Here is a 58,680-nt window from a genome sequence, read left to right on the forward strand (position 1 = left end):
GGGCTCCCCTCAGACCGCCCGAGCTCCCCTCGGGGCTCCCCTCAGACCGCCCGAGCTCCCCTCGGGGCTCCCCTCGGGGCTCCCCTCGGGGCTCCCCTCAGACCGCCCGAGCTCCCCTCGGGGCTCCCCTCGGGGCTCCGCTCTGGGCTCCCCTCGGGGCTCCCCTCAGACCGCCCGAGCTCCCCTCGGGGCTCCCCTCGGGGCTCCCCTCGGGGCTCCGCTCGGGGCTCCCCTCAGACCGCCCGAGCTCCCCTCGGGGCTCCCCTCGGGGCTCCCCTCGGGGCTCCCCTCAGACCGCCCGAGCTCCCCTCGGGGCTCCGCTCGGGGCTCCCCTCGGGGCTCCCCTCAGACCGCCCGAGCTCCCCTCGGGGCTCCGCTCGGGGCTCCGCTCGGAGCTCCCCTCAGACCGCCCGAGCTCCCCTCGGGGCTCCCCTCGGGGCTCCCCTCGGGGCTCCCCTCAGACCGCCCGAGCTCCCCTCGGGGCTCCCCTCAGACCGCCCGAGCTCCCCTCGGGGCTCCCCTCGGGGCTCCCCTCGGGGCTCCCCTCAGACCGCCCGAGCTCCCCTCGGGGCTCCCCTCGGGGCTCCGCTCGGGGCTCCCCTCGGGGCTCCCCTCAGACCGCCCGAGCTCCCCTCGGGGCTCCCCTCGGGGCTCCCCTCGGGGCTCCGCTCGGGGCTCCCCTCAGACCGCCCGAGCTCCCCTCGGGGCTCCCCTCAGACCGCCCGAGCTCCCCTCGGGGCTCCGCTCGGGGCTCCGCTCGGAGCTCCCCTCAGACCGCCCGAGCTCCCCTCGGGGCTCCCCTCGGGGCTCCCCTCGGGGCTCCGCTCGGGGCTCCCCTCAGACCGCCCGAGCTCCCCTCGGGGCTCCGCTCGGGGCTCCCCTCGGGGCTCCCCTCAGACCGCCCGAGCTCCCCTCGGGGCTCCCCTCCCGCCGCTGCCGCGCGCGCCGCCGCCCCAGGGGCTCTGGGGGCGGGGCGAGGGAGGGGGCCTGCCGCGCGCCGCTCGTCACGTGACACGCCCTTCTCGCGCTCCTCCGCGCCCGCGGGCCCCGCCCCTGCCGCGCCCCGGGCGCTGATTGGCTGCGGCCTGACAATGCGCGAGGCAGCGCCCCCCGCCCCGCCCCCCCCGCCGGCTTCACCCCGGCCGCCACGCGCCGCCGGCCGCGAGCTGCCCGCGCGGCGCCGGCGCGGCCGTTACGGGAGCGCGGCGGGCGCCGAGGGAACCCATGGCCGCGTCGCTGGGGCCGCTGGTGGGAGCCATCGATCAGGGCACCAGCTCCACCCGCTTCCTGGTGAGCACAGCGCGGCCGTCGGGGCGGCACCGGGGCCGGCGGCGCCCCCGCGGCCTGAGGGGAGCCGCGGCTCCCGCGCGCCTTCACTGCCCTCCATCCCCGTGCCGTGCCCTTGGGGAAGGGCGGGGGAACGGGCCGGGCCGCAGCCGCCTGTCTCCCGGAGCAGCGGCGCCGCTCGGCCCGCGGTGCCGGCTGCCGCTGTCCCTCGGGGGCGTTCCGCGGGGAGCGCTGCCGGGGCGGGCGTCCCTCCCCGCTGCTCCGGGGGCCGCGGGGTCCCGCCGCTCCCAGCTCGCTGCGTTCGCACTCTGTCAGGCTTTGGATCCGTGCGGTGTCTCGCCCGAGCGGAACGGAATGGACGAGCTCCTCGGGGACCGGGGAAATGGATCCGTGCGAGTTCGGTGGCTGTGATTAGCTGGTGTTGGAACGGTGCGGTGACTCCGCTGTGTTCCCCGCTAAAACCTGCCCGGGGCCTGCTGGAGTGACTGCTGCAGTTCCTGCCCTAATGTCAGTGCATCTTGTGCACTGTAGGTATTCAGGTGGCTGAACCTGCACACCTTGTTTGCTTAAACACTAGAGGAAGATAAGTTTAAGGATAGGAGAATTAGTATATTAGTCATATATTTGACACTTTAGTTGAAGGATCTATTGAAGTTGAAGGATTATTTCTCTATTATGCAATAGGCTGTAACTAATGTTATGTATGAAACTTACTATAGATACTTCTGGCCTGCAAATATACTGTGCCCTAGCCAGTTAAGTCATGGTAGTTTGACTTCATTAAGGCCCTATGACAACTTCCTCCATGGAAGTGGAATAGAGATATTTACAAGATATAAAACATGTCAAATGTGCAAAGTATGAATTGGGAAGATGAATGTTTTGGTTTGCCCTTGCTTTTTTTTTTTTTTTTTTTTTTAACGTTTTTCCCATGTGAAATGTTCTTTCATGAAGCAGGAGACTAGAATATCTTCTTGACCTATGTTACCATTATTACTCAATATCACGACCTTCATGCGATTGTCAAATGAGAAAACACAGTTCTGGGGGTGGAGAGAAACTCCAAACTGACAAATGACACCAGTGGGCTGTCTTGGATGCCAGTCAGGAGTCCTTTTTGGGAACGAACTTGAGGAAGGTCCCTGTAATGCATTAAGATAAATTCTATCTGCTTTTATGTATATGCCAGGTAAACTTTTTTCTTATCCTAAAAGGATAACACTAGTAGAAGTGAAACTTAAGCTCCTTTTACAAGTGCTTTTGCAAGTTCCTCTTAGGAGGAATTTCTTACACTACACACATTCATCAATGGCTTTTATGCAGTTGGGGAGATCTTGCCTGCCTACAAGAGGATTCAGATGCTTCCTAATTTTTTCAAGAAGTATATAGTGTCTGCCACTTTTAAATTCTTGTATCCTCTCAGTGTCTCTCAACTCATGTCAACATACAGCATTGTCTTAAACTTGGCAGTGTGATCATGTCATTATGATAATAAAGTTACATTAGCTTGAGCAAATAAGATACATGATCTCTGAGTTAAATCAGAACACGGGGGAGAGAGAAAGAAGTGGGCAAAATGTGCAGAGATCTGCTGCAACTCACCTCAGTCATTCAGATAACAACGTGTATCTGGAGAATTCTGTGCTGGAAAGGGATTGCTGCAGTTGGAAGAGAGATTTTGACTTGAAATATTTTAAGCCAGAATGTAATGTATTGTTGTCTGTGCCTAAATTATTTCCTTGGCTCTGTTGGTCTTTTGCTTTTAGTTGTTTTTGTTACATTTCTCAGTGGTCTTGCTACTTTTTTTTTTTAAATGTAGTGTTTCCAACAGTTTTTGTCTTCACCAAGTCACAAGTCAAAATCAGCTTGCTGCTTACGTTGCACTTGTATATTCAGTAGTTCAGTGCAACTCTTATCTAATTTTTTAAGCAAAAGACATAAGATTTTGAGCAGGTTAAAGTGTTCTCCTGGATGAAAAACTGTCTGGTTCAATGGGCCCAAAGAGTAGTGTCAGCAGTTCAGAGTGTAAAGTTACAATTACAGGTGGCAGATTTACCAGTGGTGTCCATAACAGTCAGTAGCAAGGGCTGATACCCTCGGTATTTTCATTGATGGGTTGGGATGTTCTCTCTGATGGGGGTGACCAATTGACTGAAATTCCAGTTGGAGAAGATGCCTGCCAGAATATTCATAAAGTCAAATGAAGCTTAGCACTCAAGACAGAATGCTAAGAAGCTGCCTAGTGAAAAAATTCACACTCATGCTGGACTTCAAGTTGGAAATATGTGAGCAATGCATCCTTGTAGTGGTGCACATTAAGAAAAGTTCAGAAAGTAATTGTTGCCATCTGTGTAGCACTTAGGATGCAGCATCTGGAGCACTGTGTCTGATGTTGGACCCTGCAGAGAATGAGAGCTGGAAGCACTGGATTTCATCCAGCCAAAGGAATCCCTGTGCTGCAGCACAAGGCCATGGAAGGAGGGTTGGGAGGTCGGGGTTCTTTCCTCACAAGAGAGGATTAAGGGGTGTCCTCAGTCTACAGTCTGTGGAGAACACAGAACCAGCCTTTTCTCAGTTATGCACAGGAAAGGAGAGTGGGTAGTGAACACAAGCTGCATCAAGTGAAATATCCAATAGATGTAAAGAAACAATGTTTCACTGTGAGCTCTGGATCAGGGATGAGGAGATGTGTGGAATTTCTATCTTTGCAGATACTCAGTGCCTGATTAAGTGGCCCTGAACAGCCTGGTTTTAAATTCAAGCTTACCTGAGCAGCAAGCTAGGCTAGGTGACCTCCTGAGATTCGGAGTAAATTATCCTGTGTGCAAACACAAGTTTTGTTTGTCCTGCTTGTGAATGAGCACAGAGGCTAAAGAAGCACCAGAACTCAAGTGCGTTTCTGTTATTGTCACTCCTTCTTTAGCCTTGCCTCTCACACAACACACATACAGTGGTAGTTTTATGCTGCAGCTTTATCCTCCACAAACACTATTTTGGATCTTTACCTTTATTAGCTACTTTTACAAAATGAACTGCAATTATTTTTCAGATTTTAAATTTTCTGTTAAGTTGGGTTGAACCTGGGCAACAGATTCAGACTTATTTTTATCAAATACTTTAATCTCTCATGTTCCATTTAATATTATTCAAGAATCATAAAAATACACTATAACTTCTTTTGTGAGAAGTCTTAGGATCATGAGCTAATGGCCAGCTGAACCATTGTTGGATCTCTTCAATAGTGTTTCTGTCATTTTATCCAGGAACAGCAAGAATTGAAAGACACAGTGAAGTAGTACCCACACAGTACTTTAAGTTATAAGTTTGTCAGTCAGACACAGAACCCTTTTTTTCCACCTCTGAAATACTTATTTTTCCCTTACTTTGTCTCCAGAAGAAACAATCAAATAAAGCTATATCATACTGCAAGCATTCTTTTCAATAAACAAAACCTGATTTTAGGTAAGGAAGACATTCATAGGCATTGAGCCTTCCCTTCAGAGGGGAATTCATTTTACTCTTCTGTTTCTTTTGGGGAAAACTTGATTGTATAACTATTGTCAATACAGTTTTCCCTCTAGCTCTTATCACTTAAAGTACAGTGTAGTTTTACTTTTAAATTCCATAATTGTAACCACTTCCTAGATGGTGAGGGAGATCTGTTCATCATGAGCCTTCCAAGAAAGGTAATTTCTAGGAGACTTGTGAAACTTGTACTTATTCATAAATTCTGGCTATGCTACTCCTAGTTAAATACTGGAGTGGGAAATGATTGTTTGTCTCTTATCCTTGCCCCAGCTGGGTTGATTTCAGTGCAATTTCAGAACTCCAGCTCTGAGCTTGTTTGCCTGGCAAAGCCATGGCTGTTCCAGCTTGACACAGACTCATGAAGATAGAGCATAGAATAACAGAAATAGCTTTTCTGCGGGCAGAGTTACATGACAAAGCTTGAGAGATTTGAAAAGTTACTTCTAAAATCTGTTTTCATTGTCTTTTCAGCTGTGCAGCTTCTTTCATCACTTTCATGAACCTTGTATTTCTGTTCATTCCTTGAAAATTGTTACAACTCATTGATATGAATTCTTTTCCACTAAGATAACAAAACATAAATGTAATACACAATAATATGTAATAATATGTTACTGTACTCCTTTATGTGATGTGATGTATTATATTAAAGGCCCAATAAAAGGCTTGAATCAAGTGATCAGCCCCTGTGTCTCTCTGCTTGTTCACATACAAGACACCTATGTAGGCCTTTCTTCTCTGCAGTCCTGAGACTCAAGGCTCAAGCTCTAATTCCCTGTTGGATAGTACAGGGAGGATGTTATTTATTCCTTTTCTTTAATCTCTCACTAGAGAATTCAGTACATATGTGGTGGCTTTCACTTTCATCTCTGTTCAAGACAGCTGTACAAGTCCAAATAGCCTAAACAATTCTTCATTATTACTGCTGATAAAATTAGGGCAAAACTGACTTTGGCTTTCCCCCCCACACACAACTGAGAGTTCAGTAGCATAAACTGGAATCAGGTCTTAATGAATATGAAAAATGAATATGATTGAAAGCCTCTAGTCCCAATAAATTACAGAAATACACTTCAAACCTGTTTCAACAGGGATCTATTAACCTTATCTGAATTATTTGTACTTACTCTCATTTATTTTTCTATCTCCACTGTCAAACAGGAACTGTATAGGGTTTTTGGTTTTTTTCATAACTAGTATTTTTTTGGAGGGAGTGGGAAAGGAAGGCTTTGAGGTCCCATATGTTCTATTTATTCCTTATGTTATATATAATTTTGTAGGTTTCAATTCAGTGACTCATTCCTCTTTCTACATATCAGAAGTCTGTTTATCAGTGTAGAAGTCATAGAATCATAGAATGATTTGGGTCAGAAGGGATCTTAAATATTACCTGGTTCCACCCCCCAACCATGGGCAGGGAACAGCTTCCATTAGACCAGGGTGCACAGGGCCCTGTCCAACCTGGTCTCAAACAGGGATTGCTCCCAGTGAAGCTTTTTAATCCCTTGCCCTGAATAACAGGGAGTGACTGTTGCTTTTGTTGAGAATGTCAGAAGCTTGCAGATTTGTTTGTGATGGATTAGCAAAGTGTCTGCCTAGTTCTTCTCTATGGATATGAAAAAAATCTATGCATTTATAGTGTCATTGCTTCCATTGAAAATGTACTCCTGTCACAGTTTATTACTGTGTCTGCAAGTCACACACTCCAAATTCACTTGACAACTTTGTCTAATTGAATCTGTGCTTCCTACTACCAGTAGGAATCCTTTGCATTACCTTCTCTTTCAAGAAATACTTGAGTGATTAATGGTGAATGATTACCACATAATATTTAACATTGCTAGTATGTCAGATACATAACATATTAACAAACAGGTTAAATAAAAAGTCTTCTTTCTGTCATTATTCTAAGAACCTAGTAAATTTGAAAATGCTTTTGGCAGAAAGACAATTTCAAGTAAAGAAATTTTACTGCATACCTGCAAAACAGCCTCTCCATTAAGTATGTGGTATAGCATTTTGAGATCCATTTCCCATTTTGCAAGTTGCTTCCGAATGTGTAGTACTGAGAGAGCTTTCTCTTTTAATAGGATAGATTCCTGTCAAGTCTGAGCTGATAGATGAAACACAGATAAGTAAATAAAGTAACAATAATTCAGTGGTGCTCTTTCTATAGAATCTTTTGAGCTGATAGCAGAAAAGAATGATCATGTACCTTTTTAAGACTTCTTTTCTAGGCAGTGGAGCTTTCAGTGTTTTCCAGAGTTTGTGCTGTTTTCATCCTTGGAGATTTTCAAGACTTGCTTAGAAAAGGTCTTGAGCAACCTGATCTAATCTCGTTGCTGATCCTGCTTTGAGGTTATACTAGAGATCTCTCAAGATCCCTTTCAGCCTGAATTATTCTGCAATTCTAGTATATAAGTAGAATGTTTCTAAACTTCGAAGTTTCACTCTAGAGAGACTCTTTAAGGTTTCAAAGAAACTAGAGAATCAGAACTTCATCTCCTTTTTGTTAGAGTTGTTCTAATAGTTTCAGAGTAAAGTGTACTGTGTAGGTGATACCAAATTATGGATTAAAAACTTTAGAAGAAATGTCTATAATTTGTGGAATGAGAAGAGAGCATTAACAAGTATAGAATAGGTTCAGTTGTATCCTAGAGGGTGGATGGATATAACTGAATTTTGTTTCTTTAGCATGCAAGTGATTTCTAAATCTGGCTCGGCTCTGCTTGCCATGAAAAGGTAGGATGGTGCCCTGCTGACGCGTTCTGCAGTTCACCTGGACCCGGTGCTAGATTTTACTTTCTAGGTCCCAGAATGTTCTTCACCCCAAAGATTCTGCCTGGTGCTGGGGAGAAAGAGCTGTTCCCCCAGGATTGGCACTGCTGCCCAGCCAGGCACTCTGGCTCACTCACTGTACACTTCAGCTGAATGTTTCACCAGCTGTCCCTCAGCTTGGCCTCAGCAGAGATTCCTTTTGGGAATCTGGTTAATGCTGGTTAATGAGTGTTGTTGCTCATTCTCCATGAGCTACTGCTGCAAGGCAGAACCTCTAACTCTGGATTCCTTAAGAACACCCACTGATAGAGTCCTTGTGATTCTCTACTCTGCTGGTTTTTATTGTAATGTATCCAAATTTAAGTTACTCTTCTGCATGTTCTCTTTTTTGATGGGTTGTGTTGCTGCAGTGGCATTCCTGTCAGATTGTTAATGAGCTCTGTACTTGTAGTTTGTTTTGAAATAAGATGGATTTTGTTTAGGTACTTTCTTGTTCTTTAGTTTCATCCCTTCTATGTTTCATCATAGATTTTCACTCTTCCTAAAAGTGAGCTAACACAAGAAAACACACAAATAACTCTGGCAATAGCGTGATACAGCAAAAGCTAAAGAAATGCTATTATCAACCACAGTGGGTATTTTACTGAGTGATATTCTAATATGCATCAGGAATTCAACTTCTATAACCACTCCAAGAAAAAAATCTGGTTCTTTTCCTACATCAAGAAAAATAAAAAAAAAACATTTAAATTAACAGTGACAGCAAAGTTTGCCAAAATAATCTTTGCCTACCTTAATTTTAAAAGTGTGTGTATCTGAATCCTTGTTACATAGATACTGGGGTTGATGATAGAAAATTAATATCTGTTGTCACAACACTGCATTTGTTCAAAACAATAAATGTTAATTATTGTTGTTTAAACTTCTGTGTTCATAGAAAATTCAATTGTGTAATTTATTTGCAGGTTTTTAATGCAGAAACAGCAGAGCTCTTGAGTCACCATCAAGTGGAATTAAAGCAAGAATTCCCTAGAGAAGGGTATGGTTTGTTTTTTTTCATTTGTGTAGAATTTGGTAGAGCTTATGAATTTTTGTCCATGAGTCGTCAAAACTGAAGTTGATTAATAATTCTTAGTAGCACAGTAACTGCTATAAAAGACTGGGCAGAAAAAATGGATAAGTAAAATATCTCCTGCTGGGTGTCTGGAATGTGCCTGAGTTACGGAAACTAAAAGTACTTGGTGTTTGGCTCTGATCACTCATTTACAGATATAATGTCTGAACGTTGAAGTTTAAAACTAAAGATTAAATAAGACTTAACATCTCACTTAAGGTAATAAGCTGGTAATTTTTATATTTGAATCACAGTCTTCAGCTTGGTTCATAGAAATATCTTCCTTTGTTCTCTGAGGGTTTGTTTGTTTGTTTGTTCCTAACTGACCTAGCATTTGCTGCCAATGTCCTCTGTATAGAACAAAACAAAACAAATTTTTTTGTTTGTAGATATGTAAAACATGTTTTGTAGCTATATTTGTATTAAAATGCTCAGCTTGTTTTTCTGACTAGTATTGTTTTTTCTTTTTATGTACGTTTTTATTAACTGGTGTTTACTATTTGTTAAAGATGGGTGGAACAAGATCCAATGGAAATATTAAACTCTGTCTATGAATGTGTGGAAAAGACCTGTGAGAAAATGAATGAACTGAACATAAACATCGCTAACATAAGAGGTACTTATGGCTAGAGGGCTTTAACATGCTGTGGTTGAGCAATTCAGATAGTTTTTAACTTAATAAATAGAAAGGTGGCAGCATGTGCCAGCCCCAAACAAAATGTCAAATTGTATTTGAAAACAGTTTTCTGGAGAGGAATAATGAGAAAATAAGTCCCTTGTGTGTATTAGCAATGCAGAATCTACAAAGTAGATTTAACCTAATCTTGTAAAATCGTGGACACAAGTGATGAAGAAATTCTGAAATTAAGTTTAGGAATTTAATTTAGGAAAGCTGTTTTCCCTTGTTAGTGTTGTTGCTGTCTCAGTTTGTGGCTGAAAAAATAGAGAGGTTTAGAGCATATAGGTTAATCAGGAAAGATGAGTTCTTAGAAGTAATATTTCTAGATTATACCTTGAAAAAGTTGGAAGCTTTTTATTTCCCATTTACTTTCCACTTCTCCTTACCTGTTCCTCCCTCCTCTCCACCTCTCCGTTCCCTTCCTCACCCCTCCAAAAGGGGAAAACAAACCTTCTGAAAAGGATACTTTCTGTTTTGTCCTGAAGCCATTGGAGTCACCAATCAGAGAGAAACAACAGTGGTTTGGGACAAGACAACTGGAGAACCTCTTTATAATGCTATTGGTAACTATGCTTTCTGCATATGTAATATCATAATATGATCATGTTGGGGAAAAAATGTTACTGTAGTTTCCTGTGCAAATCTGGTTGTGGCCTAGCCTAGTAATTTCTTAGATTTTTTTGATATCTCTGTTGTAAGATGTGTGTTTGTATATATACCAGTGCAGCTTAAAAAAGCCTATTCCATAAAAATTGTTACTTAATAAATCACTTTATTGGTTTTCAAAATACCCCACAATGTTCCTGAGGGGTTCCTGGCACAAAATGCTCTGACTTGCACCCAATCACTTCTTTTGAAATTTTCAGGATGCTGGTGATTTAACTTTAAAGGAAAATCATGTTAAGTAGGTTTAATTATTGATGACTTAATGAATAGTTATTAATACCCAGAGTTTTATTTTTAACTTAGCTTTTCAGATATTGTCATCTGAAAAATGGTAATTGTCTAGAATTGGTTTTTTAGGTCAAGTGCCAGATATAGTTTGACATAGTATGACTGTAAAGCCAGGACTCTTCTATAGTCAAATATATGTAGTTAACAGCTTTATCTTAAACCCAGCTATACCTTGATCACTACAACATAGTCTTTTATTTGAAAGTTTATAGTAGTAAATAGTAAATAATAGTAAATAATCAACCTGCTATTTGTTTTAACCTGTTAGTTTAATCACAGTCATCTGCTGCAAAGTAGCATTAGTCACTTGCTTATATTCTGATAAAGTAAATATCTGACTTACAGAAAATCCTGGTTTTTTCTCAAATAATATGTTCTTCTAAATCAAATTAATTTATCTAACAATTTTAATTTTTGCAACAGTGCCTTTAAGATACAATGGCATTAAAATATTCTTTCTACTACATGAAAAGATAAAAATAGGCAGGAATTCAGTAGCAAGAGCTGTGATTTCATAGAAGCAGGCTGAACATGTCACTTTTTGTGTATTAAATCATATGATCAATTAATTTTATTCATGGTTTTAGTGTGGCTTGACCTGAGAACCCAGTCAACAGTTGAGCGTCTTCTTAAAAGAATTCCAGGAAAAAACAAAACTTTTTCTAAGGTAGGAGGTATTCCAGAACATTGAAATGGTAACTGCTGCAATATATCATATTTTGGATATATGTGTTTAAAATTCCCCTAAACAAAGTCAGTTGTAGTTTCTAGTCCCTTCTAAGCTTGTCAAATTATAAAAAATGATCATAAGATACCGACCTGAGACTAGAAAATTTTTTATTTCCTTAAAATAAATGTTTAACACTTATTTAATGTTTCACTACGGAAGTGAGACCTAATCCTGTGCTATCTAGCCAATATAAAATGAACATTGCACACAAAAATTAAGATCAAGTAGAAAAAAAAATAGGAAATAATTTACTGGTATGAAATGTTATTATCCATTCTCATGCCTTAATATTGAAATTAATTGCATCCAACCTAAGAACAAGGAAGATCATTCGTAAAGAGCAAGTTCATTCTTTTTTTGTGAGCATATATATAACAATTTGGAAACTAAATCCTGTAAAAAGGTGTCACAGTTGTTTGATTTATGTTGTCCTTTACTGATAGAATAAATATTATGTATTTTTTATATTATATGTTTTCCTGCAGGCAGGAGATGGATGTCCAAAAGTGTACAAACTTACTTGATTTTCAGGTTCTAGTAGAACGCAATTTTCATCTTTCCTGTGTTGTCCTGCCCATTTTTGTTGTTGTTACTTATTGTCTAGTCATATGGAGATATCCTAGATAAGACAGGGCTTCTGCAAACAACTTTATCCACGTAGATGATCTTTGAACTGCATTTAGATCAGCTTTGATCTTTATCTATTATCGCACTGGTCATTTGATTTTGATGTTTTCAGACTTGTGTGTCATATGCTTAGTACTTGTTTAAATAATTACAGAAGTTCATGGAACTTCTCTGAGTTTTGTATCTTTTTCCGTTACTATCACCATTTTTACATATATCTACAGTATTTATGGAAAAGATATTTGCATGGTGTTTAAATTATTTTTTGTAATTTTACAGTTTAAGACTGGTCTTCCACTTAGCACTTATTTCAGTGCAGTGAAACTTCGATGGCTTTTGGATAATGTGGAAGAGATTAAGAAAGCAGTTGAGGATGGAAGAGCTTTGTTTGGTACTATTGATTCATGGCTTATATGGGTATGTATTTGTGAGTTTATTGTCACTCTTCTTAAAATGAATTTCCATATTATGTAACTCTCCATGCATGTGATACATGATGCCCACTAATGACACAATGATGTCAATAGAAGCTACTAAAGAAATTCCTATGAAGTTCCTTGCAAGATGAACTTCTACTGTCCCTGTACCACTATCTTTTTCTAGATTCTTATGTGTAGTTTACTGTTATAGTTTGCTGTAAAACTTTGCTTACACTTTCAGAAAAATCTTGGACTTTAGAAAGGTGTATTAGGTCTGCCTGTTTAGTTGTTGCAGAAATACCAGAGTTCCTAATCCCAAGGTGGAAACTTTTTGATTTTGAATTTTTTTTGTAATTTGTTGAAATAAGTCTATATTTCTCCTTGACAAATGCTGTGATTTTTTGTTCAGAGTTTGACAGGTGGAAAGAATGGAGGCATTCACTGTACAGATGTCACCAATGCCAGTAGAACGATGTTGTTCAACATTCATTCCTTGGAATGGGATCCTGACCTCTGCAAGTAAGCTCAGTTTTTCAGTAATATTATCATTTAAATAGTTTCTAACTCATTTAAAGGTAAGAATATCTCATCTAAACTAAGATCAGCAGGTACTATTCTATTTGCTGTTGACATTTATAACATTCATTGTTCTCAGATGTCCAATTTACAACAGTCTGGATTAACTAAAAGTAGTAGAATCTTTCTGTAGGTGGAGGCCTGGCTCAGGAAAACAATTTAGCTCAGTTGATTAAAGCATGATGCTAATGATGCCTGGGTTGTGGGTTCAATCCCTGTATGGGCCAATCACTTCAGATCCTTCCAATTCAGAATATTGTGATTTAATAGTTTCTTTATTACTTAATCAGATTTGTACAGCAGCTGGAATGATAGTGTCTCTATTTGAGATTTCAATAAGTGTGTTATTAAGACATTGTTGGAAGAGGCATGGATTTCTATGTAAAACAATTGGATATGTCCTCAAAGATTGAAATACATGCTGTTTTCCTCCAAAATTCAGTGTCCACTGTAACAAGTGGAAAAACATATCGATTAAAACCTAGAAACAAAGGTTTCTTTTATAATTTTTTTTCTTTATAAGCTTAAACTTATTTAAGAAAATAAATGCAAAATGTTTTCTGATTTAGCACTGACTATATAATATACATTATTCTTTGTTGTGTTCAGGTTCTTTGATATTCCTATGGAAATACTTCCAACTGTACGAAGCTCCTCTGAGATTTATGGTGTGATGGTATGTGTCCCAATATTTGTGTGAAATATATCCTGTAAAAATATAACTGTATCCATTTGGATTCGACAGATTCCACAGATTAGGATTAATGGCTTTTTCTAGACCAGTATTATTTGGTTTATGATTAGTAAACTGTTACCTACTGTTATATAATATTATAGGAAGTTGAGTATTTGATTACTTTAATGCAGCACCAATTCTTCTTTAGGAATTTACAGTGGCATCTAATTAATGAATTTCAAGATTAGATAAACTGGATGTTGGGATTTTGCATTCTTTTTCCTGGTAATTTGAGCTATTGTAAATAAGAATACATGTATTTTGTAGTGAAGACAAGTTACAAGATGGATTTTTTTAAATAGAACTCTAACTTCCCTGAAATATTTTTGTTAATGTTTTAATGGAAATGCCACTAAAAGTCATTGCTGATGTTTTGTATATGAAGGTTGGATAAAAGTGAGTTGTATTAGGCTGAATGAGTAAGGTAAATGGAAAAAGATACTGCCTGACCACCAGAACAGAATTGCTCCTCACTTTAAATGTGAACTTCTGTTTCTCTTCCCCTTTCCATTTTTTTTTTCTCTTTCTTCCTTGCTGGCTGTAGAAAATCTGTCCTAGCCGGGTGAGTAGAGGCTTCCATTAGGCTGAACCACCTATATCTTACTCATTCTGCTCAGATGCTGTGCATTTTCTTTGGTTTAAGGATTAGAAAAAGTGCACTTCCTAGGCCAATAAATTTGCTGTGTGTTTCCAAATCTGAGATAATACAATTAGAATGCTAAAATTATTTCTAAAATGTGATCTCAACATATCTGTTGATACGTATCTGTTCCACACTGTTGAATATTTATTTTTATAGTAAGCTAAAAAATACAGCTACTGGCTAATAAATGTTAGCTATAGCATTTTATAAGTGAGAAGAACTGTCCATTCTGTCAAAAAATATTTATTCTATGGTAGCTAAACATAAGATTCATGTAGAGCTTTTTAGTACATTTCTAAACAGTTATCTTAAATACAGTTAATAAAAATGTGAATTAATTCAGATTGGAAATACACTTGCATGGCTTTACTGAAAATTCATTTTCACAATTGCACAAAAAAACAGTTTAAAGAAACACATAGCAATTTTCAGGAAATAGTTAAATAATTAAATAAAATTTTCCAGATACCCTCACTAAGTTTGCACGACACTGAGTTGGACAGAAATGTTGATCTGCTGGAGGGCAGGAAGGATCTGTGGAGGGATCTGGACAGGCTGGAGTGATGGGCTGAGACCAATGTTGTGAGATTCAACAAGGCCAAGTTTCAGGTCCTGCCCTTGGGTGACAACAACCCCAGGCAGAGCTACAGGCTGGTGGAAGAGTGTCTGGAAAGGTGCCTGGGGAAAAAGGAGCTGGGGGTTTGGGTAACAGCAGCTGGACATGAGCCAGGTGTGCCCAGGGAGGCCAATGGCACCTGGCCTGGATCAGCAATGGTGTGGGTGCAGGACCAGGGCAGGGATTGTCCCCCTGGGCTCAGCACTGGTGAGACCACACCTCAAATCCTGTGTCCAGTTTTGGGCCTCTCACTACAGGAAAGGCATTGAGGGGCTGGAGTGAGTCCAGAGAAGGGGAACGGAGCTGGGGAAGGGTCTGGAGCTCAGGTCTGATGAGGAGCAGCTGAGGGAGCTGGGGGTGTTTGGCCTGGAGAAAAAGAGGCTCAGAAGGGGACCTTAGCACTATATAACTGCCTGAATGGAGGTTGTAGCCAGGTGGAGCTCGGTCTCTTCTCCCAGGTAACAAGTGATAAAACAAGAGCCTTCACTGCTTGTCAAATATTGGAACAGGCTGCCAGGAGAAGTGGTGGAGTCACCATCTCTGGAAGGTATTTAAAAGGTGTATAGATGTGACACTTACGGGCATGGATTAGTGATGGACTTGGCAGTGCTGGGTTAACAGTTGGATGTGATAATCTAAGAGGTCTTTTTCAATTTAAATGATTTTATGATTCTTTAACAGGAATGTAACTGGTAGTGTTTGGAAGAAAGCCTACTTGAGACGTAAAATGCTGTATCTTAAAATCAGGCATCTGCCTTTGCTTAGGATGTCACCACAGCTATATTTTTTTCCTGATCACTTTACCATTTTGCACTTTTGCATTTTACACTTGGCATTTACTGCACAGATTACACTGAACTGGGTTTTCTGTATAGTATTATTTTAAGAAAATTTATGCTAGAAACTTTTGAGGTCACATAAACTATATTTGTAAAACGTCCTACTCTCCACTTCTTAGTGGTTTAGACATGAGCTGCATTAAGCTGAAACAAAGTGTACTCCTGAACTGAGACATGTTGTTTTCATGACCCTTCTTTGTTTTCCTTTGAGCATTAGAAGTTTAGCTTATTTCTCATTGCCTTCAATTCTAGTCATGGAAAGCTAACTTGGAGGTTTTCTTTCTCTTTTTGCAAAATAGGACTCTGGAGCTTTGACAGGTGTACCAATTTCTGGGGTAAGTCCTACTTCAGCTTAGATTTTAGCATGACAACCCAGAACTGCATGAACATAGCTTCACAGGAAAAAGCTTTAAGGATGAGTGAATCCTGCTATGAATTAAGTTTTTTGGTTTTTACTTCAAGTTAAACAGGAAGTAGACTTTTGAAGATTAATCACTATTTGGCTTGATCCATTATTAATAAGGTGTGGCTATGGAATACAAATGAGAACTTTAGTTGGAAATTTGGTATCTCTAAGTAAATGACTAACATTACAAAATGGAAGCAAGCTCTGCTTCATATACATAAAAGAAATATATACATAATCCAGAAATGCTGGGCAAATTCTCAGCTTTTTCCAATAACATGTGTTAAGATAGTAAATTTTAGTTTCTATTTAAATTGCTCAGTCTAAGTAGCACAACACATTTTGTTTGCAATTCTTACAGAGGGAAGAGTAATAAAAATCATAGCTTTTCTCTTTCATAGCTTTTCTTTATCATAGCTTTTAATCATAGCTTTTCTTTTTCACTTTCAGTGCTTGGGTGACCAGCATGCTGCTCTTGTTGGGCAAATGTGTTTTAAAGATGGACAAGCAAAAAACACGTAAGTTATTAGGAAAGTAATAAGATAAACACCCTGCTCTGTTTTGAATTTAGTATTATGTTCTCTTTCAACCAACTGCCAAAGTCTTTTGTAGTTAACGTGCAATTACAGATCTACCTTTTGAGTGTGTTGACCCACAAAGTAAACCATGTCTTGACTCTTATATAAAGTAATGAATATATTAAAGTTACATGGCTTGTGAGGTGTATTTTGGAGCACAGTCACTGTGAGGAAAATCTATATGTGTCAGTAGGGTTTTCATTTTAACATTCTTCATAACACAGATTGAAAAAGTTGCAGTGTCATTTAAATGGTGACCTAAGGTTCAGCAAATAGAGTACAGTGAGTTAGATTGCATTGACTAGAATGACACAGCTTTGCTAGATGGGAAAGGTCTGTTTTAATTGCAGTGCTTAGTTTTGCTTTTATGCCTAGCTCAGAGTGGAGAACTTTACATTTGCATTTTCCTGTTTCTCAGCCTCTTAGTGTCCTTTGTTTAAAATAGCTGATCAGTTAAATCAGGCAACTGGTTTAATCAAAAAATCATTGGAGGAGAAGCTGTCTGCTTAAATGACTTACTGTTCCATTTACAGTCAGGTGCTTACCTAAGCATGTAGGGACATACACACTCAAGTATGGGAGCTTCACAGGTATGATTACATATTAGCCTATCTTGTTTTAATTCATTTCTGTTATTGCTTTACTATTTCTTTTTCCAAATATAACTGAAGGCTATCTCTGGACTGGTTTAAGGTATTAGTTTTGAGGGGTTTAAAAAGGTAAGGAATATTTTTCTTGAGGATAACTTCTTAGAGTATGTTGGAGTGGTTTGTAGTATTTTGTACTTCTTATATTAAACTGTGTTCTTATATGAGTGTGTATGCACACACATATGATTTGGCCTTCAAATGGGAAACATGCCATTTTTAAAAATTTTTGAATTTGAAAGAAATTTTTAATTTGAATTTTGGTTTGAAAGACAACCCTCTTTGTGACAGGAACAAAGTTTCTTAAAATTTCCCATTTAGTACTGTGAAATATTTATTTTATAAAGTTGCTCTCATAATCAGCTTAAATTGAAGTAGGTAAACAGCCACCAAAGAGAAATTTACAGTTTTAGAAATTTATAGTTTTAGAAATTTATAGTTTTCAGCTATATCTCTAATTGATCAAGTGTTAAACAAAAAAAATAGTGAGAGAGAAAAAAGACATTGACTCGATTTTTCAGCTTCAGGCTGCATTCAGATCAACTTTTTGAGGATAGTTTTATCATCCGTTAATGGCAGCAAAACCTTCAAGGGTCAAAGAGAGTGATGTCCTGACTCTTTACAGGGGACTCATGGATTGAAGGTTATGCAATTAAACATTTTTAAAACATAACCTGTTTAAAGCAGGTTATGCTTTAAACATTCTGGTTTTAACTTTGCTTTACTTTCATGCTAGGTACGGAACAGGTTGTTTCTTGCTGTGCAACACAGGTCAGAAGGTCAGTTGCATTTTTGAGTTGTTTGCTTTTTTGCTTTTCACAATCCATTTAAGTTCTGAAGCACAACTGTAAGTTAGCCATTCTTAGACTTATTAACAATAATCATAATGGCAAAGGGAAAAGCATGTACTGAAATCTGAAAGAATAAAAGTAGTAATCTTTTCAAGGTTTCTCCTTGAAAAAATGGAATCTTTTAAGAATCCATTTCCTATCTCCTTAAGTTTCCAAACAGAACTTTTCTTAACGAGGTTCTTGCTCTTCCCTTGTATATATTTCTTGTTGTCACCCAGACAGGATTATTTAACCATGTGCCTATTTCCTTGTCTTGGCTGTTTTATTTATTCTTTTCATTATCTGTCATAATTTCTTTGTAGTTGGAGTTGAATAAATAGCACTAAAGTGTGGCTTCCTTCTCATTTACATCTTCCCTTAAAGACCCCCGATTCTTTTCTATAAGGAAGATGGAAAGATCTGCAGCAGCTTTTGGAAACAAGAATTAGCACCAGCAATCTAAGTGTTCTATCTTGGTTTATTTAGAGTTACTGATAATTTATTTTGTTTAAACTTTGTGTATTTCCTTTGAAGGTTTGGTCCCTTGTTTATTGTAATTTGAATGTTTTTATGTAAGTATTTTCTGGCTCTCTTCATGCTTTACCTTTTCTTTTCCCTTTCCCAATTTAGTCTGTGTTTTCCGAGCATGGTCTTATAACCACAATAGCTTACAAAATGGGCAGAGACAACCCTGCTTTTTATGCACTAGAGGTAAGTTCAGTATTCTCTTCCTTTTTGTAATGATACATGTTCTTATTTGCTTCTGTTATCAGGTATTTTTATGGTGTCTTCAGCCGTGCAGCTCTGTGTTATGCTTGTGTACCTGAAGTCTTCTGTGTGGTTTTGGTTATTCTTGTCTCCAATCTATATAATGAAATCTAATAAAAATATTTCTTCATTGCATCATTCATACTTTCAGATCTAGATGGCTGAAACATTTTTTCTGTTACTTAGTCTCTCAAATATTTAAAAAATACTATAAATAAAACCCCATAAATTTTGTAATACTAAATTTGGTTTAAAAAAGGGGGAGAAAGTACTAATGTTTCAGTTATTACCTCATAATAAAGTCATAGTTATTTTTTTTATTTTGTTCTAATGGATTTTATTTCTAATTTTTAAAAGTGTGAATCAAATTTCTGGGAAAAAATCGTCCAATAATTTAGCTTTTTTACCTCTTTCATTTAGGTGCCTACTTACAGAATTAGTTTCTCAGTTCTCCCAACAAGACTAAGGGCATCCAAATTATATAGAAAATTGTATTTATGCTTAAACTTTAGGGTTCATTGTTCTAAAGTTCTGCTTCTGAAACACAGATAAACAGAGCACCTACTTGGCACCAAAGTTTTGTTTAGAACAACAAAATGATTATTCTTCCATCTCTGCTGCTTAATGTGCTAAGTATTGTAATATAATAATTATTCTCAAAAGCCATACACTGACTGCTGATATTGAGATTTTGTAGACAGACTGTGTTTTCCACGTGAAAGACAACACAGGATTTTCTTAACTGCGAGAATAGTTTGTGGCTTATGGTACTTTATTAGGCTGTGGGAGTCTGCATTTATTTCCTTTTCCTTCCCTGAAGAAAGTGAATCTTGCATTTGCCATGACCTGGCAAACTCTGGGATTTTTATTTTGTATGTGTGTGAGAGAGGTTTGTTTTATTTTTAACCCATGTTCTTAAAGCAGGAACTGAAACTGTCTTGAGAGTGATTTGAATTCTTGCATGCTGAAACACCTGCACTTTGCTTCTTCTTCACCTCCAAGTCTTTAATGATATTGTCTGAAAACATGGCTTCAACAGAAGCTATTAAGTGTGCTTTGTCCTATATCCATTCTAGAATCATCTACAGTCTGCTGGTTGAGACACTGCAGAGAACAGAAAATGTGGATTCAGCCTTTTCCTTTAATCAGACTGGCATCTAAGCCAGCTGCTTAGAAAACACCCCTGCCCCTTCTAGCAGTGGCTTTGAATGAAAACATAATGCTACTACTGTTTTACTTGAAACTTAGTTTACTGGACTTGGCTTTGGGGTTAGATGGGAGCCATCTATGATGTAATGAAGCTGTTCAGGGCGCTTTGCTGAGGCAACAGAGCAATTTTGCTGGCAAATGCGCAAGTGCCTAAATTTTCTGTCTTCATGGATGTTTGTATTTAAACTAGACATAATTAGTCTTGTTTTTTTTTTTTTTTTAATCAAAGCATAAAGAAATTCATGTGTCACAAAAAGAAGTATGAGGCTAATGAACCTCATAACTATATATTCAGAAGAAATAAATTAGAAAGGCAAAAAGACTACTTGGGAAATGTCACTGTAATTTCCCCTTATAGAAAAAAGCATACAATATGTACCTTTTCTACCTGGAGTCTGTGTAACAGGCTGCTCTTTTTACATGGCAGTCTCCAGATGCCAAGAAACTTTGTGTTTTGGTTGTGAGCTGTGACTGTAAGCCTGCAGGGGAGGCCACAGCAACCTCTTCTCCCCAGGCTTATTAAAAGCAGCACAAAACTACCAGTTGTTGTCTCCTAAGGGAGTGACTTTGTTTCCTTCAGGGATCTGTTGCAATAGCTGGTGCTGTTGTTCGCTGGCTGAGGGACAATCTGGGCATTGCTAAGAGTTCAGAGGAAGTTGGTGAGTATTTTAAGTTTTCCAATGTCTCTATTGGTGAATGAAAGCTCAAAATACGTAAGTAAAGAAAAGCTGGAAGGTGCATATATTTCGTTATGCTTGAACACAGCAAAAACTTACTTTGCATCAATGAGCTCACTGTTGTTGATATTTGTATATCATAGAGCCTATCAACACAGTCTTGGAAAGGCTGTGTCAGCTTTGCTCTGTTGCAATCTGTACTTTTTAGTAGTTTCCCTGACAAAAAGATATTCAGGAAGATACTAAATTTGCAAAGTATCTCCTGGTTTTATACAGTGTTGAAGTTTCCAGAGGCAAGAGTATTTAAGTTTGTATTACAGAAACCAGCATCAATTTGATCCTGAACCTACATATTCTTGTTATAAACATGAGAACCCGAGGCCCTGCAAGTGTATGTAATATTTATGTAGTAGGTTTCATATCCATTGAGTTAGGGAATCTCAGTTTGCAAAGCTGCTTCTTTGCAACTTTGCAAAGGAGGTGTGGAGGAGGGTAATCTGTTTTGGCTGAGAATCCAGTAATCCTTTAGCATTTCTGTAGCTGATGTTTTCTAATTCAGATGAACTGAAAAAAAAATGGATTGTAACATAAAAACTAGGAACATATCAAAATTTGGAAGATAAAAAATGTCAGAGGTATGCAAAGGCAAAACTTTGAAAGTAACTGATTCAATGAGATTTGGGATTTAAAAGAAATTTATTACATATTTTAATAAATTGATATCTTATTCAAAGATGGGAAAATTTAGAATTAAAATTTAATATAGAACTTCAAAGATTCAGCAAAAACTTAGAGCATCAGTCTGCTTTTCTGAAAGCAAGCTTTGAAGATCATACAGAAGAATATAAATTGCTATCACACCAATTAGCCATTTGTTGAGACTACAGTACCTCTTCACAAGTTTGTCAAGACCTTTGGGAGGTTTGAGTTTCGGGGCCTTTAACTTTGTCAGTGTTGTTAAAGTCACGTAAGGATTCATCACCTCTTCCTGTTTCACTGAACTTGTCTTTCCTTCTGCTTCATTCATGTTTTTAAGCAGAGTCTGTATGAAAGAATAATTTTAGAAAGACTTCTTGAAGATGTTTTACTACTTCTTTCATATACTGCTATGTTGCTCTGATCAATGCAAAATCAGAAAGAAAATGCTTCTTTCTTGCTATAGGAAAGAGTTGTTCATTAGCAATTATGTCTTTTGTCATTCTAAATGTCTTAATGTCTTTTTTAAATTAACAATATTTTGGTATTGAGGAATTCATATATCCACAGTTATTATTCCCATATCAAGAAACTTCAGATTTCCTTCTAAGCTGACAATTTGGAGCTCTAAATCCATTTGAAATTAATGGGAATTTAGTTCTTAACTCCCTTTGGTCTTGATCTAGTTTCACTTGTTTGCCTTGACTTAAATGCAAGTAAAGTGTGACCTTTTGGACTGCTTTGAAGGTTGCATTCTTTATCCACATGATAGATAACACTTGAAAACTTCGCAAAATCTAGGTCAGAATATTGAGTACCCTGTTTTGGGTTTCGGTTTTAAGTTTTTTTATTTTGCATTTCCCACAACTCCTTATGCTCCATCAACTGTTCATATTGTTGGAAAAGGAAAACTGGTTAACAAAGAGCAGAGTGCCAGCATTAGTTGTATTTTCTAGTTGTATACATGGCTGGATTAAATTTGTAGCTACTCAAGATATCTTGAATATTTTTCTTAATTAAATAATAACACTTTTAAGTGCTGTATTTAAGTGGTGGTGTGGTTGTGAAAAGCTAAGTAAGTGGTTTGTGTGTGCATTAGAAAAACTGGCTGGAGATGTGGGAACTTCCTATGGCTGCTACTTCGTGCCAGCATTTTCAGGACTGTATGCACCATACTGGGAACCCAGTGCAAGGGGGTAAGGAACTGACTGAATACTGCACTTGCAGGGGGATTTAATTTTACAAATTTTACAAATATTCCTTCCAGGTATGTGAAATTTTCCTTTCCTTTTTGTTGCCTTAATATGTCTGGATACATCATTCGCTGTGGTATTTTCATGAGCTAATGTGTTTCTGTTTCATATTTAAACTGCTGTAAACAGCAACTGCTACTGGGAGGAAAGGAAGGATTAGCTAGCCCAGCCATTGATCCTCCTCAAAAAAAAAAAAAAAAAAAGCCCCAGTGTGGGACAGCAGGGCAAGGAAAACAATTTCTGGTTTTGAAAGGGTTTTTATCTCACTAAAGTAAAAGAAGAGGTCTGCATTCCTGTAAACTGTCAGGCAACAAAAGTATTAAAGGAAGAATTCTGTGCTGATTAGTGTTTTAGTAGTGTGATTAGTGATTAGTAGTTCAGTTTCAGACCATGTAATTCCTTCCCACTTTGCCTCCTTCCCGTTGTATACCACTTTCTTTCCAGTCTATTGAAAATTGTTTTCTACTTCTTTTTTTACAGCCCCTTTCCCAGTAGTTTAGACTCAACCACTTGGTAATAGTTCAAACAATAGGTTTTCATTTGTCTTTTCTGCTGCTGTGAGCTTGCCTAGTGTTGTTGGAATCACAACATGCCACAGCAGTCATGAAAGCATAACAAATATAATTATAAAATAACTTTCCTAGAGAGGTAAAAGAAGTCTTAAAGACTAGCTTGTTCCCAAGGTTTCAAGTAGTTGCATCTTTAGAATTCAGATGCTTCTTGTATGTATCTTTTTCTTTAAGGAGAAAGAAAAATCTCTGAATTAGATGTTTTTACATTTTTTCATATCAGAATACTTAACTTTTAATGGTTAAAAAAATGATCTTTGGAATGGTAACAATGAAAAATGTCCTTTAATATCTTTGAACTTGCATGTATCCAGCAGTGTTTCTGTGTAGTACTGTGTTGTTCCTCAGCTGTTGAAATAGAATAAAAGATGGTTATTTGCTCTGCCATTCAGAGCATATTGGCACAATTCAGCTTACTCATGGTTAGATGTAACATAATTGCCATACCAAAAATCTCTTGAAAGATTCAGAAGCAATTATCAGACTAGATCTGAAAACAATTCAAACATTTAGAGAACAGCAATGACCCATATGGGCTTTTCCTTAAGAACTGAAAAGATTAGAGAATTCATTAAGATTTTAGTGATAATTTCTATTATTTTTTTAAAGATAAATCAACCTCAATCAAGCCTATTTTTTTTTCTTAAAGACAGACTAGAATTTGTGGGGGTGTTTGTGTGTACAGATGATTTAAAGCAACTCTATTGACTGGACCCTTGAAAGCACTTTGTCAGGAAAATGAGAGAGTTTAGATTAAAGAAAAGCAAGCTTTTTAATATTAAAATAGTCTTCATGCAGTACAGCTGAATGAGATTTGAAGAGGATCTAGATGTGAAATATAGGTTTATGTCTGATAAAGAAGAGTGTCCTGATTGGGTTTTTTCTCTCTTCAACAGTATCATCTGTGGCCTTACTCAGTTTACAAATAAAAACCACATCGCCTTCGCTGCACTAGAAGCAGTCTGCTTTCAAACACGAGAGGTAAAGGCAAATTGAGTCCTAAATTCATTGTAAATTAGTTTGATAACAGGAACTGTAGCTCTTCAGTAAAAGAGATTTAAAAAAATTTAATGAAGATTAGTCATATGCTTTATTTTGTACTTGGATGCTATTCTTGTCTTTACTTGTTGATAATGTTGAAAAATTGCTCCTGTGGACTTAGCTAAAATTGAGTGGTACATTTTTTTGAGTGGTAATGCTTCTTTTTACCAGCATGTAAAATAAGGTGAACATATTTTGTGAATATTTTGAGGGGCAGAACATAGAATGTTTAGAATGGCAGGGCCAGTGACTACAAATTTTCATTGGTGTAAGAAACTACACTTTATGGTCTGCTGTGGCTTATGATGGTTTATGATGGCTTATGTCACTTTCGGTACACAAGAACAAAAAGGAGTTAAGGCAAGACAGCAGCAAACATACCAAGAGAAAGCTGGCTTCACTTCCTGCTTGTTCCATCCTCCACTGCCTCAGCTGGCATTCAGTTACAACCAATCAAAATTCTCAGAGAGGAAATTAATCCCCTAGCCAACTCAAAGAGGTTGATATCAGTATGAGCATTGAATGTTTATATCACAATCTACTCCTCCCTGTGTTTGCAATTCCTGGGTTCTGTGCAAATACAGGAGGAAATTAAATCCCTAGACCTTGCAAGATAACAGTCAAGCGTTAATTTGATTACATGAATTAAACTGCTGTTATTTAAACATACTGATTTTTAAAATAGCATCCTGCTCAAACCATGTAAGATGAGGTAAGCAGTGTGCTGTTTCTGTAGTGACATAGAATAAAGTACTCATTGAAAAAGACTGACAGAAATTTTATCCAGGCTTCTGCTTTTGAAGCTGTGCTGACAGCTGCTGAGTCCTCAGAAGGTTGTGAAGGAAATTGGAAGTAGCATTCTAATTTTCTAATTCTTGTACTAGAAGTCAGGGTAAAGTTACAGGCAACTGAACTGATTTGTTGTCTGCTCCTCTTTCCTTGTCCACCCTCCCATCCATTCCCTCTCATGTGACAGCTCAGTGAACTTTCCAGCAGAAAATTATCCCTTTTTTTCTGCTGGGCTATTTTTCTGCTGGATTAATGACCTCAGCTGCCTCACAGAGGCATTCAGCAAATGTCAGAATGCAAGGCAGGGCATGTGGCTGGGAGTAGGAGAGAGGGGAATAAAGCTGTCAGACTGAGTGAGGATGAAGTTCACTGTTTGAACAGACCTAACACTTCCCCATGCTTTAGTCACTCTAATTTTATCACATTTACAGGAGTGCCTGATCAGAAACTGGGCACTCTTAAATTAACATACTAAATCCTCGTGACACAGGAAGAATAGGTTTATGCTTTTCTAAAGATGCATCATTAGTTCTGCCTTGTCAGAAACAAAGTTCTTTCAATTCCAATGAAAATTGAAGTCTCCAGGAAAACCTTTCATTGGAGGTCACCTTCACTGGAATTCTTGCCTGTTTGTAACATTCACTCCTTCTGAGTACTTTGTTATCCAAAAAGCTCCTTCCTTATGCAGAGAGATGACATTTGTTACATTTTTTCTCCCAGAAGGTATTTTGGAGAAATAAGCAATTTTTCAGTTTTTATTAAGAGCTGTACAATGCTGTCATGAGACAAAATCTGCATACTTGGATCTTTGCTCTTCATCCCACCTGTGTACAGTAGAGATAGAAACAGCATGACCATGATTTGTTTTGTTCCTTCATCCCTTCCTGGCTTCTAGCATTCTTTTTATTATTTTAATCTTTGCTGAGTGCATGCTGATCCAACATGCTCTTATATAGTGGTAAACAAACCCAGAGCCTCCAGTGGTGCTGAAGTTCTGAATGGTAAATAGGCAGGTAATATCACCTTAGACAAATGTGAGATGATGTGTGTGAAGGAAATAAGTACTAGTATAGTACTGCCAGCAAACTCTGTGCAAGAATCATGGTTTCCAATTTATTTCTAGTGCATTGAACAGTGGGGGCCCACAGGCAAATGCTGCCACCATGAAAATTTGCCTTACTCTTCTTAGCTTGTAATTTTTAACCTTTATTTATCCTGGGGAGTTCCTTTAGTTCCTTGAAAGATTTTTCTGGTAAGGGACCTTGCTGGCTTACTTTCTGGAAACTGAGAGAATCTCCTGGATAGTTAATCTCCATGTAGTTTTCACTAGCTTGCAAGCCTACTTTTTTTTTTTGTTCTTTTTGTAAGTAGCATGTTGACTGTTCCTGGTAAATACTGTATTACTGGGTACTTTGTGAGCTACAGAACAGGGCAGAATGTGCTGTAGTTTTGGTCATTTTTGTGGTCTGTGTTGTTTTGTCATTTAAACCTGAGAGAAACACACCTATTTTTTATTTAAATACACTGAAAAATTACAAAGAAAAGAATCATACTGTACTTGTTAATGCCTAACTTATGCACTAGCCTTATAAAATGTAAATGAGACATTTAACTGACTGCTTTTACAAAACCCTACAAAACACACTATTCTGTATTTATTGGTGCTTATGGGGTAATGCCATGGTGCTACCAGTAAGTAAGGTTTGAGGCAAGTCTTATGTTTTTTAGGAAAGCCTCTAAAAATTCACTGATACCTCTCTACCATTTTGAGAGGTATTAGTGAATTAAATACTCCACCTTAGTTAATTATCCCTTGCAAACACTTCAACACTTTTCAGCTAGAGACTGTGCCCAAATGAAGGAAACAATTTTACAAAAAAATTACACTAACAGTTTATTTTTACTCTCTGTCTTGTTTGATATCAAATTTTCCATTTTCAACAACTAATTGAAAATATTTGAAGAGGCTGCTCTTTTAAAATATTTCAGCTTTCCTCAGTTTTTATTTAAGAATCTTCCAGATTGCCAAATGTTTTAATTCTTCAATGTTTGAATCCATTGAATTAGAGAAGGTATCTAGACAAAGGATGATCAGCTGAAAGACTCCATTTATTGTTGCTGCTTCCTTTGTTAGCTTTGATAAATGTTCTCACCAACCTTAAAATTCCCCTCAGGCCACATAAGCAGCACATGGGATACATCTAGAGCACCTAGAGACAGAAAGATGTCCTGTGCTAGGATTTCTGTAATGAAGAGAATGCACGTGCTGTGTATTAAACAAAACTGTGTTGTCATTACATCTGTTTTGCCTTTTAATATATAGGAGAGAGGAATGATCTACTTAGCCCTCCAGCAAATGCTGTAGTTTCAGTGTTTTACACTCAGAGGGTATTAGAGCATTTCTGTGCAATTAAATTGTAACATGTATTACTCTTATTTAAGATTCTAGATGCCATGAACAAGGACTGTGGGATTCCACTAAATCAGTTACAAGTAGATGGAGGAATGACCAATAACAAAATCCTCATGCAACTCCAATCAGACATTCTCTGTATTCCAGTAGGTAAGATGAATTGACAGCTCCTGCTTTCTTTTTAATGCTGAAAACATTACTTTGTAATGGCTGTTGAGAATAAACTGGGTAGATTGCTTTGTTATTGTCTCTTGATATATCACTCTTTAGTTCTGATGTAATCAAGGTGACATCTATTAAAAATCATTATGGTCTTCTCTGTGTTTTCCTTCAGTAAAGCCATCAATGACTGAAACAACAGCTTTAGGAGCTGCTATGGCAGCAGGAGCTGCAAAAGGTATTGAAGTTTGGAGTCTGGATCCTGGAGATTTGACAGCAGTGACATGTGAACGATTTGAACCACAGATAAACCCAGAGGGTAAAACCTTTTTGTGTTATCTGAGTTGCAAACTTATTTTTTTCACAGATGTTGACATGACTGGTTTTGGGTACTCTTCTTTTGGCTTTAAAAAGCCTACATTAATTATTGCTTTTTAGCTAGCTATCTCATCAGTTCTTAAGTCCTTGTAGAGATGGAAAGTATGCACTTGACATAATTAATCCCTGTGCAAGATAAATGCTTTTCTGTCTTTTCAATTATTTCTTTTTGGTACATAATTTTGTCTTAGCATTTTGATTATAATTACTTCTAAAATTCCTACTTCAAGACACATTTGAAAGGTTTCTACATAAATATCAATTGCATAATTTTCCCCTACTTGTAAGTCTTTTATTGGTGAACATGAAGACAATTTATTTTATTTCTTTTTACTATGCATAACTGTGGGATTTGGGGTGGAGTTTTTTGTATTCAAAAAAGGATTTTATATTACTTTCTCTGTGTAAACAAATGATACTGTGCAAAAGAGTGAAAAACTCAATATTGCCTTATCTGGTTCTTAAATATTTGTTGTTGCACACCTATGCATTGAGAGGCTTTTCTGTTTTCTGATTTCTTAATTTCAGAAAGTGAATATCGCTATGCCAGGTGGAAGAAAGCTGTGATGAAGTCTATGGGATGGGAGTCATCTGGCGGTCCTGCAAATGGTAAACCAAAAATTAATGCAGGTTAAGTATTATTAATTAGCCAGTTAACCTAGGGAACTCATCTTGCTTTTGCTGACCTTTTCTGTTTATGCCATCTCTTGACTATTATAGTGATTTAAAGGTCATTATTTATATCCTCTGTAGAACAAAGCAGAAAAATAGATAGCTGGGTCTTCCTCCTGAATAGCTGCAGGTTTTGCAGAATGGCACTGGTTTGCAAAAGAAAAAAATCTCACCTGCAAGACAAGATACAGCACAATGTTTAGAGCACAGGGACTTTGTAAACTTTCTTGTACCATAACCTCCTGCTGCAAAAGAGAAGGGTTCCACCCTGTGGTTTTGCTTGCTGTATCTGCCTTCGTTATTTGTTGTGTAGGAAGGAGGGATTGATATCCATATTAAAATCTATTTGACCCATAGGGCATAAGAGCAAGGAGTTATCATAAAGAATTACACAGACCTATTGTTATATACAGAAAATATGAAAAAACTTTTGAGGGACTGAACAAGATCTTCTGAAGTAAATGGCTTTCTCATCTGTCATGTTTGAATTAAATTAAACCTGCAGTCTTCCTGTGATATATAATTTGAATTTTTATTTTAGTACTATTTTGGGATAAGTCTTTAGTCCTGAGTAATAATATAACACATCATTTATGGGCTTTTACTTAATTTAATTTCCCTTTTATTGGAAAAACTATTAAAGTGGAAAGTATTATGTAAAGAATCCTCAAAATTTAAACTCCCCCCACAATCCAAAATCCACAGTTGGAGCCCTGAAGCTGCATGTGGCCACTTTCTTCTTGAAAGCGAAAATTTTCCTTTTACCATCCTATATGTTGGTTTAAATGTTTTATTTAACACTGTGGTTTACAAACAATTCTGCCAAGACTATTGGGAAGGGAAACAGATGAATTAACATGAGCAATATGATTCCCTTCAGTATTGACCTTTATGATTTAGAACCCTTACATCTAACCTAATGCATATCTTACTAGGGTAAAAAAATGTCTTGCAGTAAATAAATCTAGATGCTTTTCCTTCAGTTTATGTGAAGAGATATGTTTATCAAATCTTTAGTGATTTTCTGGTCTAACACCTGGAAGGAAAATGTTATTTTCCTTAGTGCTTTGATAATTCAGGGGTAGGTTGGGATTGGAGAATATTAGAAATTGGTTCAACCTAGATAGTGCTGACAGTGGAATTTGGACTTGAACTCTTACAGAAAGAACTTGTTTTAAATTTTTATGGGGTTTATGCATAATATTTTTTTAGTTCTTCTGCAAATGTCACTACAGTTGTTACTTTTTGCTTTTCATATATATTTAACACATATACTGCAATTTATATATATATATTTCTCTTTTGATTTGCTTGACTGGAAACACCATCCCCTGGATGCCATCAGGTGACAGTAGTATCTTCTCTAGTCTGCCTTTCAGTATTTTTGTTATGGGTAGCATGCTAATGTTAATTGGAGCAAAGTACCTCTCAGGTTAGTTATTATTTGAACTAGCTAACTTTAAAAAGTTTTGGGTTTTTTGAATTCCATCTGTCTGTTTCTAGCAAAAATGGTGCTTTTTGTTGTTCATGCACACAAATGTTTGAGGGTGTGAATCAGGCATAATATGCCTTGGAGAACCAAGGGAATGGCATCTCAAATCCATCCTCATGTGCCATTTAATTTGTAGCTGTTGGATGCACATGAACCCTTGGACTCCCCTTTGTGTGTCTGTGCAGATTGCACACAGTTTATAACAGGGATACAGGTTGGAGCAGCCTAGCAGAGTTATGCATTGCCTGTTTTACAGTGTGCATGGCAGATAGAATAAGGTTCCATCCTTTATCCTGTATTTATTCTTGCACTGTTTTTTAATTATTTTGAGGATCTTCTTTAAATTAAGTGAAAACTATTTATTCTGTCCCCCAAAGGCTTCATGCACCCATTTGATTTTTCTGGACCCCTTGAAATTATTGTATTGTTAGAAAACGTCATCTACTAAATCTATAAAACATTCTTCTTGTACTTTGCTCTTGATGGATAAGTGAATTAATTTAGTCTAAAAAGAAGAAACCCTAAAAGGCTTAACTACAAAACTGGGAAGGGACTGTGTGCATATGCAATGAAGATGCATCTTCAACCTGTTAAAATACAATTTATTTTAAAAAAAAACTATTAATGTATAAGACATTTCATTAAGATATTCTTACAGTAAGAAAAGGAAGCTTATTTGATGATGTAATTTATTCCTTGTCACAGAATTTCATTCCAGAGAAAGTATTTTACAGTATAGGCATTGCTGCTGCTTAGTAAACTGTTTGGAGATTGTTTAGTTCTCTTTTTTTGTTTTGGCTTTGGAGGGATAGGCAAGGAGGTATTAAATAAACAGACAGTTGAGGACTCCAGCATGCTTCTGTGGTGATGTGTTTGTATTTTGTTTCTACTCATTCGGCCTGAATTAACTATTCAATTGTAATTTTCCTTGCATGGAAGAGGTGGTTGCAGCTTGTAGGAGAACTAAAATTAAACTAAACAAGTGCTAGGCAAAAATCAAAATGAACAAATGGATTTTCAGTGATTTACTAACTCTGGAATGTATCTGTGAGTGATAAAGATCTATATTTTGAAGAATAAAAAAAACCAGCTGTGAATAAGTGGGTAAATTTTTAACAGGCTGAACAAAGTAACATGAATAGATACCTAAAATAATAAGGAAAATCACTGATAAATGAGCTTATAAGCAACTTAAATTCTGTGATTGCTTTTTAAAAACAACTAATCAGTAACCTGTATATTAAACTTGCACTACTGGAATTAATAAGAAAAGATTTCTTTTTCTCCCTTCTTTAAGTTTGTCAGTGCCTTTCTGACCCACAATTAGGAAACATACTCAACTCAATGCAGCCTTTAGAGCTCATTTTTTGACCTTGTTTTCAGATAACAGTAACTATTGATATGGTTACTGTTACTATGTGTATATAGTTGTTATACATGCCAGTATAATTACTTTATATATTAATATATTGCTTTACTATTTACATGGTAAGCTTGGGAAGAGAAGTTGTGAGAAATTTCCTGTTCTTTGTTTTAAAAATGACAAGGTCTCAAAAGGAACAGCAACAGTGATGTAACATACAGGCTGTAGTTTTGCCCAGCTGTGCGTTAGTGTAGAACATGAGATACAGAATTTGCTTTGTCAATTGGAGCACGGCTGCTTCCCCCTTAGACACTTGCTCTGGTAAATATCCTTTTGTTTTTAAAAGCTAGAACTTGCTGACCAGGCTTTTCTTCTAATTCAGTACAGAAATTCCATGTAATTAATTTGTTACATTTTATATTTTAGTGAAACACTGTAACTCCAACACAGTCATTCACAGTAGTAGGTTTCAGGATTGAATTTAGGGAGGATTGAATTCATCCTTCATGTGCTGAAGCAGCAGTAAGTCTCGCATAGCAACAGTGCTGATGTTGAACATGTCTCTCTAGGGCAGGGCCATGATTTTACAGCTACTGAAATGTGAAGGAAAAATCTGCTGTGCCAGAATAGAGAACACTAGCATAGCAAAACGCCATTTAGAGAACTGCTAAGCTGCTTTTTTATGTGGCACCTGATGACTGAACAATACTCTATTAATTATATAATTTCATAATTTCATCAAAATCAGGCCAATTGTACCTTATTTTATGATATTCGTTCATCTCTCCTGGAGAGAAATGGATGGTATTTTTCACTATTGGAGCAAGGTGCATATAACAACTGGAGTCCTTATGCTAAGTTTTTTTAAATTTTTCACACTCATTTTGGAAGTGGACATCAGAGAGATTTCAATATATTCCATAGCAGTAGTTTGGGTTTTTTTTCTTTCTTTTGTTTTGTTTTTTTGCAGGAGGTGGGTAGGACTTAACTAAAAATGATCCTATATTAGACTCACATTTAAATAAATGCCTCTGTGGGCTTAAATTGGCATCTCTCAAGTCAGGTATAGAGGGGATTGACTATATATGGGGTCTTATGTGGCATCTGGAGTATAAAGTTATTTGACTTTATTCTCACAGAATGAGACATCAGTGCTGATCGGCAAAACTATATTGTCCCTGCTTCAATACCCTGTGGAGTTTGGTTTTTTTTAAGATTCTGGTTTTCCTTTTTAGTTTCTTTTGTTGTGATTGTTACTGCCAAATTGCATAGTAATTTATATCTAGGGATCACTGTGCAGTTCTGCAAGATAGTTGCAATAATATTTTCCAAATTTCTGAAAGTTGAGCTCATATTTAGAAGACAATAAGCTTAAATTACCTTCTTTCATTCCTTCTACTTGTTAAAAATTTACCCATCTTAGTAGTGTGGTCTCTGCTCCCCCTTCTGTGCACATCCCACACACTTAAGAGCTGGCTTATCTAGTGTCACAAGACATATCTAATTTATAATTGCAGTTGTTGAAAGCAAAATTTGGTTTTACTGAATTCCTCTTATAGCTCAGCTGTGTTATAGAGTGTTACTAATGTTTTAGAATAAGTTCTGTATTCCTAATGCACACATTTTTTATTTAAGGTAATTGAGGCTACTTAGTGGACTCACTGGATGCAGCTGATTTTTTTGTTTCCGTTTGTTTTGTTGTCTGAAGAGATTCCACCACCAACGTGATTATGCTACTTTTGTGGTTCAATCTGCTCATGAATCCATCTGTCACCAGTCCCTGTGTAACTTCCCAGTGGTGCACTGAAAATTCAGTCTTCAGCCCTCCATTACTCTTTTCCTTACCCAAATCAACTCCAAATGCACTGGATGCCTTTGTGTGGATGATCTCATGTCATCCTCTAAAATGTCACAAGCCCTAGCTTTGTCTGAGAAAGTTGTATGGAAAAAACCTGCAGTCTCTGAGGTAATGATGGCAGATGTTTAGCTGTCCTTTTCAGGAGTTTGGTACTTCATGCAACACACTTCAGAAAGTTAATGATGCACTGTGGAACTTTATAAACATCTTACAATTCTTCCAGCTGCTGTGAATTACTTTTCATATGCCAATGGTTGCCAAAGATGTTTTATTGTAGTTGCCACTGGTGTGAAACACCTTCCATGGTACAAACCTTTTAAACACTAGCCCAAGATGGATTACTATAGCACACACTGCCTCTGATTTGGCAATGAGGAGTTTACTGCTATGGTCCACAGAGTATTGCTGAAACATTCAGTTGCAAGGTTAAAAAGTTGGGTTTGGCTCTGGCACATATAGTCACTTGGCCCTTCATAAGTATTTATGACACCAAGTGCTGTAGTTGTACCTTTAAAGAGATGAGAGAAAATAGTGTGTTGATTAAGGCCATGTTTCATCCTGTGGTTTTCTGATAGCTTGGAAAGACAAGTTTGATGCAGCATGCTATTGACAGGACAGCTGCCTGGTCCTCAGCAACTGATAACTTTTCAAACTACTCTGTACAGTGCACTTTTCTTGACCAATACTGCATATATCCTGTCATCCTGCTTAAGTGACTATTTGTTAAACTTTAGAAAGTTGAAGCTAACTTCATTTTCATTAAAGAGGGTCCACTCCAAACTAAATATCAGTGCTTTAGTTCTTAATTTCATTCAGTATATCTCAGGGACCAAAATCTCCCTTTCAGTTTCCATGTCCGTAGTTTTAACTGCAAGATGTTGCAAAATATGCAGGGACAACCCAAAACCCTGGCTCGGTAGAATAAGTACTGGCACCTGAAATGGGCCACTGGAATTTACAGACAATGGTGACAGCTGAATTGCATCCACTTTGAAATCTTTTGTTTTCCACATGAAAGGAGTGAGGTAATAATCTTATCTTCAGCTTTCCTGTTTGTACCAACAGCATCCCAAATGCCAGCCTTATTGGTTAGGTCAAGGAAAACGTGTTCTTGTGTAGTGATGTTAGACCAGTATGGAATGGCAGCAAGGTTAAATGTGGGAGCAACACAGAGAATTTCAAAGATGTGTTAAAATGCACTAGGAATTAAAGGGAGAGGTTTTTTTGTGTGCATTTGTTCTTAAAGATTGTCTTTAACAAAGTTCTTCTTTGATTAGAGGCTTAGTTTTTAAAAGGATGTTATATGTCTGAAGCAATGAATTGCACAGTTCAGGTCTGTACAATATATTTAATATCAAATGCATATTAATTGCCTTTTTATTGTTGAGTGCAATGACTTTTGAAAATGTGACTTTTAACTTAGAAGATAGAGAAGGAACATTTTTTGTCCTGTGGTTGCATGTATAACTTCAGCAGAGAGAAGGGATTTTGTACACAAGTAAATATAACAGCATCATTCAAATCCCATCTCTCCTGTAATACTCACATGTGAAGTGTGACAGCCAAAATTTCTGGTGTTTCCACTTTTTATTGGAGAGGTGAAGAGTGAAAAAATAATATGATCCCATATAAAAAAATTCAAACTCCTTACCTTTACTCTGAGCTGTTTCTGACCCCATTGTGCCCTGAGGAAGAGGAGTGGAGCACAGGGAGCAGGGGCAGCACACACCTCAAACTCTGGACTTCTGGATATGACCTCTGAGTCTTGCCAAAACCACTGAAGTGCTGGACCGGGGAACGAATAATGCTGAAGTGTTGCCTTTGCCCATGATAAATGTGGCAGGGGGAAAGCTTGTACCTAACAAGTAGGAGAGGGAATTTTTGCTGCTTTTCTGACTTATCTTTTACTGGGAAACACAATTCCTATTAATTTTTCACTGAGTAAGAATCATTATTTTATTTTCAATTACTGTTGCAAATGTTTTTTAAGAGTTTCACATCACTGTTAACTTTCTACCAACATAGTTGAAATATATTGTAAACTGCTTGTTGGCGGGGAGGGGACAAACTGTTAAAGTTAGCTTTTTGTGAAGCTGTGATTTATTTTTTTTTTTTTATGAATTACCAGTTTATAAATTCTTAATGGAGAAATGCATTAACTTGGTATTAAAGTACCATAAATTAATTGATGGAAGGTGTCCATTTATTCTTGTACATCATATTTCAGACACATTGTCACTAATATTTTATATCAGGCATGAGTATACACTGATATATATCAAGCAGTAAAGCAGCCTCTCTGAGACGTGCTTTAAGTTGCTCAGATGTATAGGTGAAATACATATAGTTCTGCTTTCTACTTCAGTGATACAATGACTCAAGGACTGGGTTAGAAATCGCATTTCCTCAAGTCCCTCCATGTTCAAGAAAAAGCAGAAAAACACAAGTAAAACAACAGGAAGGAACACAGTCATGGTCATAGTACAGGTTTGATGCAAAGGTGGGGTGGGGCCAATACACCATACAGGTTTTGGTTTTGTACCACAGTCTGGCAATTGCTACAGATTCAAAAGCCCTTGTGAGCTGTGGGGAGAAATGTTCATGAAATAGCAAACTGCTGGGGTGGTAGCTGGGAGCAGAAGGTGCTTCTGTTATTTTTAAAAAGGAGCATGGGTTGTATCTGATGGGTACATTTAAAGAGTGCACCTGCTGGATTCTTATTCTGTCCCTTTGTGGCTTCCAGCTGCCTTCTACACATCCAGTGCTCCGTGATTATCCAGCGATATTGCCTTCATCTGTAGCCTTTACAAACCCTTAGTCTTTACAAATCCTTAGTTTCCTATATGGAAGTCAGTTGAGTGTGTCAGAAACAAAACTCATTCACCAACACACACCCTGGAAACAAAAATATATTTAAATTTTGCATCAGCACACAAACATAACTCAGTATCAGGCTTCTCTCTCTGCCCATGAGACTCCGGTGTCTTCCTTTCACACAGCAGAATTGCAGCCTTGCCCTTAGCTGCCCTGCACAAGAGTGTACTCACATTTCAGGACTCGTCAAGCAGGAATATTATGAGATTGGAGTTTTATTGATTTAATTCGTTTCAGAAGCTTATAAATATTTTTTTTCAGCAAAAGCTAATACAATGTCTGTTACTCTGGAACTCTGTGCAGTATAAACAAACATCTTAATATCCATGTCAGCATCCAAGCTCTAATCTTTCCATCTAGAGTCCTAGATCTCTCTCAGCTGTCCCATTATCAACTGTAGCTGGGCCCAGTATGACTGCTACATGTACATGTATGTTTTCCTAATTACTATATAAATTATATATAAATTACTAGATTTTATGGAAGTGGTACTTCAATCATGGAGATAAAGATGGGCAAATGAGTGGCAGCCCTTTAAAGCTGGGAAGTGGCACAGGAGCATTGCTGGAATGATTTGTCCTGAGGGATCCCTAGAGGCTGGAGAAGTGGGCTGAGCTGACAGAGCTCTGCAAGGAGAAGCGCCAGGTCCCACCCCAGGAGGGTCAAACCCCTGCACTGGGACAGGCCAGGGACCAACCCTGGAAGCAGCTCTGCAGGACAGGTCCAGGGGCTCCTGGTGGACACCAAGTTGAACCCTTGTTTGCAGCGACTGGACAAAGAAGGCAAAGAGCACCTCCGGCTGGGCCAGGCAGGGGAGTGTTCCTTCACTCAGCCCTGCTCACACACACCTGTTGCCCACAGGAGCTGTGCATGTTCAGTGCCAGGTTGGATGGGGCTTTGAGCTACCTGGTCTAGTGGAAAATGTCCCTGCCCATGGCAGAGCAGCTGGAACTACATCATCTTCAAGATTTCTTCCAGCCCAAAGCATTGCATAAGTCTGTGATACCTGGAGTGCTGCATCCTGCTCTGGGATTGCCAGGATGAAACACAGACGTAACAGAGGGAGACCTGTGACAGGCCACAAAGATGGATGAGGTGTTAGAGCATTTGTCATGGGTGAGAAGTTGAGACATCTGGGCATGTTCAACTTGGAGAGAGCTCAGATATAAATTCCTGATGCAAGGACTGAAAGCCAGACCCTTCTCAGTGGTGCCCAGTGACAGAACAAGAGACAAAGGACACAGGTGAACACATTCAAACAAAATCTCAAAATCTCATTCAAACAAAAGAAAGCAATGTTTTACTCTGAGGGTGGTCACTTAAGGGAGCAGGTTGCTCAGAAGGGTGGAATCTCCATCCAACATACTCAAAACCTGATCTCACTGACCCTGCTCTGAGCAGAGGGTTGGCCAAGACAGAGGCGCCCTCCTGCCCTGGTCCATCTGTGGGGCTGGTCAGGTAGCCACAGCTCAACCCCAGCACAGGCTGAAGCCAGCTCAGAACAAAGGCCAGGGGAAAGTCCATGCTGCTTTATTTGGACAAAACCAGTTCAGTTTGTATGAACCAGCTGTCACACACTGTTGTATTTCAACATTCTTCAGCTGGCAATCTTACTGTGTTACCCTGTGTAGGTATTTGCTTTGGAAGAGTCAGCCTGACTGTGTGGGCTGGTTATCTTGCTTGATTTAGTCCTGAGAGACATTCTCTTAAGCAGTTGCAGTGGGAGTTTAAGTAAAATTACTCTTTTTCAGATTTCTGATTGCTTTAATCTAACACCCTATTTTTCATAGGGAATTACACCACCAAGTGGTTCAAAGGAGCCTAGAAAGCGAGCATGGGATAATGTGTTTCCAAATTGCAGTTAGCAAAACCTAAAAGTATGGGTTCCTTAAGTTTTTGTAATGGGAAGACATCAGTATGGGAGTAATTAATTTTTTTCTCTAGTTTTTTTTTTCCTCAGATCTATAGGCTGCTGGTCTAGGAGTTCCTTCTCTGACTATCCTTCAAAGTACATCCACTTCAGCTGGAGGTATCTCCCACAGTATTCCTTTTCAGTTCTTCAGGAGCACGCTGAGAACTGAGGCTCCAGCAGGTCTGGTTTCCTGATCTCCTGACACACTCCCTGGGTCTTGTGCAACTAGGAAACAGACAGGATGGCACTGGCCATCAGTTGCCACTGTCTAGAACAAGCTTTTCCCTCCCACCACTACAGCCAGTTGCAGTTGTATTCTGTTTGTTTTGGCAACAGGATGAGTTAGCATGCTCAACAGCATCCACAGTTCCTTTTCTACTTCATAAACAGCATCAGGAATGGGGGTCTATCACTTCAGCTACTTATTTTTGCTAAGCTTTCAGTCTTATCCTTCCCTCTTGCATGGGTTGTCTTGCAGATAGAGCCATTGCTAAAAATATTGTCACAGAACTTATTGTTTGATACAGATTCATGAACTCTTTGCCTTTAGCTTTTATGAGCACAGAAATCCCTTTGTAACTCACTCTGCAACACCAGGAGGTGAGAGGATTTATAACACAAATATTAATGTCCTTTCCTACGTGATGCTTCAGTATTAAAATCACTTTCTTCCACAAACACTAAAGTCGGGTGCTGCTTCAATATGAAAGATTACTTTAAAAACTATGTAAACTGCTTCAATCTCTATCAGCTTATAACTAGAATCTAACTCCAAGTCTTCTGTGGACAGCATTTTTGGGAAATGAATGTACCATTGCAGCTTGCCAACCTTGATTTCTCAAGGGCAATTGATTCTTCAGATGTACAATTCTGAAGAACTGACTCTTCAGCAGAAGAAAGTGCTTTAACAAAATAAAATGCTTTTAGAGATTTCACAGTAGAGATACTGGAGGCATAAGATATTTTCCATTTTTGGGGGATTTTTAAAGGAAAAAGAAGAAAAGGGGGGAATCTGTAACATGCAAGAATCATGTCACTGTGAAGCAAAATACAAGATGATAACTATAATATTGTTCTCAGCTAAACCTCAAGATGTATTTTTAAGTCTCTCCACCAGGAAATAGGTATGTATCACCAACACAAGCTATTTTTATGTGGACTCTAGTCCTCTAAAAAGTGCAGACCACTTCAAGTGCAACATGGTGCCTCTATCCTGTGACTCTAATACATGAACCTTAAATAAAACAAATTGCACCTTGTCTTGCTTTGGATTTCAGCTCACTGATGAATTTCCAGCTCAAGTCAGGGGCTGCTATACCCAGTGACACATTTTGGGCCATGCCAGCAATCATCACTTTGACTCTTACAGACTTTTTGTTTGATTTCTGATATTACACCAACAAAGTGTGAAGTACACACAAGGAAGGGTTTGTCAAACTTCAAAAGGTTAAGCAATGTTCAGCAATGCTAAGCACAATTCATGTTAATATAATTAATGATTAAATTAAATGAAATATAATTGTGCTGAAAGATTGTATTTGCTAATCTTGTAATGGGTTATTTGCTTATTCATGAGGATGTGAAATACTGAGTCACAATTGATGTGCAGATGAGCTATGCTGTATATTGGAATATGCAGGTAGGTTTTTATTATTCAGTGAGTGAGTAAGCACTTAGGAAAGGCAGAAAAAAACATACCTGAATTTTAGCAGTTCAGAACATAGTGTAACACAATAGTAGATAATATAACAATCAACAGGATGGTTAAAGGTCATTACAGTAGGATGACACTGGTTTACAGAATGTCCTTGATATATCTGAAATTGTTGGAAGAGTTCATTATAGCTTTGCTAAAGAAAGCCAATCAGTTATTCCCACTTGCTTTTCAAAATCTGTTGAAATTATCACAGCAGCATTTGGCACAGTGTTGTCAAAATGAAAATGTTGAAATCATAATTTAAATATTTGTGCAGAAGCATGAGTCACAGCTGTACTACCTTACAATAGAAACAAAGATAACATCAGCATGCGGGCAGCTCACACATTGTAGACCAGCACTGCCAAACTAGTTTGCACTAAACATGTGGTACTAAACACTTATGAGGAAACACGGTGAGGTGTTTCATAATAAAATTTAAAAAAAAAAAAAAAAGTGGTGTGGTAATTCTTGTTTACAGATAGTCCCTTAAGATTGTTCACATTATAAATTTCCACTAAAAGTCAGGAAGTTCCAGCACCAAGGTTACACACAGACCTATCAGTCCACATCCACTGAAGTATAATTAGTAATTTCTCTCAATGGATATTTCATTTGGACACTGCCTAGACTTTGAAATGACTGATGTTCCATAATGGAGAAAATGGATTTAAGTAATATCAATGGATCTCTTGCTTCTCTTTTATTTTGAAGTTGGAAGTTTTTTAGAGCATAAGAGATGGGACTGAAATGACACTGAGCCACGACCTTTGCAGACACACCCCTAAGGTACCTCTCTCTGAGTCTCTTCTGGCACTGAAAACAGCACAGATGTTCAGAAGGCTGCTAGCAGTTGTTGGTTTGTTCTTTTGGGTTTGCTTATCGAGTCCATCACTCTGTCTGGACTTGGTGTCAGTAAAAGCATTCCTGTTTCAGAGCAGGAACAAGGAGCTGGAGTTTCTCCATCTCTCCCCACCCTGCTGCTACATTGACATAACGTGGCAGTCTTAGGGCATATGAATCACATACAGATGTCAGGTTACATCCTACTTCCAAAGTACATTCTCAGACCGTGTTCTCCTTTTTCCACCTTTATCATGTATCCCTTCTCTTGCTTGTAGCTTCTTGTGTAGCTCCAGCCCAATAGAAAGAGGGATGAGCTAAACAAGAGTTCTGCCAAAGTCCACACATTGAGTGTTTGCTGGGGTTCAGGGTAGTATCTTATGGGGTTTTTGACAGGTCTGGCTTACATAATGTCAAAAACAGAGTACTGCTTCTGGAAAACAGCACTGGGGAGCAAAAAAAGTGTTTGACACACTGCATTTGTATAAATTCAAACACTCCTCTCTTTCCCAGGCTCAGTGCTGAAGCCAGGCCCCCACAGTAGCCCCTGGCCAGCAGAGCTGTGCTGCCCATGGCCAGAAGGATGCTCTGCTGGGTTGCTGACCCCACACAGCATGGCACTGCTGTGCTCTCGCTGGCTTTGTGGGCATTGGGGTGGGCACTGATCTAAAACCTCTGTATCATCACCACAAAATTGCTCTACTGCTGTCTTGTTTCTCTGCATTTAGAAAGGCTTTTGCAGAGCTGCCCTTGGCATCTTGGGCCTTAACTAAACCAGGCTGTTATCAGAGCAATTTCAACAGCTGATTTTTCAGGGCAAGTCACATAATGCTTCTAATTTAAATGAATAAAGACAAATAGAGTCTATTCAAAACTAATCTTTCTTCAGTGAAGACAAACTTGCAAATCGTGCAAGAAAATAATTAATGCTGAGAGTTTACAAAAGCCGCCAGTGACAGAGTCCCTTCATTTTGGGTGTGTGCACAGGTGAGATCAATCAAGTCCTCAGTCCCCTGTGTCCTTACATTCAGCTTGAGTAGCATCCCACATGGTGGAAATATTCCAAAGAACAAAAAAATAGATTTGTCACCACTGTCATTTTTTTATCAGAGCAGATGTTAAGGAAATCTGGTCCTGACTTAAATATGAAAATACTGTTTGATCAGTCAGATAACTACATTCCTGGCCCCATGTGTGGGACTTATCATTTAGCAATCCATATTTCCTACACAGAAGTCATTAGCATAGATATTTATTATGTTATTATGTTCATTTTCAACAAACCTATATTTGCTTTGCTTCTTTGACATTTTCATCATTTGCTAATGCCACCTTGGGTTAACATTCAGTTAATGACACAAGTGACCTGAAATAGTAAATAGTTGTGCAATTTATAAACTGCAATATAAACAAAACAAAACAAATTATGTCCACATGGTTATGGAAAGTTCTGCTTTGAATCTGAAGCTTTTGATTGATTAAAAGTTTAAAATACAAATAGTATTTTCTGAACAGAGGAGCTTTCTTAATCACATTTTGCCTTTGCTGAAAAGTACCATCTGTTTATAATTTAAGAAAAGACACTTGTTGACTGTGTTAATTTCTCAAGAAAGCTCAATTCACTTGTAATTAAGGGTGCTCACTTGGCAGTTTGGTGAACAGAAGTCCTTTGTTTATTCACAAAGCCAGCCATGTGCAGGCAGCACACTAAGTCTTGCTCTCTTACCCTTGTGCATCACATACCCAAGCAGATTCTTGCTGCCAATTAAATCTGGGCCATCTTTTTGGGCAGAGGATGTGTGCTGAGAACACAGTTTGTCCCTCTGTAGGTCCTTTTGGATGGATCCAGAGGAGTGTTTGACCCCATTGTCAGTGGGTGGGCAAACACCTCTGGCTTTGTGTCAGTACCCTGTGGCTGGATCTGGCAGGCAACAGCCTGGCATCATCCTGGATCCCATCCCATCATTTCTCTTCTCCTCGTTCACTGACTGTTCTGGGATGGTCACACTCTGTTAAATGACTCAAAATAAGACTAACAGCAGTGGGGCCAGAGCTGGCCCTAAACTCTTGCCCAGTGTGCACCACAAGCTGATGCTTTGGGAGGACTTCAGCGTTCTTTGAGGAATGATTTTGGACCTTCAAAGGCTCTGGGCTTGCAATAGGACTGAATAATTCACCTGGGGTCACACCAGGATTCTTTTGCTCAGGCCTGTCACTCTCAAACAAAAGGACATAAACAGAAGGTGTAGTCTGATCAAAGACCAAGTCCTTAGCCAGGATGGCAGCCACAGGCAGCTCCCACTCAGCCATTCTCATCACATCAGCTTTGCCCAGGTGATATTTAGAAACCTGCCAGGGTCTTTGATAAAAATAGAGACCGTTTAAAAATCCAGAGTACTGCAATTACTTGGGTTTATCAAATTTATCAAATAAATTGTATAAAGGAAGTGGACTTAAAGCACTACAAAAGCTTTAATTAAAATTTATGTCAGTGTGTAAAAATAAACCACCAACTTTTATAATTAAATCTTGGCAAAAGGATTTTAATGCAAATGCCACAGCACAAATTGCATTAACTGTGTAAAGCTACTCAATATGGCTTTCTCTGCTGCTTTGCTGATAGAGTAGGAGAAGGATGAAAACACCATTCCAAAACCTCTCTGCACAGGAGTGGTGGATATTAGTCACTTCAAATTCTTTCCTGTTTGATAGAAGGCATTAGTTTAACTTTCAGAGGGAGGAAAGTAATATTCTCAGTGGTGAAAAACAGCTGGGTATCATTAATGGCTTGAAAGTGGAGGTGGTGCTTTCAGCACTTCCATTTCACTTCCTCCTCCCTTCTGCCTCCTTTTCAGAACCATAGCTTTATTTGCCCTGTTCTCACTTAAATGACTCCCAATTATAGCTTTCTGGCAAAATGAAGCTGGATTTTTGGAGGTTTCCTTCTATGTCTTGTCAAGCAAGGCACTGGCACATAATATTCAACAGATTTGCTTTTCCTCTGGGTTGTTTCTTTTGTTGTCTGATCCAATGCTATCTGGATATTACTGCACAGTAATTATTGCATCCTATTACATTACATATAATATCCTATATTAAAGATTAACTTCCCTGTTCTCCCATACTCCTCCCTCCACCTGATCCTGATACATGCTTTTCTCCTGATTACTGCTCATTCCTTTGGCAATTGGAGACCCTGCTGCCCTTTGTTTTGTGCACAAGGAAAAGCCCTGGTGGTGCTCCTGGATGATCAATAACTGAGTCACAGCCTGTGGCATTGAATTATTTGCAGCTGTGCCCCAGGCAGGTTTCAGTGCTGCAGCTGTGTGGGGGTGGATGTTCCTCAGCAGCTCCCCTGGTGCTGCCAGCTTTAATTGGTGAGGGAAGTCGTGAGGTCTCACACTGCCCCAGGGATGGAGCAGTCACCAAATGAGGTCGGTGCACATCCCAGGGAGCACAGGCAGGATAAAGGGTTTATTCCTTTCCTCCGGGGGACTACACCTGGTTTCTCAGCCACTGAGGTTTTGCTTTCCTCCTTTCTCCTTCCCCAGGGATCACTTTTCCACTTAAGAGGATTACCCTTGTTAACTTTAATTATTTTAATACGAGTTTCTCAGTGCTTAGAGTTCTGGATTAATGGTATCAGTTGCAGGTATAGTTGTGTATATGCATATATTTTAAAGTTTCTCCTTTTCACCTCTTTTCATTCTTCAAGGCAAAGACAAATATATTTTTCAAATCGTGTAGTGTTTGTGTTGTTGGACTTGGCAGCATGTTTATGTCCTCTAATTGGACTTTGGAAGACGGCTCTTAGATAGAAGGTTTGTTTGGTATCAAGGGATTATCTTCTCTTTATGTAACTTTTCTTTTTCTCTGGGATGTAGTGTATGTCAGGATTATTCTACTTGAAGTTTATTATTTTTCCATTGCCTTCCTTTGTGAAATGTTGAAAGAAAATCTTACAGTTATAGTGCTTCATACAGTTGTAATATGTCAAATAGGTGATTTTTATTTTTGACTCCCTTATAAAATTAAATGGCATTTTTTGCTTTTTAGTATTTTATTTATAATGATGAATCACTGAAAAATTGCAGTTTGATTATTTTTTCTGATGGGGGCACAGGAAAGTGAATACAGCACTTCTTTATTAGAATGCAAGGAGTTCACAAATTATTCTAAAATCAAAATGTGAGTAGGTGGATGAATACATAAACTCCTGGCAATTGTTTTGCTTTCCAGACTGCATGGTGGGACTTGTATTATTTATATTCTGTCACAGATCTATTACCTAGTAACTGTGATGAGCCATCAGCTGCAGATTAAGTTTTGAGCCAGTGTGCTTTTCCTTGCATGATCACTTTGGTTTCAAAATAACCTTCATTCTCTTCCTGCTGCTCCTGGGGCTAATGAGCAAAGCTTGTCTAAAATATCCCAAATGCAGTTAAAAGCCCAGAATTTAATTGCTGGTTAGAAAAAATTTTTGCTGAGAATATTTCTATTCCAAGTCCTGCACAGTCATTCAGAATCACCCGAGTAATGTCTACAAAACTCCTTTGGGATAAATATTTTATAGTGGGGCTGTTGATTGAATCTCTAAATGTCTTTGGGGTTTGCTCAGGTCTTCTTTGCTCATGAGCAACAAAATTTATATCTGAAAAACTTCTTTGTTCATTTTCAAACACTGAAACTTCACTAGAGAAAGCAGGGATAGGTGAGGAAGTTTTGGGGATGTGGACGTGCCAGGGTTCTGACTGGGCCATGAGTAGATCTAATGCAAAGTTTACCCCAGTAGTTACCAACACTATGAATTGGGATCAAGACAGGGTGTTTTCTCCTCATTTTCCTCAGCAGTAAGAGCACTTTGGCAGTGCCCAAGAACATATTTTTTCTCCTTCCCATAACTAAATGTGCTGGTTCAAAAGTAAACCAGCGGGAGACATGGACCCCACACAAATACCTTGAGAGCGATTTCAGAGCAGCGTTACAATAAATGCAATGATACAGAAAAGCTGCCTCAAACCCACAGAGTCAGAGTACAGCCTGGCACCCTGCTGGGCAGGGTGAGGGGGTGGTCACAACCCAGTTAAGCAGCCTTGGTGAAAGCAGTGGTCCTGTAGGAGGACTGGTCCTCCTGTGGAGGTTTGGGTCCTCCTCTGGATCTGTCCAGTGGTGGCTGTTCCAAGTCCCCAAAGCACCCGGATTATACCTGGTCAGATCTGGGCAGGAAGGCTCAGTGCCTGCTGCTGGGCAGGGAATGTCACAATGGAACGTGTCTGTGACTTCAGTCATGTGCTGGAGATTAAATCTTGATCTGTGCTGCCTCTCCTGGATCTGCCCTGGTGCCATCTCAGGCTCTTGCTGCAATGCCTCTCCTGGCACAGTGAGGGGCTCTTCTCCTTGGAGAGCAGCTGTGCCTTCCTGCAGACCTGCTCCAGCCCCACCTGCACTGCCCCACTGCAGATCTGCTTGTCCACGTCTCTCTGCCCCCTCCTGCAGTGATCTGGAGATGGGATTCGTTCCAGCTTTTCATCTTTCTCTTCCTGACTCGATTCTGCATCATGCCTGTCTTCTTCTAGAGCACTAACTTGAGGCTGGAGCTGCTCAGCTCCTTCCAGAACGTGCCATTTCTGCAGTCAAGGCAGATGACATTGCATACACGTTCTGCATGGAGCAGCTCATCACTAAATTCATCCCTGTGCATCTGCTCACATCCCCCTGTTCTGGTGTTTTATTCTCCAACTGTTCAGTGGTTCCAGGAACCTGCAGCCATCGATGGCAGTGCCTGCCAGCCTCATGGACACCTCTCCAAGCATTTGGACATACTTGAAGTCCTCATTCTTTAGGAACTCCACAGTGATGCCCTTCTCTGGCTGGACCTGCAGCACCTTCAGCATCAGGCACAAGATGGGTTTAATGGGTTTAATGCTCCCTCCATAGACACCCCCTTGTACTTGAGCTCCATGGCCTTGTCCAGCACCAGAACTCTCCTCCCTCCAGTGCTTGGGCTTGTGGATGTAGCTGCAGATTATCTCCTCCAGGTCCTGCAGGCTGGTGCTGTGGATTTCTGTGTGTCCTTCACTGTGGGGTTGGCATGGTGGGTGCTGGACAGTCCTGCTCACATCACAGCAGCTCCAACTCGGCTCTCCTTCCTTCCTCCTCCTCCTGCTCAGTCCCTGTGCTGGCCTTGGCTTCCCTCCTCAGAACAGGGGTGACTACTGCTGCCTTCAGCTGTCCTGGCTCAGTGATGGATTGTGTGGATGTGGTACCTGTTGCTTTTTTCTCCTTTTCCCTCTGGCTTGGCTGGTTTGAAAGTAAAGCAGCAGGAGAAATGGTGGTCAGGGTGGTGGCTGCAATGGCTGCAGTCCTGTCAAAAGCAGTGGTGCTCTTGGGGAAGGTCTGGTCCCCCTCTGGATCTGTCCAGCTGCTCCAAATCCCCAAAGTGCCCGGATTACAAATGTTCCCATTCAGGCAGGAAGGTTCAGTACCTCCCCCGGGGCAGGAAATTTCACAGTGGAATGATGTAATCCTGTGGGTTACAGGATATTTTGGGGACTCCCTGATGGGTTACAGCTGCCCACTGGGGCCATTGGCAGAGAGAAGCCCCTTGGGCTGGGCGTAGCTGAATCAACTTGTGAGGACAAAGAAACGCTGCCCTGCCCAGGGTTTGCCCCTTTCCCTTTTCACACCCTGCTGCAGCCTGGCTGTGCCCTGGGCAGCTGCTGAAAGCCACCCCTGGGATCCATCAGGGATAATGCAGCAGGGCAGAGCATGGTTGGGTTACACCAGAGAAAGTGCAGAGAGTGGAAGGAGAAGTGGTAAAACCAATCTAGAGGAGGTTTTAGTAGCTCTGTTCCCAGGAAATCCCTGCAGTGGCCACGGGCACAAGTGTCCCTGCTGAGGGTGTGTGTACATCCCTTTCCACCCTTGCTTCAGGTGTCTTGGCAAAGTAGAGTTGAGGGCTGCTGCTGGAGGATGATGATGGTCTGTGCCTGAAATGAAGAAGAAGCTGTCAATCCCTCACCCCAGTCACCTTTTCTGCCTGGCATGGACCTCCCACAACAGTGGTGCACACAGGATTCTCCCTGCTCCTGCCCAAGCATGAGCCTCAAACAATGCTACAAATTCTGCATTTACTGGACAATGGTTCTAGTCTGATAGGATCTTTTCTTTGATCAGGGAAAAATTTTATGTTGTGTTCTTAGTAAATGCAATTCAGGAAGAGTTTTACTTTGATTTTAAGAGGAAGAAAGTTATTAGATTTTCAGCCTGGAGAAGAAAAGGATCAGGGAGACTTCAGTGTGGCATCCCAGTATCTTAAGTGGACTTATGAAAAGGAGGGGGAGGAACTTTTTATAGGGGGACAGAGCAACAGGACAAAGGGCAATGGTTTTAAAGTGAAAAAAGGCAGGTTTAGAGCAGATGGTAGGGAGAAATTGTTCACTGTGAGGGTGGTGAGGCACTGGCACAGGTTACACAAAGGAGCTGTGGGTGCCACATCCCTGGAAGTGTCCAAGGCCAGGCTGGGTGGGGCTCTGAGCAGCTCGGGATCGTGAGTGGCATCTCTGCCCAGGGCAGGGGAGCTGGAAGTGGATGAACTTTAAGGCCCTTTCCAGCCTAAACCATTTAATGATTCCATGACTTTAAATTCTACAAGAGACATCAAAGATTTCCTGTCCATTTATAAACCCCTTTCCTCCAGCACTGAAGTATTGATGCATCTTTTCTATGGAATGAAGTTGGAGTTTAAAGCAAAAATCTGTTTGTTGGTATCTGCTACTGCATCTCTATCTGAAATTTGATTTTGCAACTAAACTAAACTATTGATGCCATTTGATAGCTTAAGAACCTCATTAAACAGCCTATAAAGGACTAGTTTATTATTATTTATAATTTAATCATGCTTTAAGAGAAATAACTATCTGTAAATCGAAAGATGTCTAGTTCATTACTTTTGTTGTATTTCACCTTGTGCTTTTCTAATCTTTTAGCTGAAGGACAGGAAATGATTTTAGTTTTCCCTGACAGTGCATTTTTTCTTTAAGGACAAGTAAATGAAAGAAAAAATAATAATACCCAGGACAAAGTGCTGGATGTAATAGCTCTGATCCAGGGAAATATCTTCATGCAGAAAAGGATTTTAAGTGTATTTTAACATTATCATCAGCTTCAGTAAGAAAGAAGTAGATGTGTGTTTCCAGAATAAAAAAACAGCTTAGAACAATTGGCATGCTTAGTCCTTCTCCCCAGGAGGGACAGGAGATCTGAGTTCCTTGAAGAATGAGAACAATGAATATGCAGATCAAGTGCAGCAGCCTCTTCAGTCCTTTCGGGAGACCAGGTAAAAATAGACAGATCAAATAGAAGTAGGGGAAATCTCAGTGTGTATCTCACTTTGCTGGCTCTTTGAAATACACAGGGTCTGAAGCAAAGTGAAACCAGTAAATGTAAGGACAGGATGGCAAAACTGGAGTAAGAAATTTTCAGGGAAAAAAGAAAAAGGAGTTTGCAAAAGTAATAAATGTTTCATTACCTTAAATTCTGAAAGGATTTTAATCAATAATGGGAAAGGTACCAAAAATTTCTGTATCTCAGTATTGATTTTTATGCTATATTTATCCTTTGAAAGGCACAAGCAGGTCACTACTGAATCAGATAGAAGTGTCCTGAAAAGCTGAGGACTTTTATCACCCTCAAAAGCTAAATATTTGTCACTCAAGATCACAGTGAACATTTATTTTTGGAAAACCATTAATTCCTCGTAGTATGTAAGGGAGAACAGTCCCGGCTGTCAGACAACAAGCCTGATGTTTCTTTTGCTGTCTGTGGGGGTTCATACACCATCCTTTCTGTTTGAAAAGAAGATTATTTTTCTAGCCTAACAAATATTTATTAATTTACTTTGGCTTTTCAGTTAATTATTACCCAGCATTGCACCATTTGCAGATTTGTGACCCTCTTTATTACAATTTTATGTAAAACCCATGGCATTTACATGTTGGACTTTGTATAAATAAACTCTGGACTAACCAGAAGCTCTGTAAAAGAAAACAAATACCACCCCAAAGGTTAAAAATCTCCCCCTCCCCTGAGGAACCTTGCCAAGCTCTGCATTTGTGTGAGGGTTTTCAGGGCTTGGATGTTCACTGCTGATTTCCCACATGGATCCTCTGCCAAAGGACAATGTGCACCCCTGTTGCAGCAGCAGTAGCCAAAATGCCCGTTGTGCAATATTTATTTTACAACTTCTCTTTATTAACTTGCCAGCCAGCCTTCTGTTTAATTACAGTTTAAACTTAAGTGCTTGAAAAAAAACAAACAACTCTACTCCTTTTTCAGAATCTCATTTCAGTGCCCTCTCTGCTTTATCAGTACTTTTTCTTAGCCCTTTTTTTTTTCTTCTATTGCTTCATGAGGTAGACAATATTTTATTTGAATATTAAACATGCATAGGACATAAAGAACAAGGAAATCTCCAAGTTAAGCCTTCTATCTCGATATGCTTTACAACTTCATTTCAGTTTTTCCTCTAATAGCCTACCAAGATGATGATAAACTGCTCCAGATAACCCTTTTTCCTCAACAGAGATAAAAAGATTGTGTTGGGGTAAAAAAAGGGGATTTGTTAGGTAATGATAAATTAACACCATGACAGTTCATAATAAATTTCCTGGGAAAGCTGACTCTGAATGAAGGGGAATGTGCTGAGAAGGGCTGAGCAGCACCACAGTGGGTCAGAGCCCAGCTCTGCTTGGCTGCACCTGGCGAGGCACCAGCAAACAGCTGCACCTGGATCCTGTGAGTAAAGCAAGACTAAACTGGTTAAATTAATTCTGTGTTGTTTTGGGGAGTTGTGAAGATCAGAAAAAAAAAAAAAAACAAAATAAACCCCCAATGCCCCAAAACCCCTGCCCCCATTGGTTCTTCTGTTTTGCTGGTAAAAGATGATTGGGATGTTAAAAATAGCATGGTGTCTATAATTTATTCAGTTGTTTTTATTTCAAGTTTTTGTGCCCCAGTTAATAGATATGGTATTCAGGCTTTCTTTGAAAAAATAATATCAAACTTTCTCCGCAGATAGGGATTATTTGACAAGGGCTTTGTGCTGAGAGTCTGCCTTAATAATTCTGTGAGCTGCAATAAAAGAGAGTTACAGTGAACCTGAAACTCAATCCCAGCATCTTTTATATCATTCCAGTGTCTAATGTGTGTAATTTACATAGAATCTGCTCTGAAGACTTTTTCCTCTTTGTGAAAAAATGCTTCTTTTGCTCTTTTAATCAGACTACTGCTTCCTCTTGTATTATTGACAGGTTTTGCCAGGTAAAGTGGGGAAAATTTGAGTTGCACAGTTTCATTTCTTCTCAGTTTTGAAAGATGTGATTATTTCTGCTGATTTTTTTTTTTTCTAAAGATTATAGGTCTTCAGGTAGAGAGCTTTAAACAGTAATTTTTCCTGTCAGGATGAAAGGGGGAATAAATGGACTTGTAGGTATTTGCTATTTACATTGATGACATTCAGCCTTGGTCTAAGTGTCTTGTCAAAGTATTTACAAGATAAAATAACCTCTGTGTTTTGGCACCAAATTTTGCTGCCTTTCTTAATGTACACAGTCGAAGCTGTCAAAACAAGTAACAAATAGAATGAAAAGGAAGCACTGAAATCTGTAGAAGATGTAGACAAAAAACTCTTTTTCTTATTGAAAAGAGATCTGAACACATGAACCAAAGAGACTTTTTTGATTAATGCTCTTCCCTGAATTTCTGTTATTGAAAAGGTGCTTCAGTGCTGAAAATCAGAACTTGCATTAAGATTAGAGTTGATTTATTCCATATTTTCCTGCTAAGTAAAATTGGCTTCTATAAATAAACAGACCTGTGTGTTCCAGGCTAACCCTTTTACTCTGTGTTGTAATCTCTGTAAATGCTGCAGTTCAGATATTCCAGGAATGCACACAGAACATTGACTGCTGGTCACTGTGCTCCTTGCATTCTCATAAATATTCCTGTAAAGAGCCTTAGGAGTTGTCACACATCCAAATCTGCACTAGGCAGCTCTCACTAAATGTTTTGCTTGTGTTCTAAGTTTTTTTCAGGCAGAACTACATGTATATCCTAAATTCAGATATCTTCAGCTAACATTAGACAAAATACTATTAAAACCTGTGAGGTTGTTGTTTTATTTACCCCAAGATTCTAATTTAGGACAGCAATACAGAGGGCATGCCTGTGACAAACTGGATTCCTGCAGAAGTTTTGGAGGGAGGCAGATTTTTTTATTTCCCTTTGTAGCTTGGTTTTGAAACCTTCTCATTGTACCTTACCCTAAGAATTGTAATGAAATCAATTTTGTGCAGGAGGCTCTGTTCCAGTGTGAAAAATGCCACTGCATTGCAGGCTTGGTACTGAAGACATGATTTCTTGTGAGCATAGAATCATGCACTAATGAAGTAATAGTTCAATTGGGGCTGCTCTACACAGGCTCAGTCCCAGCAACTTCACAGCTGGTTTTGGCTGAGTTGATGCATATCCAGTATGGGGGATAACTCAATTTGAATGAAGGAAAACATCTTTTGCCTTGCTCTTCTGTATTTATTAAGACTTTCAATTTACCTATTTTATGGAATATGGTAATGAAAAGTGGTAATAGCCAGCTAGGCATATTTTATCTGTCCACAGAGAGGGTCATATTTTCTTCTACCTCAGTATATTAATAATGGCAATTTGTTTGTTTCTAGTTTTGATGTAGGAAAGGATGTTTTCCTTTATTCTCAAGGCTTGTAGTATAATGAACCTTTCCTTTAACCAGTTAACATATGTACGTCATAAGGAACTGGACTTGGATGACCTTTGTAGGTCCTTTCCAACTCAGGATATTCTATGATTCTGTAATTCTATAAAATAGTTAATTCACATTATATTGGCATTTGTTGAAGTGGATTTTTCTAAGAGCACCTAGAAGCTGATGTAGGTGCTTTTAACCGTGAACTATGACTTGTTCCCAGCTGCCCAATAGCTTGTACTGAGATGAAGATTGTAGAGTATTCATTTTGGAGCACAGGACTGAGCAGGAAAGCAGCGATGGGGTTTTCTGGCAGGGGTCCCAGTGCCATGGCTGGGTCACACCGGGGTGTGACAGGTTTGGGCTCAGCTCCTGCTGAGTGACACTGGGCCAGTGTCACTGTGTCCTGTGTTCTCCCCTTCCAGGGAACAGCAGCACCACTCTGCTGCTGGCAGAGGATATTGTGGGAATGCATTGGCTTCAATGCTGTCCTCTTGGAATCAGCTGCTGAACTGCTCAAAAATAGCCTCCTTCCCTTGTTTTGCCAGGAAAGTACTGCATTATCCCAGCTCAGGATTAATGGAGCTGTTTGATGAGTCTGCTTGGGAGAGAGGGAAAGAAAAGCTTTCCAGGCACTCCTTTGGCTTATCCAGCTTTAACAAGTGACACAGCAGCAGCCTGACCTCCAGAGAAGGGTGCTCAGCATGTTTGTACTTGGTAATTTACTGCCGCTAGCAAAGGACTGATGATATCAGCAGGTTTGCTCAGCTCAGAGGCTGTGCATGTAGATCTTCATGAAACTCAGTAAAACTGACCACTAAGCCCCTGGAAATACATCGCCCTGAGAGCCCCATACCTACACAGACAGTGCCTGTCCCTGAATCGAAATTTATTCCAGGACATGATCAAGGTGCACTTTGTCATAGTCCAGAAATTTACCCTTGTATTATGGGTTTTGCCAGGATTTGGAATGGAAAGCTCTGGCTGAGGGGCAGCCTTGGTGTTACAAGCCAATATTGGTAACTGCTTCAGCAGTGGCTGGGTGAGGTTCACACATTAATGCCCACTGCAGTCTCAGACCTTGAGAACACAAACTATATACACATTATAAGCACCAGAAGTCAATTCCCAGAAGGGAAAATGTTAGTTTCTCTGCAGTTAGAACTGAACAAGAAGTTAAGAAGCTCAGTTGCTGTATCCTCCTTTCCCTGACTTTCAGGCTCTTACACAAACATTGCAATGATCAGGTTTCTTTACCAGTTTTACCCTTTACCAATTTTTCCAGGCCATTTTGGCTTATTTGGATGCAGGATCAAGTGTTTGGGCAGAAGGAGAAGTGCTGATTGCTTTTAGACACCTTCAGAAGCCGGGGGATGCTGCAGAGCAAGATTGTATGAGTTCATCTCTGGGGTTTTAATTCCTTTAAATTACTTTTTCCAGGTAAATCTCTGGCTACCTGCAAGCTCTTCCAAATTCAAGAAATCTTTTACTGATAGTTCTTAGGTCCTGCAGCTCACTGTGGACACTGACATGTCAGTGGAAATGGTTCAAAACTGCACTAGGGGAGATTTAGACTGGATATTAGGAAGCATTTCCTTACTGAAAGGGTTGTCAAAACCTGGACCAGGCTTCCTGGAGATGTGGTGGATGCCCCAGGGCTGTCAGTGTTTCACACTTTGGACAATGCCCAAAACAATGTGATTTATCCTGCTCAGCTCTCAGGTGCTCAATTCAGTGTATGCAAGTGATCAGCCCCCCTGGGACCAGCTCCAAGCTATCATTAAAGTAGATTATTTGTGTACACACAACTCAATTCCCAAACATCCTGCTAGCAGGGCAGGTAAAGATCAGGTAAAACTATCAATATCTTTTTATCAGATGAAAAGAAACCCAAAACATATATGAGCACCTATCTTGTGGTTCATGTCATGGATACTCCCTTTGTAAGAACTTTTCTTTGTTAAATTCAGTGATTCAACTCCAGCGGAACAGCACCACAGCAATTGCAAAACTCTGTATATTGGAAAGTGAGAAACAAAAGAAAAAATTACCTTGGAGACGCCTGTGCATCACACCAATGTAAATTGAGACCAACTCATATTGTTTTTTCTTTCAAAATCTGTCAGGGATGATAAAACTGATGGATGCAGAGCAGGTTTTAACTGCTCCCATGGCCACAGAGCTGGAGATCTTGCCAACTGCTCCTCCCATTTCTCCTCCTGGGAGGAACAGGGCACTGTTTCACTGCTCAAGTAATACTCTTGTTCTCTGTAGGAAATGTCTGAAATCTTAGAAAAGGGCTTTGGGATTAACCTGTCAGAAATCCTGAACTACTGCAGTGTGGGAATAAATGTGACTTGAAGACTAAGAAGTTTGTCTTGAAGGAGTTTTAGATGTTACCAACATCTTGTCCTGTCAAAGTTGATGAGCAAAACCAAATCATATAGATTTAATGCTACTAGTGCACCTTTCAGAATTAGTGCAGCACATCTGGCAGCCTTACCTTAAAAAAAAAAAAAAAAAAAAAAAAGTAAAATTAAAAAAGCAATAGGGTTTTCAGTGAAGGTGTGACATTTAGGGCCTTAATATAGATTATATCTCTGTACAGCACATGTGTAGCTTAATCTGCTGCAGACTTTTCATTCTTGATATCTTAAATGGTGATAAGATAAATGGTGGCAATCTGAACATACCACCTGGTAGAATGTTTATGTTGGTGCATTCCTGAGAATCATCCCTGAGCTAATGAACTCCATTGTGCTGTGCATCCCCTCAAGTGGAAAAGAGGAAATCAAAGAGAAAACTAGGCTGTTTAATCACTATTTATTTATTACAAAATAATATTGAAAGCATAATTTACATTTTATCCGACCTTTTTCATGGCTTTTGGGAAGAGGGCAATAAGGGCATAATGACAATAATGGCAAACTTGGTGATCAAGTTTGTTTGCAGATGACACCAAAGTGAGTGATGCACCTGAAGGTCAGGAGAGGGACCTGGACAAGCCTGAGAAGTGGGACCATGGGAATCTCAAGCAGTTTAACAAGACCAAGGGCTGGTGCAGCACCTGGCCTGGGCAATCCCAGGCAGCAGCACAGACTGGGGAAGAGCTCACGGAGAGCAGCGCTGCAGAAAAGGACCTGGGAGAGCTGCAGGGTCAGAGGCTGCCCTTCAGCTGGCCTGGGGCACTTGGAGCCCAGAAAACAAATGGTGGGCTGGGCTCTATCAAAGAGGAGTGGCCAGCAGGTCCAGGGAACTGATGGTCTCCCTCTACTCTGCTTTCATAAGACCCACCTGGAAAGATAACCACTACCAGCAGAAGTTAATACCAATGTCTTGAACACAGTATCTAATGTAAATAACCACACCAAAGTACCAACACAGCTTTCTCTTGATGTTCCTCACTATCACCTTACTTTTCTCATACCTGAATACTGAATATTGTCAATAAAAATAACAACTGGCTGTAGTTCTTCACAAATTCTGACACTAAACTCTTAAATCTGCACAGTTTCAAAAGGAGCAGTTTAGACTGGCTGCCCCAAAATCAGAGACAGAGAAGCAGATGTCCTGAGAAGTGACCAGGACCATGAGAGTTGCCCATGTTTGAGGGTGCTGGGATTTCTGAATCCTAATGGCACAGCACAAGTGTTGACCTTTTCCTGTAAGAAAGTGGCATGACAGGTGTACCACACACATCTAGGTCACACATGTGTGACAGGGCAGTGACCCACAGGAGCCTGGAGAGGCCTTTGCCTGCAACTGGCAAAGGCAGGTGGAAAAATGTGACAGCTGAAAAAAAACATGCCCTTATAAATGATCTGAATTTCTGCAGAAGCTAGAAAAACCCAGACAAAACAAAAAAAACAAACTAAAACTAAACAGAATTAGTATCTGAGAGACAGTAAGTTATTCCTCTGGATATGGAAGAGGTTTTCTTTCAAAACAGTTTCCTTTCTAGAACAAATTTGATGCCAAAATTTGCGAGCTGGAAAAAGAGCAAAGTGGTTATCTCTCACTTCCAGTTTTAAGGAACAGCTTTGAAAACTCCTGGGAAACCTTTACACACTCTGCATTTATTGCTGCAATAAACTTGCTTTCGTTTTTAAAGCCAAGAACCACCACTTGGGAATTCCACACACTTGGTGGTTTTCATAGCTCATGAAAAACATCTGTACTTCCCTCCTTGGTGCAGTGGTGATTCCAGTCTCACCCAGGATACTTAAATAGTGTAGCCATATTTAGTGTAATTCCCTGCTACTGCTGCGCTGCCATGGGATGATGCTTACAGCAGATCCTGCACAGGTGGGAGCACACAAACACAGCCAGCAAGGATGCCCTGGCATCAAAAAAGATAAAAAGAGATCTGTTTGGTTTATGAACAATCAGTTTTGAGACAAATGGAGGCTGGGGGAAATGTAAAATCACCTACCTGGAACAGCAACCAAGCCATGAGGCTTCAGGATCTGTGGTGATGAAAGTCACCCAAGGCTCTCCACCACCACAGCTCTCACCTTGAAGCAAAGCAAGGCACATACAGAAACTTAGAGGGAAGGATTCACAAGCTCTCATAAAGCACAAGTTCTCTACAAAGTTTTCTCAGACCCTGCTTGCTCCCATCACCCACCTGGAAAGTGTGTTTGTGTCACTCCCCCTGTCCCTGGGGCTCCTCCAGTGGATCTGAGTGTGGGCAGTCACACCAGGCACTCTCCAGCACACACAGTATTGCCAAAAGCCACTTCTGTCTTGCAAAATCACAATTTCACTGAATGGCTCAAAAGTAGAGTAATAATTTCAGGTGAAATAAAACATAATCCCCCCAAGCCTGAAATGTGCAAGACTGGTTCAGGATACTTTAGAACAATCCAGCAGAGAGCCACTGAGAGTTTGGGATGAATATTTGAGTTGTGACTATTCCATCACTGCAACCAATGTCAATGTCAGAACTTGACACCAACTGCAGAACACACTGTTGGACTGTACCAGAATATCACATTCTAACCTATGAAAACTTTCCCCACCTAGTAGCTTTTTTCCTCAAGTATTCCATATTTTCCCTAAACTTCTTTTCCTAAAACTCTTCCAAAAAATTAAGAAGCCTTTAGTCAAAAGCAAAGCAGCACCTGCATTGCACATCTTTTAATTCCCAGGCTTTGTGGCTTAGTTTCTAAAGCAGTAATGGAACCATATTGACTTCATTTTTAAGTAAACCTGGCAGGAGAGATTTTGTTAATGTCAAGAAGGAAGAAGGGACAATGAATTTGTAGCTTCAAAATGCAGCTTGCAAAAACAGCAAATATGTGCAAGGTTCTAAGTCTTGTGTATCTGGAAAATTACCTGCAGAGTTTGTTTTTTTTTTTTTGTTTTGGTTTAGTTTTTTTTTTTGGCTTTATTTAACTCAATACATTACTGTTTTCTAGAGAAACAGAGTATTTTCCTAAGCAGAGTGGTGCCCCTGAAAAAGGCTTTGGCAGGTCTGGCCTGGCTCTACTGTCAGACTAGAATGTGTCATAATCATAGACCCTCCAGCTAAAAATTAACAGAGCCCCTTCTTTAACAACTTCACAAAGTTTCCATGAAAATTCAGACAGTCCACTGAGTATGGAACACTTTGAGTCCAGTCATTCAGACAAAATCAGTTATCAACCACCTCCTTTGAAAAAGTGCATTTCCAACTAGAGATGGTGCAGTAAAGAATACACAGCACCTACCCATCACAGCATGGACTAAAAGCAGCAGCACTACATTCCAGGAATATTTACCAGAACACAGAACAAACTATCTCTCAAAGAGCCACGGGTTTAAGACATGGTTCACTGCTGCCAAAACCAAGTCATTCTGAGGAATTAATCACCCAGTTTTATGTAATTCAAGCAGATCTGCCTCCTCATGACTGCAGGGAAACTACAAAAAATGGTGAACACTTGTTAGACTGGTGTCTTTTGGCTCTGCATGGTCTCCATTAGCACAATATACTTTACAGATATCTCAACATTTTTATGGTTTTTTTTTTTAATCAGTTTCAACAGTGATGATTTCTGACGTGAAAAACAAATGCTTAATTAAGATACAAACATCTCCTGAGACTGTGATAAAGTCAGCTTAGCAAAAAGAAGGCAGAATGAAATTCTTACCCGTGTTTCCTGACTGAAGCACAGAGGTTAATTACGATACAAACATCTCCTGAGACTGTGATAAAGTCAGCTTAGCAAAAAGAAGGCAGAATGAAATTCTTACCCGTGTTTCCTGACT

General features: G+C 39.5%; 1 protein-coding gene and 1 pseudogene across 3 annotated transcripts; one reads left to right on the forward strand and one right to left on the reverse strand.

Annotated features, from left to right (window-relative positions):
* Nucleotides 1-1,161: 1,161 nt before the first annotated feature.
* Nucleotides 1,162-35,513, forward strand: GK (glycerol kinase). 3 transcript variants are annotated; one of them, XM_021552974.2, is made up of 21 exons: nucleotides 1,162-1,290; nucleotides 8,559-8,632; nucleotides 9,217-9,323; nucleotides 9,872-9,949; nucleotides 10,928-11,007; nucleotides 11,977-12,114; nucleotides 12,526-12,635; nucleotides 13,302-13,368; nucleotides 13,973-13,990; nucleotides 15,826-15,861; nucleotides 16,383-16,450; nucleotides 17,894-17,936; nucleotides 18,618-18,698; nucleotides 20,545-20,623; nucleotides 22,437-22,533; nucleotides 24,056-24,140; nucleotides 27,432-27,552; nucleotides 27,737-27,880; nucleotides 28,468-28,548; nucleotides 29,957-30,043; nucleotides 33,102-35,513. In XM_021552974.2, exons 1-21 carry the CDS (start codon nucleotides 1,225-1,227, stop codon nucleotides 33,107-33,109), a joined length of 1,668 nt encoding a protein of 555 aa, XP_021408649.1. In that variant the 5' UTR covers nucleotides 1,162-1,224; the 3' UTR covers nucleotides 33,110-35,513. The 3 variants fall into 3 exon arrangements, with proteins under 3 accessions (XP_021408649.1, XP_021408651.1, XP_021408650.1); XM_021552976.2 differs by lacking the exon at nucleotides 29,957-30,043; XM_021552975.2 differs by lacking the exon at nucleotides 13,973-13,990.
* A 10,303-nt stretch (nucleotides 35,514-45,816) lies between these two features.
* On the reverse strand, nucleotides 45,817-54,498 carry LOC110483275 (pre-mRNA-splicing factor 38A pseudogene; annotated as a pseudogene).
* Nucleotides 54,499-58,680: the final 4,182 nt, after the last annotated feature.

This window comes from Lonchura striata, chromosome 2 (genome assembly GCF_046129695.1).
Source record: "Lonchura striata isolate bLonStr1 chromosome 2, bLonStr1.mat, whole genome shotgun sequence".
NCBI lineage: Eukaryota > Metazoa > Chordata > Aves > Passeriformes > Estrildidae > Lonchura > Lonchura striata.

Coding starts and splice junctions, on each gene's coding strand:
- GK (XM_021552974.2), top strand. CDS start 1,225: ATGGCCGCGTCGCTGGGGCCGCTGGTGGGAGCCATCGATCAGGGCACC. Junction 12,115..12,525: donor TTGATTCATGGCTTATATGG/GTATGTATTTGT, acceptor TTTTTTGTTCAG/AGTTTGACAGGTGGAAAGAA. Junction 28,549..29,956: donor ATCTGGCGGTCCTGCAAATG/GTAAACCAAAAA, acceptor GGATGCCATCAG/GTGACAGTAGTATCTTCTCT.